The sequence below is a fragment of the Vicia villosa genome, linkage group LG7, assembly GCF_029867415.1.
Source record: "Vicia villosa cultivar HV-30 ecotype Madison, WI linkage group LG7, Vvil1.0, whole genome shotgun sequence".
Taxonomy (NCBI): Eukaryota; Viridiplantae; Streptophyta; class Magnoliopsida; order Fabales; family Fabaceae; genus Vicia; species Vicia villosa.
Window position 1 is genome coordinate 69,416,182 of NC_081186.1, and position 72,089 is coordinate 69,488,270.

The following is a 72,089-nucleotide window of genomic DNA, read 5'->3' on the forward strand; positions in this document are numbered from 1 at the left end:
GAAGACTTGGACACATAAGACCTTTCTGCTTAAGGTTGCACGGGTTTCCAAAGCCTGTACCTTACCTTAAGGTTGATAAGGCTGGGATCAATAACAATAAAAATACAACACTAGGTCCCTAAGAATGCTATCACTAGCCTTATGGCATATACATCAATCAGAGAATTGGCCAAGGATGAATGGTACTTTGACAGTGGATGTTCAAGGCATATGACTCGTGCCAAGGATCTGTTAGTAGATATTAAACCATACGCCTCTAGTCATGTGATCTTTGGAGATGGTGCTAACGGTAAAATCAAAGGAACTGGAAGACTAGAGTGCTCAAGAGTTCCAAATTTTAATGATGTACTGCTTGTGAAAGGATTGTCAACCAATCTAATAAGCATAAGTTAGCTGTGTAATCAAGGACTCAGAGTTAACTTCACCAAATCTGAGTGTCTTGTCATAAATAAGAAGAACGTAGTAGTTATAAAAGGAGTCAGGTCCAAGGATAATTGTTATGTATGGACTCCTCAAAAACTAAGTTACTCCTCATCATGTCAAAAGCTTCAAAATGAGGAAAAGCTTATGATTCCCAAAAGGTATACCAATGATGCAGTACTTGGTGGAATGTTGTATAAAGTGTTTCAACATTGCGTTAAACACGTGGAATCAGGTATTGGGGTGAGTTCCACTGATAGACTGACCATTCCTCATGTTTTATAAGGAAACCATATAGAAGACTCTATGATTTTACCACAGAGTAATTGTGGTAAAAATATAACCAAGAAACGCGAGGTTCCAAAAGGGAAGTTGGGGATTTGCGCTAATGAGAATTTATAGCAATTAATAGGGTCCGAGAAATCTAAAAATTGTATTTATGGTGGTTCTACCAAAATAAATCATTTCAAAATTACTTAATATATTTTACCGCTCATCACATCTGTTCTTTTTCTCATCTCAACAACCTGTTCACCTTCCATCTCATAAAAGAAACCCTTCTACCTCTCTGTATCACTAATCACAAAAACTTGAAGATGTCCCAACTTTCTACAGCATCTTCCTTCAAAACTTCTACTGGTGAAGAAACAATGTATGTTCTTCCCTGTAGGGCTCAGTCGGAGAACATTTATCTTGGTAAGGCGATTACCATTGTTCCTTTGAGCACAACCTACAACGCTAATTTGGGATCGAAGGAATCCCAAACTACTCATGCAACAAGTTCTGGAGGACCCTCTGTAGGTAACTTCTCCAACCCTTCTCTTGATAAATTTAGAGAAGATAATAGATATGTTGATAGGGTAATTAGATATCTAGTCACTAGGGTGCTGCGTGAAGATATACATGTGGCTGGGATTTCTCGACCTCTTGCGCAAATTGTCCCTTCCACCAATAATGATGAAGAAGAGCAGACAACCGACTCCTCTAAAAGTAATGATTCTGATAACAATTTGCATAAATTTTCCGATTCTGTGCTGAATTCTACTGGAGTTCGAGAGTAAGATAAATTGGAGACATCATCTCCTAGGGGATCCAATCCTCCCAATCAGGATGATTGGTGTAATGAGAAGGTCGATCCCACAGTTAATGTTATCGATTTATCATCTGATGAGGATCCTCATCAAAAGTGTGGATTCTAGGACTGCAAAAAGGTTGTGATCTAGGAAATAAAGAGTTGTGAGTGAAAGAAAGTCTCCCAAACCTAACAAGAAGCAGGTTGTGTTCGGAACGGTAAAGTCGTGGAGCAAAGTAAGTGTCTCCTCAAAGAAGAGAAAAATTACGATAGAGACTGAATCGGATGATGTTGAAGGTGATGTTCAGGACATCATACGAGTAAAGAAAACTGTGTCCAAGCAGTCATCTGTGAAAGTTCCAAACGCTCCCATGGATAACATTTCTTTTCACTCTGTTGACAGCGCAGACAAATGGAGATTTGTGTATCAAAGAAGGATTGCCCTGGAAAGAGAACTTGGTCAGGATGCTCTAAAAATTAAGGAGATCATGGACTTAATTTCTGCTGCTGGACTTATTAAAACAGTAACTGACTTTGGTAAATTCTATGAGGTTCTGGTTAAGGAGTTTGTTGTGAACATACCCGTGGACTGTGCTGTACCTGGAAGTCAGAATTTCAGGAAAGTCTATGTAAGGGGTAAAATTGTTCACTTCTCCCCTGCGGTAATCAACAGGCACTTGGGAAGAAGTAAGGACGAGGGGTGTGATTTGGAGGTGACTGATAATCAAGTCTTTAAGGAAATCATTGCAAATCAAGTTGCTGCTTGGCCAATGAGAGGCAAACTGTCTGCTGGTCAACTCAATTTAAAGTATGCTATTCTGCACAAGATTGGAGCTGTTAATTGGGTTCCCACCAATCATACTTCAACAGTGGTAGTTGGGTTGGGAAAGTTTCTCTATGATGTTGGGACCAAAACTAACTTCGACTATGGCACTTATATTTTTGATCAGACTGTAAGACATGCTGCTACCAATGCTACCAAGATGCCTATTGCATTTCCTTCCTTGATCTGTGGTGTTGTCCTCAACCAACACCCTGGAATCTTACTAAGTACTGATGGGACTTGTAAGAGAGAGTCTGCCTTGCCTTGTCTCTCCATGAAAAACTTTTTGCAGGTAAACATGTTGTAGATCTTGTCCTGACATCTGCTGAGAAGAAGACGTCTACCACAGCTGATACTATTCTAGTTCTGAAGGAGACCTGTAAGGACTTGGATGAGATCATTGCTACCAGCACCAAAAGGAAGCTTGACATTGAACGACTTATCAAGAGTCTTGAACAGCCTGACGAAAATGGGACTAGCAAGGCACCTGGAGGAGCAGCTGATACACAGGAATCTGATGACCATGTTGAGGGTCATACCTTAGATAACACTACTACTGAAGGTGATGATAGTTCCTCAAGTTCCAGTTCTGATGAGGAAGATTAAAGTGTTTGAATATCTGTTATGACTACTTGAAAACATTCGTATTGGCACCTCGATGTGCATGGTCTGTACTAATAATTTCTTTATTGGTTGATCTTTTGTTATCCCCACCCTTTTATCAGTGTAATTGTTTTTGGCATATTATGGCTAAAAAGGGGGAGAAGATAAATAGTTTGCTTTTTGCTTTTGCTTGTGTATTATTTATTGAGGGGGAGCTGAGGGGGAGTATTATATGTTAAGGGGGAGTTTGCTGGTGGTTCTGTTATGTGTTAGCTAATCCTAATTTTGAGCTCTGATGTGTGTTATCTAATCCTAATATTGTTTTAGTAAAATTTGCCAAAGGGGGAGTTTGTTGGTTCTGTGTTGGCAATAATTTTGGTAAAACATATTCATATTGCTTGTTTGTTCTGCGAAGGTGTCAAAGCAGATGTCTTAACATTGTTTTCTGAAACTGAACAAAGTGACCGTTTCTATTTTAAGATTTTGTGTTTTCAAGTGCTTGTTTTAGAGTAATTATTACCTGATTTCTTGGAGGTTTTATTGGGTGTTTAGAACCCTATTTAAAAGATTAACCCAATCCCATGAATGCTTGCAATTGCTGATCTATAAGAGTTCAGATAATCCTAATTTATGTTGTGCGGCGTTTTTGTTGAGGACCCTGTGCTGTAAGTTTTATATGTGTGCATTCGCAAACCTGTAGGTGCTGAATGCTATGTGATCTCCGAAGCTGTTAAGCGAGAGTATTTCATCCTCATAAGCTTTTAAGCATTGAGGATTGTGTGTCTTGGAAGAGTGTCTTGTTTTTATTGTTTGTGTTATTTTGTCACAGGGTGTTGTGATTTAAGGGATTTGAGGAGGGCCTCATACCTAGGTGAGTCTTAGGTAGAAGTCATAGGAAGGGTAGTGATTAAGCGGGGAGTTGTAAACGGGGAAGTTTAACTATGAACTGATAGCCCCCAGAGTAGGAAGGTTGTTTCGAACTGGGTTAACATATCGCTGTGTTCTTTACTTTTCTGCACGTATTTTTACTGTTATCATTACTGCTGTTAGCTTGTTCCATTAACAGATATTGTGTCGTGACATCTCATTCGACATCACATATCCGATACCATAATTTCAGGTCCCTTTCTCGAACCAAAGGCTCATGATACCACTGTTGGAGGCTATTTGGGGGGTTCAACGAGGGAGTATATTACACTCGGAACACATTCTCAACACTCCCCATCAACGGTCCTTTTCTCGAACTAAAGGCTCATGATACCATTGTTGGAGGCAACTCGAGGGGTCAACGAGGGATCATTTTACACTTGGGAGACACCTTTATGAGAGACACACCACTTGTCCACCTAAAACCTTAAGGTGATAGGTGTGTGAGTTCTCTCACTTATAAAATGTTATATCTTCCCTTTTCTAACCAATATGAGACTTCTTCCTCACTCTTGATTCTCAATAAAGGTGAGGGAGTTTAATCTTTCTCAAGTTTATTGAAATCTATGAAATTATTGAGATCGTTGTAATCAATCAATACTTAACTAGATTTGATAATTGTAAAATTTCTCCGCATTCCATGTTTATAGAATCATAAATTGAAGAAAACTAGAAGAAATGAGTCGTGCCCTAAGAGAGTTGTGCATGATGCCCGCCTTATTTTTTCCGTTTTTCATGTGTAAAGCCTGTATGCCCGCCCTTATTTTTTCATGTGGTAGGCCAAGGTTTTAGGTGAGCACCATCTATAATATTTGCTCGACCCAATTTTTTTGCACACTTTTATAGGGGCAGTGCCCGTTTTCCACCCCTAGTTTTGACCAATTATAAAGTTTCATGAAGTCAAAGAAATGGCAAAAAAAAGGAATCAAGAATGATACCATTAAGCATACGTGGTACGCCTATGCAAGCATATGTATACCAACCAAAAAAATATACAAGCCTATGTACACCCAGGCCCATTTACATACGTACGCCCTTGCACGATTTTGACCAAGCATACATAAGCCTTTACAAGCATATAGTTGCACAATTAAGGTTTACACCACCGTACATAGGCACAATGAAGATTTACACTAGCGTACGTACACCCTAGATCTCGTAACGTAAACTCAAGACCCATGCCAACATACATAAGCCATATAGAGCATACTTGAGTGTTTTCACCTGTAGTCAAAGTCGTACGTACACTCAAGCTTGCGTACTTACGCCTAATCTTATCTACTTAAGTGGAAAATTCATTTTTCATAAGGACTTGGGATTTTTCTATGGCAAAATACACTTATGAGAGCATAAAAACACAATGGGAGTTAAGTGGAGTAGAATTCAACGATTTTTTGGGTTGAAGCTTCATCATTACTTCTATATGCGTAACTTCTAAAATTCATTCGATTGTTATGCTCAGAATTATGAATAGCTAAACTCTTTAGCGTTACGGTCGAGATCTTGTAATTAAGTAACATTTGTATTATGAGTTGATTCTTGCAATTAATATTTTATTATTCATGTGTGATTTATTTTTATCTATGCTTAATGTTTTTACTTTATAATCAACTGTAAATTTACTTAGGATTAGGTCTTAGAAAGGAATTTTAACACATTGAAATGGTAATGTTTGTGATAATTAATTACTTAAATGCTTTTTTAATTCACTGTTGATCATATGGAATTAACTTTGGGATAAAGGTTTGTATACTAAGGAAATATGGATAGACAATCTAGGGATCAGTAGTCATATCAAATAGTAGGAATATGCAGCAATGTCAATTTAAGATACAAAGAGGGGGTGAATTGTGTTTTTTTTTTTAAAATAATGTCCGATTAAAAAATCTTGGGAAAAAGCAATTATTTTAAACAATTTGGTAAAAAGTAAGTTGTGTAATAAATAAATAGAAGAAAATGAGAATAGAATACAAATATGAGAACAAAAGAAATTAACAAACAACGGAAATAGAAAGAGATAAGGGATAAGAAGATTGCACTAGAGATTTATAGAGGTTCGACATAGCCATTTTACCTACTCCTCTCGCCAAGAATTTCTTCTTGAGAGTTTCCACTATATGTGTGAGCTTTTTAAAGGTTATGCCCACGAAACTTCTTATAATCAAACTTGAAGTTTTACACTGGCTATTCTCCAAACCAAACACGAGATTTTTTACCAGTCCAATCTCAAACCAAATTAGAGCTTTTACACCAAGCACAACTCATGAACCAAATAGAGATTTTGGCGGACAATCTCATAAATCAAATGAGATATTTTACTAGCTAAGTTCACAAACCAAGCAACGAATTCTCACAAAATATATTCCATAAGAGATAAAATATCTCTTGCCGAAATTACAATATTACACTTACACCAGATACGCAGCAAAATCCTCACAGATATTTTTAACTCTTAAAGCACTAAGGAAAATTTAGTGAAATGAAAAGAGAAGGAGTAAAAAGTGAGAAAAGTGTTAAAACACGTTTTTTAGTGTGTTTAGAAAGTGAGGAGACCCCTTTATTTATAGGAGAGAAAACTGACTCAAAAAGGAAAATTATCCACGGGCTTTTTAATGCTTATAATAGATTGTGCATATACCTAATCGATTATGCGCTTCATTAAAACGGAAACCCTAATTTCCAAAAAGAAAAACCCTACAATGAACAATGTACTAATCGATTAGCTAAGGGCCTTAATCAAATAGAAACTGTATATAAGCCTCCTAAATGTTTAGGATCACCATTTATCAACCCCATAAGTACCTTCATGATTCCTCTAAGGGCTTTAAGGAGTTTTATCAAGTAGAGAAGTTGAATTCACTTTTGGGCGAGCGTTTGCATTGCCTTAGCAGTTTATGAACTACTCTAATATTTTTTAGTAACCGATGTTTAAGCTTTTTCGGTCACAAAAAGCAAATTTTCTAGTAGTGTGTATGTTTGTATTCTAATGATCATGATTTGAATATATATAATTTCTATGTTTGAATCCATGTTGTTATTTTTTATATTGTTGAATTTGTTGTCATTGATTTGTGGCTGTGTCCCTTAGGGGATTTTTGTTGATATTTGGATGATGATCTGTTTGTGTTGTGTATTTGTTCTGTTTTAAGCGATCGATAACCGAGTTAGGCTAAGGCAACAAAAGTTCCAAATGGCTTATTTTTCATGAGAGAATTAAATAATAGGATAATCTAAAAATTGAAAATAATAGGAAAAATCAGAAAAATATGGTACAGACTTACAGACTGTTCAGATTGCGTGCAGACTATACGGACCGAGGGTAGATTGTACGTTCAGCGAATTGTACAGACTGTAATTTTGGTGGCGGGTCGACAGGCGACAATTTGGCATTTTCGGGTTCGATGTCCTATTCGGCGAGTTTCGAGCAATTTTTTAGTTCAGTAACTTTTTCGTTACCCTTATGATAAGTCTAAGAGTCAGATTTGTTGCATCAGAGTTGTTTTAAGTCAAGTTATTAATTGAGCAAGACCTCCAACCAATAGATTTATTTGTTACTTTATATCAATCATGCAAGAGTTGTCAATGGAGCATTTTAGGGTACTTTAGAGTCATTTAAAGTTTTTTTGGAGTTGTAGAGATCGTTAACGAGTTGTTTAGAGTTTGCATTAAGAACTATGTTGAGTTAAAGACAAAGATTGTCACCCTTTTGATGAGTTGCGAGTATAAAATAAATAAATATTACTCTGTTGATATATTTTGAGTATTTTTATGAGTTGATGAGTAATTTGAGTGTTGTGTAAATTGAGTTTCTGAGTAATAATATAATTTTACTCTCTTATTGATTGTTAATATAATTAATGAGTCGTAATTATATTGTTGAGTTGTGGTTTCAGAGAGAAACTTTTTTTAGTATGAGTTGAATTGTTTAGAGAGAACTATTATGTTAACCTTGCATTGGCAATTTGTGATTAAGAGAGAACCTTGTTTTGAGTACGAAATACAAGTATTGTTGTTGCTAAATATGAGATTGAATAATAATTGTTTTTTATTTTTGAAAGTGAACGTTGTTGCCATGTTCATGCATTCATGTATATCGAAGATAGGTAAACAAGGTCAAGTGTTCAAAGAGATTCAATGACAGTCTCATTATTTAGAGAGAACACAAATTCAAAGAGAAACCGAAGACATGGATAATTTCCTAACACAACTTAGACATCCAACACTTGGTACCACATGCATTTGGAGGAGGATTGTATAGCATTTCATATTTGCATTATAATTATTTGTGGATGAGAATGATTACGTATGTTTTTGAGTTATGTCGTGTATGTTATCCTTGATGTTTAATAAACCAATAACTTCTGTAAAGTTATTCTCACTACTTTTCTGTTGTTCTGTGGCTCGTCAGGCCTATGGTGCAGATAGAGGTAACGAGCAGTAGCTGCTGAGTTGAAGAATGACGCATATTGCCTTCTTCTTTATTTATGTTCTTCAAGTTTCGTTTAGTTCAACGGTGTCACTCTAATATATAACACTGGGACGCAATTTGTTTTGATTTCTGTTTTGTTTTCTGAGGATTTTGGGATTATTTCCCTTAGTATGATTATTAAACTATTTGTTCTAGAATTAGTTAAACCTGTTTGAGATTATCCGCTGCGTATTTTTGAAAAAGTTTTTGAGAAATATATGTTGTTTTGAAAGAAATGTGTGACACCCGTGGTGATTAAATATGTATTATTCGCGTGCTTTTAATTAAATAAGAGTCGTGAGATTTTAGGGTGTTACAGTGGCTCAAGTTATTTTTGCCGGACGCTATGCTGGACGCCATTGTACTTGCTAAAAAGTTCAGATTTGTGACAACTCTTGATTGATAAGGATTACCAAAGGCTTTAATATTTTTGTGGGGTTAAAGCAAACTATGTAGGGTGAGAAACTCAATTTTAATGGTGTTTTATATGAATATGAAATTGGACCCCCTTAACCCCAAGGTTGAGGTATCTATAGGCTTATGGGTCTGAGTTTGAGACTCTTAAAAAGTAGCAACCGTCCTACATTGACCATGAAACTTGTCGAATGCCTATTTCTCAGAGAATCACTGTCACGATCATCATTACTTCCAGATGTGATTATGGACTGTATACACGTCATCATCAACACTTTCCTACCAAGACGAGCTATTTAGTGAGTGTAAATTATGCGTAGGCGATATATCCTTAAGCAGCTACAATCCTCGTGCAAATCTTTCACAATTTCATCACTACAAAAATGTATTATGTGATTTAATTTAATAACTACAAATAACTTACTTTTTAAAAATTTGAGTTTTCATTACCGACACAAATTTTTATCTATAAAAAATCACTTATTGTAGGTTTCTACAATGATTCTTAAAATACATCTGCAAATTAAAAAATATTTGAAAAGTATATTTATTAACGTTACTGTATATGCAAATAATGCAATAAAATCTTTCTTAAAATGTTTTATTTTCTGAGAAACTATTTTAATTGATTTTTATTTGTTTTTTTATATTAAAAATGTAACACTTTAAAAATTATTTTAAAAATTGTACCATCAATGCAACACTATTGCTCTTAGGGGTGAGAATAGGCCAGGCCGGCCTACTGGGGCCTATAACCTAGCCTACTTAAAGCCAGACCAGGCCAGGCCTATTTGATAAAAAGGTCAGGCTTGTGCTTTTTTAAAAGCCTATTTAATAAAATAGGCCAGGCCTAGGCTATTAAAAAAAGCCTATACAGCCTTGTAGGCCGGCCTATATTTTCATATATATTAAAATTAGTCTAAATAGGTTGGCCTATATATGCATATATATTATAAAAAATGTTAAATAGATTGGTCTATATACAAATATATTAGAAAAAAAATGCTAAATAGGTCGGTCTAAATGTTCATATATATGCGACCTATAAGGCTTCTTAAGTAATATGAATTAATTGAAAACATTAATAAGAAATAGGCTTTTAAATAGGCTTTTCAGGCCAGACCAGACTTTTAAAAAGGCCAGGCCAGGCTGAAAAAACGAGCCTATAGTAGGCCATAGGCCAGGCTCAGGCCTTGTAAGTTTATCGTAGGCCAGGCCCAGGCCTTATAAAGCCTAGCCTAGCCTAGCCTATTCCCACCCCTATTTGCTCACTTACTCTCAACAAGATTTTAATGCTGATTCACTATTAATGCAATAATAATTCTCAACTATTTTTAATGTTTTTTAATAAGCATAATGCATTAATGAAGAATTTAAGAAATACTCAATTCGGAAGGAGGGCGTTATACAACATGATGCCGCTTATTGCAGATACGGGAATGTGGAGCATAGGAAGTCGTTCCATTGTCGAAGCTTGGAGAGACAGTTGGATTATCCATGGTGTTTGTATTGATAATCTTGATGTCAAGATTCCAGCAACGCTGCGAGGAGCGAAAGTGAAACACTTGGTGACTAATAATGGTATGTGGAATTGGGAAATTTTACAGGATTAGATGCCGAAGGAGTTGCTTTTGAAAATGCGTTCCATTCTTCCGCCTTGCATTGATCACGGTGACGACAAATTTATTATGGCTGGAACCGGAGATGGGTCGTACTCTGTCAAGATTATGTATGAGGAGTTGATGAATATTGGTGATCAACAGTGTAGCGATGTGTGGTCTAGGCTTTGGTCGCTGAAGGTGCCAGAGCGGATTCGGTATTTTATGTGGAGGTTCTTCCACGATAGATTATTGACTAATGATAACAAGAGCAAGCGTGGATTGGGATCAGCGGTCTGTAAGCTGTGTGGGCACGTGCAGGAGACGAGTTTGCATGTTATTCGAGACTGCCCCAAAGCCATGCATTCGTGAAAGAATTTGGTTCCGAGGGAATTGTTGACTACTTTCTGCAGGCAGGATGTGCAGATGGAGGATTGGTTTCTAGTGAACTTGAGTCCCCCGAATAGTGTCAATTCAGATTGGAAAGAGATTTGGGCTACAGCCTGCTACTATAATTGGTTCTGGAGGAACAAAGAGGAGCATGGAGAGGTGCTTGTCCGACCTTTTGATCCTGGGAATTTTGTTGGTATGAAATCTAAAGAATACGCGGATGCGATGCGGGTAAATAGAACAGTTATGGACTGTATTCAAGTTTCTAAGATCCTATCCTGGAGGCCTCCAAGCGTGGGGTGGGTGAAGTTGAATACGGATGGTGCGTGCAAGTCTAATTCGGTGGCTGGTCGCGGAGGGTTAATCAGAAACGAGGGTGGTGTGTGGTTAGGGGGATTCTCAAAGTACTTAGGATATTGTAACATTTTTCTGGCGGAGTTGTGGGGCGTGTTCGAAGGGCTTAAACTCTTGTTGTCTCTTCCGTAAGGTTGAAGTAAATGTTGATTCCACCATGGTTGTGCAGGCGATAGATGAAGGAAGTTCTAAAAGATAGGGAGAGTCTGGCTATTATTTCTCAGATTAGGAAGTGCTTGTTGAAGTTCGAAGCTGTTCGCGTGTTACATTCTTATAAAGAAACTAACAAATGTGCTGACGTGCTTGCGAAAATTGGGTGCAGTCTGAGTCCTGAGTTTATCTGTTTTAGTGCAGCCCCTGACTGCATTATTAGACAATTATTGGAGGATTCTTGTGGTGTCCCTCGTGTGAGGGTTATGTCGGTGTAGTTTTTTCATGTTTTTGGGCCTTTGACCCTCTTTTGTAAAAAAAAAGAGGAAAGACAAAACCACCTCACAAAAAATTAAACTAAATTAAACCAAGTCATTTTTAATACAATGTTAATAATATTCAATAATTCTCGCCGCACCAACAATACTAATCTGTTCACTATGCATCATTAATGTTTATCATTTTAAAATGTTTTGTTAGTATTTAGTTATTCTCAATATTATACGTATTAATTTTTAATCATTCTCAATGCATGTTGTCAGTTAAGAGATATTGCATGCTGTTCAGTTGAAAGAGATATTGCACGTTGTCAAATTAAAAAATTAGGATCATCGCATAAATAACTTTTGCATGTTGTCAAATTAAAAGATTAGGATCATCGCATAAACAACTTTTGCATGTTGTCAAATTAAAAGAGATATTACACGAGGAAAAAATAAACACCACTCTTATGTATTTGTAAATATAAATATTGTTTGGATTTTGATTGTAGACTTGCAAAATTTTTTGATGAGTTATATAATCAGTATTTTATTTGATGTTTCAAGTTTGAGTTACAACCTTTTCTTAATTATTTAATCTGTATAGTTTGTTTTCTATTGAGAACGAAGTGGATTATTTTTTGGTGAGTTTTTATTTGGTTTGTCGCAAGTGATATTTCTAAATTTGGGGAAAAGTAATAATGGGATACTTTTACCTTCTTGATATTTTGTATATTTTTTACAACAATCAGGGCCGAAGCTCAACAATATTCTATATTTTGTTGTTACAATTTTTTTAAGCATAATTATTCTTGTGTATTCTTGTATATATGGTTAGTTTATATAGTAATAGTGTTTTAATATTGATGATTTTTATGTTTTTGTTATTAATTTCATATTTTTTAATCACAATCAATTTTTTATCATAAATTATTATTATTATTATTTTAGAATTAAAAGAATATATTAATATTAAATAAAAAACAAATACAAATATGGTGATTTGGACTCAAGTGGTAAACGAGGTCTAGTGTTATGAATTCTCGACACGAACTCTGAATTATTAGAGCCCATTTTTTAAGAACCAAAGTGCGAAAAAGAAAAAAAATTGTATTAAAATTAGTATTGTTACCAAAAACAAATAGAGTTTTTATATTTCCAGCAACTATAAACAATTTCGATGAAGGCGAAATTTAGAATTTGGACACGCCAAGCATTTTATTATTATTATTATTATTATATAAAAGTAATACAAACATAATACTAATGTTATATATATAAATACATGTATGAAAGTACTCTTTGTTAATATTCTTTAAAAAGTTTTATTTTGTAAAATATTCGTTTAAAAAAGTATTAAAATATTCCTTCAATTTTTTATAATAAGTTGTTTCAAATTTTCTTTACACATATTATAAATTGTAATTAATTTTGTATGGAAAAGAGATATTAAAAATAATTTTATAAAAAAAAATTTAAAAAATTAGAAAAAAAGAGAATAATAAATATTTAATAGTATAAAAATAAATATTTTATTAATTATTCACAGTGTTATAAAGCACGTATATTTTTGTGAAAAATAAAGTTAGTATAAATTAAAAAATTTGGAATGAAATTCTAACCATATTTAATTATAATATTGATTTTTGAATAACATGACTATGTATGTCGCAGGATTGAAACATTTGATTGAATTTAATTACTAAATTTTTATCTTTCCAGTTTCAATGTTAAAAAATTATAATACTGAAGTATTTATTTATCCAAAAGTAATTTTACTGGGATGATCGTATAAATAGAGAATTTAATGAAATATAAATAGGTGATTGTGTAAAGAGAGAGCTTAATGAAATAGAAATCAATAATAAGTAATTTTTTGTATAGTCGATGGAATTATATAGAAAAGAGAGATGAATGTTTGTGGGCCATGCAACTCAACAAACATGAATAATAGGTCTCTCAACTCACATTTTTGTAAGTAATTTTTTGTATAGTCGATGGAATTATATAGAAAAGAGAGATGAATGTTTGTGGGCCATGCAACTCAACAAACATGAATAATAGCTCTCTCAACTCACATTTTTGTATATCTATGATATTTTGACTTAAATAAAATTTTTATTAACTTATGTATTTTTTTACTATTGATACACAAGAAAACATGTTTGATTCATTTTAGTGAGCTGAAATAATAGCAATTTCATTGCAAATAATTAAATTAAATTTATTCACTTAAAATAAATTATTTAACTAACTAAATTTGAAGAAAAGGATTTAATAATTTTGATGAAATAAATATATCTTATTAAAGGGGAATTATTAGACCTTTAAAAATAAACAAAATTCTTTCCCTCTTATTTCTTTTCTCTTTCTTTCCTATCTAGTATCTACCCATCATTTAAATATACTCTATTTTTATATGTTTTTTCCTTCTCACACTCTCTCAATTATTTCTCTCACTTCTTTTATAAACCCAACATACCCTGAATGTTTAATTAATATTTACCTAAAGAATTGCGAGATATAACAATATATCTCATACCACTTTGTTTCTTTTATAAACCAAACATACCCTAAATGTTTAATTAATATTTACCTAAAGAATTGAGAGATATAATAATATATCTCATACCACTTTGTTGGGAAAAGCTTCAATCGCTTAGGTTCCGCGACCTAATGCCTACGTATTTTAAGGAATTAGAGCACCGTAGTTTGACTCAAAAATTGTTTTGTTTGTTTGTGTTTTTTAGTGGGCAGAGTTACATTCGCATTCTAGCATTAGGATAGCTGCTCGCTGATTGGAGTCTTAGCGTTACCTGTCTGCGATCGAAAAGAAGTAACATGTCCGATTAAGGGAAAGAAAGCCCTGAAGGTAAGAGAAAGGAGAATTATTTGTTGAGTGTTTTATTATAGATAATGATAATTGGAAAGAACACTCATCATCTCTCTACTTTATTAAAGTTTAGGACTTGAACCACACCAAAGACTATGGATGAAAGAAACACGAGGTAGAGACTACACCGCTCACCCTTTTTCATCACTTAAGGCTCGTGGAAGTATGGTTCTCATCAACATTTATTAAGTGTCTTGAGGAGAGTTTTATTGTGTGTTTTTTATGAAAAGAGTTAGTGATTGGAATCACACCATTTTGAAAAGGGAAAAATTAATAAAAAATAAAATCCTAAAACCCTAAAAATATTGAAAGAGGGGTGACATGGCGTTTTACATTTTTTATCATCAAGAAAATAAAATCAAAATTAAATTAGAATTAAAAGCCAAGTATTAACAATTTTTAATCATTTTTAATAGGTTAACAATTAAAGAGAATGTCTAAAATATCAAAATAAAATTAAGAAAGTTAAAGTTGATATTCTAAAATATTATTGGATATTAAAAGTATTTTTTATCATTTTTTTATTGCAATCAAAATTATTTAAACGAAATTAGAATCAAAACTATTAAAAGAAAAAGAAAATACTATAACAAATTGGGCCAGGGGGTGCAGAAGCAAATATGGATCAGTTAGTCCTCACTTTAGTCAAGGAATGAGCCAAATATAGGGGGTAAAGATAGCAAGCGTGCGCTAGGCCCAACACAAAATAAAACATATTTCTCTTTTCTGATTTAAAAATAAATAAAATAAAAGAAATAAACAAATGGACCAATAGTACGCTGACACGCAACAAATTTGAATTCAAAATATGAAAAATCGCGCGCTCTATCCTTCTTCTTCCCCAAGATCTCCTACCACCATCCACCACCGTGTGTGGTGGTAGAATATTTCAGAAATGAGCAGCAATAACACCAATCGATTCGAAATGCATCGGTGATTAATAATATCATTTTCATTTTCATCAAAAATCACTCAAACTCAAGAATCGAAGCAAACAGATCATGGACCCTAACTCAATCAAACTAAATTTAAATTCCATATACGCATGATAAACTAACAAGACCTTAGGGCTAATGATCAGCGTATCAGTGCAAGCATATTGGTAGCAAGAAACATGTAAAATGACTATGAAATTATAGAGTTCGAATTGGGTTTAGCTTACCGATTAGAAACTTGTCTGATGCGTCTTCTCAAGGCGTTTAAAGAAGAGATAAGCTCCAGATAGCTTCATAGAAGTACGATAGTGAAGAATCTTTTATCAATTTGCATCAGATCTTGCTATAACGTTAGGTCTAAGTTCAACTTTGAAGATGAAGAAGTGAAGACCGAATTGCTTGATTCATGTGTTACAGATGCGAAATGATGTTTGCAGTAGCTTGCACATGATGATTGGAAGATGATTGAAGCTTTAGATCATGCATAAACTTGCTGGATTGGAGAATTCGAATTTCACTCCATAGATGAAGGTGAAAAAGCTCATATCAAGATCTGATTGATAATTGAGCTTCAAATTGCATACATAAGCATAGTTATGTGTTATTGATGATGTATGAATGAAGAAAACTGAAAGAGAAAGCAAGAAAATTGAGAATCGAAGAAAAAGAATTTGAAGTGACTTTGGTGAAGAATGGTTAGATCTGAGATTTGGAGGGATGATAGATTATATAGAGGTTTAGAATCTTGCTAGGGAAGTTTGGACCAGGTTTGGATCATAGCCTAAGGCTTGGATGAAGGTTTGGAGTTTGTTACATTTTCAAATGCACTTAATTGAAGGTTTTGTGGTTTGCTTCGGATCCAAGGCATATGGCATGGAAGTTATGATGTCTGGAAGTGATTTGGCATACGTTGAAAGAGCTGGAAACAAGATTGAACAAGATGGTTTTTCAAGTGTAGAGTTATGGTTCATGATTTCTTGATTTTTAAGTAAGGGTTAAATATGTTTTTGGTCCCTATAAATATCTCAATTTTTGCTTTTAGTCCCTATAAAAAATATATTGACTTTTAGTCCCTATAAAATTACTTTTGCAATCACTTTTGGTCCCTCTACAGGGACTAAAACTGAGTGCAAAAGTAATTTTATAGGGACTAAAAGTCAGTATTTTTTTTATAGGGACTAAAAGCCATTTTGGGTAACTTTATAGGGACTAAAAACATATTTAACCCTTTAAGTAATGTTGGAAGATGTTTTTGAGGCTGAAGGAATGGATTTTGGAGTTGTAATAGGAATGGAATTTTTAGAGAAAATGGAAATGAACAATATTGCTTTTGGACACTTTTTCATTTGAGTTGGTTTAGAGGTCCAAAATTAGGTCTGAACCTGGTCTGAAATTAGCTTTGGATATGACCTAGTATATGCAACTTTGACACACCAACTTCAAACCTTCATAACTTTTGACTCAATGATCCAAATGCTTTAAACTTTATATCAAATTAAACCCTTTTGCACATACTACAACATTGGTGTTGGGATTTTCCTGAGATCAAGCTTCATCAAAAAGTTACAATCATGGAAAGTCACTAAAATAATGGGCCATTTTTGGACTTAGAACATTTTTCAACTTTTCATACTTTGCCCTTTTTACAAGTCATCTTGATTTTTTGTGATTTCGCTTGCTAAATCTTGATCAAACTTCATATTATCGTGAGAAATATCTAGAAATGTTTATGTTGACGGAGAAAAGTCCACAGTTGACTTTGACTTTAAGTGATTGTTGACTTTTTGCCTTGACTAATGAAACCAAGTTTTGCTCAAAAAGTCAATCACACGTTGACTTTGACCAGAACCCTAATTCTTGTACCAGTTGAATGGGAACTTGTGACCAAGCTTGAAATAAAGATCTCATTGAGCTCTTGATGAAACCTTGTACTTAGGATGATCTTGAGAAATGAGGATGATTGAGCATCTTTATTGCCTGATGACGTTTAATTAGAAAGAAACCCTAGCTTTGATCCTTGATCCTAATACCAAGTTATTGATCAATGGATGTGTTTTGGACTGGGCCGACGCATGGCCGAAACACTGCGAGAGGCCCAAAATCCAGCCTGACCCTAGGGAAGGCCTAATCTAGCTCCTTGCCACCAGGGCTTACGTATGCCCGGACTCCGGGCATGCGTCACTCTGGGTTCAACCTGGAAAGACCAAGAGTCTCTCGAGTAGGACTGTGGACCGACTTAGCTTCTAACCGAGCCTCGAGCAGGCACTCCCTTCGAGCACCTCCACCTACCCTCTTCGCCGAGGACCCTCTTCATCGTAGGGTTCCTTTACCGCACAATCCTCTGAATAAGTCAGAGTCCACACACCTTCGAGAAAACCGCATCTCCCCTAAAACTTCAAAACGGTTGACCCAGGATGGAGACCACGTACTAGTCTCCAATACACACACAGGATCCTGGCAGTCTCCATTTTGGGCTTGGTTTCTCTCTGCCCAAAATTATGGAAAATATTATTAACTTTGTAATTGCAAATTTTTGTGAATACAAGTGTATATTAAAATAGGTGTTACTCCCTCTATTTATAGTTTTAGGTTACTTTTTCCCTAAACGAAAGCCTAAAACTACAAAATCCCAAAATACCTATTTTGGTTTAAGTCAAAATCCTGTTTGAAGCAACCTATTTTGACACTTCGACATCTAATACAAATCGACACAAATTAAACTATTTCGACACATACATGGTTTTGACACAAAGAATTACATTCTTAACAAAATATAAGTTGTTGATAGGTCGGTGACATGTGAGAAATGGTGGATGAAATAAATTTTGTCGGTAGGTTAAAATCATTTAATCAATTAGAGACTTCGTAGGTTAGTTGTGAGGCAGTGGGGCTCTAGGTGGATTTAAGGAATGTGAAGATAATTATGATGGTGTTTGTAATTGTATGATGTGAATTTATCAAGCTATTTATTGCTACAAGTTTAGGTGGATAGCTTTGGAAGTGAATGCACCATTAAAAGCTGGTTATAATGTTTGGATGTTAGTTTGATGTTAGAGGTGGAGGGGTCAGTCCAGGTTTCAATGAATTTAGTAGTTTGGACTATTTCGACTGTGTTGAAATACAATTTTCCTTGGGCGTTGCAGGTGCTTCTGAATTTTGGTGCTTTTAATTTTCCCAAAATAGTTGCATGTGCAGGTGCTGCCCATTTGGGTTGTGAGCCAATTTTTGGATTCCATTGGTAGGCTTTTTTACCAATTAAGTTCTTCTATTCACTACGCCAAAAATGATTTTAGGCAGCGCACCTTAGACAACGCTTTTTCTGAAAGCGCTGCCATAGCCTGGGAAAAAAATACACGGAAAATCTTATAAGGAAATAGCGCTAGTAAAGGTCCCCCTTAGAAAGCACTTTTTAAAAAAGTGCTGGTAAAGGGATTAGGGATAGTATTTGGGACCAATCTCCCTCTCTCGTGAAGCTCAGAATCTCTCTTTCTCCTTCCTCACTCGCGATCAAGACGAAGCGGCAGCCTCCGCTCCAAACTCTTCTCCGTCCTTTCTCTTCTCCGTCCTTCCTCTTCTCCATCCTTTCTCCGGCGAACGGCGCAACAACGATTTGCAACCAAACACGACGAAGATCATCTCTCCGCTCCAAACTCTCTTTCGTTGTCGATCTGCTCTCTCTCTCTCTCTCTATTCAAATTGAATCATTGCGATTGTGAAGAAAGTTTGATGTTCTTCGAAATCCAAAATTCTCCAAGAAATCTGTAAGTTTCAATCGATTCTCCCTCTTCTTTTCGTTTTCTGATTTCATCTTCTTCTTTTTTCGTTTTCTGCATTTCCGATGCGTTTATGACGATGACGTTGATTTGTTATTGTTGTTTGCAGATTCACGGAAGTAGCGGCGATTGCGATACATTTATGATACTATTCTTTTGTCAGTGATTTATTCACATATAGTTTATGTTTTTTCTCTCTAGCAAGTATATCTCTATTGTCATGATAAGACGAGGGCCATCTCAAATCGATCCGACCTCTTTCTTTATGAGGATGCAGTTGTTTTACCTGTACATTCTAACCTGCTAATGTTTCTTCTTGCTGCAGGTTTTGAAGAGAGATTTCAGAAGGAATCTTTGCTAAGTTCATCTGCTGTTCGACCGACCTTGGTTAAGGTAATTTGGTCTGGTTTCAATTAGCTAATGTTCCTTTAATACTCAAATATTGATTCTTTCACTAGCCTATGTCAACATCGAAGTCTGGAAATAGAGCAATTTTCTGAATGTGATACTAGTTCTGAGTTAGTTGGTCCTATATTGCATTTGAACCAGGTTCTGTTCTTGTTGAGAGTACGCAAGAACCGAAGCATGTCGTTCGACAGCTCATTGTTTGCATAGACGTTTCTTTGACGGCAGAATAGTGATAGTTCAGTATATTGCCCTGAGTCTATACAGAGCAAGATTTACAAAATGAGCATTTCAAAGTGAGGGGTAAGATTTGGTTATAAGAACATAAAGAGCCATGTGGAGGGCAATATCATAGATATCATAGATATTGTTTATGATATAAAATTAACTTCACATGGTTGTAACTTGGAAGACAAACAGTTCTGATATGCTTTCTTTACACTGGTTCAATTAGCCATTCTAACGAAGTTCTAATACCTAATGCTTGTTACATGAATGGATGACTGAGTTTAGGTGGATAGCTTTGGAAGTGAATGCATCATTAAAAGCTGGTTATAATGTTTGGATGTTAGTTTGATGTTAGAGGTGGAGGGGTCAGTCCAGGTTTCAACGAATTTAGTAGTTTGGACTATTTCGACTGTGTTGAAATACAATTTTCCTTGGGCGTTGCAGGTGCTTCTGAATTTTGGTGCTTTTAATTTTCCCAAAATAGTTGCATGTGCAGGTGCTGCCCATTTGGGTTGTGAGCCAATTTTTGGATTCCCTTGGTAGGCTTTTTTACCAATTAAGTTCTTCTAATATTATTCAAGTATCAGCTTGAGTCGACTCAACAGTAACATTTTGGTTTCGTGGAATGACAGCCGCTTTTTCTGTTAATTAATATCTGCCCGATTTTTATAGATATTCAGTTTTGTTGTTGGTGTTGGATCCTGGTAGGATTGTAATTACTGCTATCAAAGTGTTTTTTCTGTTATTTCCAATTCTAGTGCGGGTTGAATGTAACAATAACTTAGTTGAGGTGTTTTATATTTTGTTCTGATTTTGGTTCTTTTGGTGGATTTTATATTGTACTGAACACAAACATGTCTTATCCCTTGCTTTTATTTAATTCAAATGTCCTTTTCCAAAAATAAATTCTCTCTCTCTCTCTCTCTCTCTCTCTCTCTCTCTCTCTCTCTCTCTCTCTCTCTCTCTCTCTCTCTCTCTCTCTCTCTCTCTCTCTCTCTCTCTCTCTCTCTCTCTCTCTCCATGTAGAGCTGCCAATCCTTTATAAAATTTATATTTCTATATCACTTCCGTATTTTATAAATCTAACAAATTGTCAAATCTGAATAATCTCTTAAATCATGCAAAGTTAGTAAAAAAAGAATCTTCTTTCTTCACTTTCAATATCTTTAATTAACTTTTTAAAATAGTTTTATTATTAATAATATCCCAATGCATTTTCTAATTTAGTCACTTCTTAATATGTTTTGTTCCTGCAAAAGTAATATTTAAAATCTAAATATCAATTCATACTAGTCAGAGACCCGTGCTTCCGCACGGGTGATTTTTTTTTCTGGTGTAGTATTTTTGTAATGATATGAATAATATAAATAAAAGGAATTATAAGCAATATGCATAATTAAAAGGAATTGTTTTACTTGAAGAGTTTGAGTTTTATTGATTGCTCTGTTATACTCCCAATTCTTTGAAAACCGAATATCCATAGGAATCGTTTTGAAATTTGAAAATAAATACTTTAGTTTTCAAATAAAAGTCATTATTGTTTAAAATAAAATAGGCATTGTATTGAAAGTGGCCCTTAAGATTAAACATTATTATCGTATTCATGTGCTAATTTTGTGTGTAATAAAGAACCATATAAAAAAGAACATGTGAGTTGGAGAAAAAAAATAAAATTTTAACAAATGCAAATGTAAAATTTTAAATATAAATGAAAAATATGAAATGATTTACTTAATTGTAAATTTAACAATAATTATATAGAAAACAATGATCCACAAAAAAATGTTTAAGATAGGTTAAGAACACAATAGCAAAATTGGGTCAGGTAATTTAATAATTGACGGTCCAACAACAATTAAAAGAAAATGATATAGATCACTATGGTTTAATTATAAATGAAAAATGATCATATAAATTCAATTATATTAAATAATCATATAAAAAATACAATAAGATGGAGATAATAAAAATGAAATATTAACATTTAAAAATAAAAATGATCTCTCAATTAATAGTAATTATTGATTAAAATAAAATAGCTACTATGTTGATAATGACCCGTGAAATAAAAAAATAATTTGATGCGATATAAAATATATGTAAAAACAAATGTAAAATAAACAATAATCATGGAAATTTAATTGTATTAAATAATGATAAAAAATCGTGAGATGGAGAATTTAGTGCAAATAAATTTTGGTGAAAGGGTAATTTAGGCAATTTGGTCAATCTATTATTAATGAATAGATAGTAGATTAATTGTATTAAATAATGATAAAAAATCGTGAGATGGAGAAAAAAATAAAAATAAAGATATTATCTCTCAAATAAAGACAATGATTGATTAAAATAAAATAGACATTATGTTGATAGTGACCCGTGAGATAATAAATAAATAAATACAGAAAAAAATTAAAATGAAAGTAAGAAAGTGTGAAAAAATGTGAGAGAAATTTGAAATTTTAATTAAGATAGAGAAAATATGTAATGATCGATTAAAAAAAATTAAATATTGAGTTGATAGTGGCCCGTGAAATAATTAAATATTTTTGGGAATAATAATTAAATGATCGATTATTAATATTTTTTGCGATAATAGATAAATGTTGAAAAATTAAAATGAAAGTATGGAATAATGAAATGCGAAAGAAATTTGAAATTTTTAGTAAGATTAAAATTTAAAAATAGATTATTAATATTTTTTGTGATAATAAATAAATTAAGAAAAATTAAAATGAAAGTAAGAAAGTGTGGGAAAATGAAATGTAAAAGAAATTTAAATATGACTTCCATCATCCATGGCTTACATGTGATGTCATCATTCATGCAATAAAGTTGTAGGGAAAATGTTATTTAATTCGGACCAATGAAAAGCTAACACTTGGTGCATTCATTCAATAAAGTTGAAAGAGTGAATACTTAATTTGTTAGTTACAAAAATGACCTTTTATTAGTGCAAATAAATTTTGGTGAAAGGGTAATTTAGGCAATTTGGTCAATCTATTATTAATGAATAGATTAAAAATAGATTATTAATATTTTTTGTGATAATAAATAAATTAAGAAAAATTAAAATGAAAGTAAGAAAGTGTGGGAAAATGAAATGTAAAAGAAATTTAAATATGACTTCCATCATCCATGGCTTACATGTGATGTCATCATTCATGCAATAAAGTTGTAGGGAAAATGTTATTTAATTCGGACCAATGAAAAGCTAACACTTGGTGCATCCATTCAATAAAGTTGAAAGAGTGAATATTTAATTTGTTAGTTACAAAAATGACCTTTTATTAGTGCAAATAAATTTTGGTGAAAGGGTAATTTAGGCAATTTGGTCAATCTATTATTAATGAATAGATAGTAGATAGTAGAAGGCCTATAAATAGAGAGCCCCAAATGAAGAAAAAATGGGCAACACATGATTTTAGTAGAGAGAGAATAGAAAAATGAAAAAAAGACATGAAATTGAAACTAAAACTAGAAAAGATGGGACTAGACCATCTTCATCCATTTTTCACAATCATTATCTCTAAAGCATTATAACCCTCTCACTTTCAATCGACCTCAAAATATGAAAATAGAGAGAAAAAAACCAAAAGAAACTTTTATTTAGTTTTCTCTATTTGGTTTTTTTGTTATCCTTGTATTTTAAGGTCGATTGAGAGAGAGAGAGATAGAGATAGATAGATAGAGAGAGAGAGAGGGGGGGGGGGGACTATGGAAATTGGATTTGAATTTTCTAACTTTTAATTATCTACCTTTCTTTAATATTCTCTCTATCTTTATATTGATTTACTTTCTCTTATCTTTTTTCTTGAAAATATACATCATCTTCTTTGTCTTATACAATGTTTCCCTAAAGTCATTCTACTTATCCCTTAAAAAAGTAAGATCCTTTCCCGTAGGTTTCCAAACAGAGAGAAGAAATTGTGTAATGTTTACCCTTTCAATCATTCTTTTAAAAATTTATTTTAGGCTTAATACATGTTTTACTCCCTTAACTTAATTTAATGTTCCTCTTTAGTTCATTAACTAAAAAACATTACAAGTTAGTTCCATAAATCCACTTTTGTTAATTGGTCCTTTCCTTCAAATTCTATAAAATAATGTTAAGTTCTGTTGATGAGACCATTTAGCTGGATATATTTATCTGATATTGCATTTTTAGTTTTTTGCATTATACAGTTATGAATGTGTTTATATAATTAAGTTTAATTTCAAATTGAATTAACCCTAGTTCATTGTTGAAGGAAAACAGAGAGAATACTAAGAGAGTACAAAGTGTGATAGGTGAATAAACCATAACTCCAGTTGAGGAAGATGAAAATTTATGGTTTAGAGTTTGTGTATCTGTGGTGTGAAGTGTGTATGTAGACGAAAATCCGTTTGCTAAAGTATGAAGACGAAGAGGAGTCATAAACCTTAGAAATCGCAGAAGAGGAAGGAGTTCGAAGAGAGACATTGTTCATTTCCATTCTTCAAAAGGCATGTTTAAAGCAAGTATACTTTATGATTTATGCAGTTTAACATTGTTATTGCATGCTAAAAATCGTAACTTAATGACTACTTCCTTTTCATAACTTATTCTGTATACATTATTTTACTTGAATAAGGAATGTATAATAGTTATGAGGTTGTTGTGCATCATGCGGGTGAGTTTAGTGATTTTGTGAACTTAGGTTATCAAGGGTTATAAGAGGTTTGGAAATGTGACCCTGATTACTGAAGCTATTTTGAAGTGTTGAATGGTTTGAAAGAGTTAATGTATCCAACAATGGAGAGCTTGTGGTATCATGATGCAACTGTGATTAATGAAATTGCTCCATTAAAAGATGACATGGGTGCAAAGAGGATGACAACCATTGCAGTGGTTAATGGGAATATGCATTTATACATCCTCCATCCAATTCTACAACTTGATATCATTGAAAGGCCAATACTTTCACTTGATTATAATGTTGTAGGACCTTATTAAAAGGTAGGGAATGATGTGCTGAAAGACAATATGGATGAAGTGAGTTATGTAGTAGAAGACATATTGGAGGAATTAGATAATGACGTAAAAGACAAGTTAGATGAGACCGCAGAGAATGTTACCATTGAATTGGGTGAAGAGAATAATGAGGGAGTGTAAACTGAGGGAGGGACCACTGAGAATGTCACCACTGAGAGAGGGACCACTGCTACAAAACAATATTATGATGTTGATGGGACCACTGAATTAAACCAAGGTGTGGATAATGAACATCCCGAGGGACCATTGAACCCCCATTTTCAGGTGTAGGCCAATTATAGGATTTGATGGGTGTTTCTTAAAAGGATATTATGAAGGATAAATACTAGCAGCCATTGTGGGGGACCCAAATGATCAAATGCTTCCAATAGCATTTGTTGTTGTGGAAGGAGAAACCAAGGAGTCATAGAGATGGTTTATGGAATTGTTGACAACTGACTTGGGAGGTGTCAGGTTATGCAAGACCTACACATTCATAAGTGATCAACAAAAAGTATGTTTCATGACTTTTCTGTTGGATTTATTCATTACTTATAAGGTATTTTATGTTTTATTCATATATGTGTTTCAACTGAATTACAGGGACCCCTACCAGCACTTAAGGAGTTACTCTCAGGGGTTGACCAAAGATTATGTGTTAGACAGTCTATGTAATATCACACCCTTAACTATGGTGTATATTTCATTTTAGTCCCTCTGCATTTTCTGTGTTACTAAATTTAATGCCTTGACTGTTTGTAGACATTTGTACAACACTTTCAGGAAGTTTCCAAGTCTCAAATTAAAAGAACTAATGTGGAAGGTTCAAACTGCTAGTAATGTAAATGCTTGTAAATGGCTATGCTTGAAATTAGGGATGTTAATAAGGAGGCTTTCAAGCACTTGGTAAAGATTCTACCAAGGTATTTGAGTAAATCAAGGTTCAACACAAATCCAAGATGTGACACTTTAGTGAACAACATGTTAGAGGCATTCAATTCAGTGTTTATGAGTGCAAGAACCAAGCCTATTGTCACTATACTTGAAGAAATAAAAGTGTATCTTATGCTTAGGTGGGAGTCAAATAGGTATAAGATTTTCAAATATGAAGGTGACATTTTATCCAATAACAAGAGGAGGTTAGCAAATGAGTCTCAAAAATCAAACCACTGGATTGTTATGTAAATATTATCCATTGTAACTTATGCACTAGTTTAGGTGACTGAATTGTGATTTCAACATGTTATACATGCGTACATGAGAACATGACTATGATGTTAGGCATATATCATACAATGAAGAAAAGTACACAGTTAATTTGTCAAGAAATGAATAGTCTTGTAGACGATGGATGCTGACAAAATTGCCTCGCTATCATGTAATTTCATGCATAAAGGATCAACAATTGTACATTGATTCTTTTGTGCCTGACTATTATAAAATTGATAATATGTTATCCTTAACAATGACAAATATTCGTAATGGTTACAGATATAGCCTCAATATCCTCCTCTGATAATTTTGCACGTGATGTTTATTGAGAAACTTGTAACCACAAAACAAATAATTTTAGAAATTGAGACCTAAACCCATGTGACCTCCCATAAATGTTCCTTATAATTATATATTATCAATTTCACCTTTATGAAATGTATTTATCTTTAAATTTCACTTCACTTTTTTTTACTCGAAGGTGAGACTTACGTTGAACTATGTTTTAAAATCTAAAATAATAAAAAAAGTAAAATTATAGAAATTAAAAACCAAAAAAGAGTTAAAAGGTTGATGGAAGACGTCAGGGGCTTTGGGATCGGTTTGGTGATTGATGATTGGCAACTACTTGAAGGAGTCTGACCTTCTGGTGGTAGCGGCGGTCTGGTAGAGTCCGACCATCCTACGATGCAAATTCAACGATGTTTTGGATTCGATCTAGACTATTTGCAGGTGTCAAATTTAACCTTTTGAGTTACATATTCATTAATATTAAAATATTATAAATATCTTTTATATTACTTTAGAAATATTCTAAAATACTTAGAGATATTCTAAAATATCATGAGATACTCTAAATAAATATAAAGAATATTATAGATTATCTATATTATTTTTTTCTAACGATAAAAGAATTGTGTTTTGGTCCCGTATAAGATCGGTTAGATTTCCACGATTATAAATATGTATCTCTATATTTTTTTCATAAACAAACTTAAGAACTTTACAACAGTAAGAAAAGAGAAGTGTTAGAAATTCTCAAATAACTTAGAAAGATAATAGTTGTAATTCCTTGAGATATTGGAATTTGAGCAACGTTTAGCAGTATTTTCTTGTAGCTCATTTATAATTTTTTACAACAACTTTTGAAAATATCGTGAATCGAAGAATTACTCTTTCTTAGAGTAGATGATTTGTTCGAAGTGAATAATCTTGGTATTTCTTGTCTTTTATCCTCTTCTATCTTATTGTGGATTTACTTTTACTTCTGATATATTATTGTGTTACTCAAGATCATTAATTTTTGTTAGAGTTGTTCGTTATCCTCATACATCAAATAACATTTCAAAAGTGTTTTAAATTATTATATCAACTTCCTTACAAAAGACCATCTTGTTTAGTACCGAGTCAAGCGTAAATCACCATTGTACCAACTAACTATTTATATCATTTAATATACTTAACACTAATGTATTTTTAATTTTTTTAAAAATTTTGAATTTGGAATCTTCAATTAAACTGAAAAAGATTCTATAATCATGTCCAAATGTTGTTTAGTACGAAATTTTTTGGCTGGAGATTCATGATCAACAGAATAGCTACTAAGGACAATCTTATCAAGCGCAATATTAATGGCGCTGTAAGTGCTGACCCGTTCTGTATTTTCTGTCAAACATCCTTAGAAAATCTTGACCACCTGTTTGGTTCTTGTCTCTTTGCAGATAGTGTTTGGCATAAAATTTCCTGTTGGCTGGATGTTACTGAGTTTATCTCAGTTGAGGAGTTTAAGAAACTATTTCTAAATATTGATAAGATCAAGAATAGGATGAAGAGGAAAATAGTAGAAGTAGTTTGGTTAGAGACTATTTGAAGTATTTGGTTAATTAGGAATGAGTTCATTTTGAACCAAGTTAATCCTTCCTTTGTTGAAAGTATGTCCGCTATAGTTTTTAGATCGTGGATTTGGTTATCGTCTTGTAGTTCGATAAGTCCGGGCTGCAACTTTTCCACTTGGAATACTCACCCTACTCATTGTTTTGGGAGTTGAGGTTTTCCGTCTTGTAATTTCGGTTGAGAAGCCTTCTTCTCTTTTAATAGAAATCTTGCCTATTAAAAAAAAATAGAAATTTGCCACCATTGATTTATGATGAAACTATTTTTAGAATAGATAGATGTCTATATCCCATTAATAACCTAAGACAGAGTAAAAGTATAAATCACTAGTCAATTGAAAGAACCCTACACCTTACTACTAAAATTTTAGGTTCCATTTCAGTATCTTTGACCAAGTCTGATTGCCTTGGTTCAACAATGCATGTACTAATAATTTTATGCAAAGAACTAACAATTAATCAACCAACTCTCAATAATTATTTTCATGTTCCATTAGATTCTTCAATTATGTTTCAATCATACAATTGCTAAATGATTCGTAATTGTATCTTACCTCATTTTTTTGGTCGTTAAGATTTCTATCATAATCATGCAAAAGTTAGAGATATATTAATAGAGTATATATAAGAATTTGTAAGCTATATAATATGACATCTCAATGAAGAGAAGTACCAAAAAAGAAAAAGAAAAAAACAATGTGAAATTTCCAAATTTATATTTCACTTGGGAGCTATATAATTGATTAAAAAATTGGCTAAAATTGCATCAACTCTTGAATCCACTATAAATATTTATTAATAATTCGGTTTGTTGCTTTTTACCTGAAAATAACAGAGTGGACACATGGAATTCTCATAACCTGAATAAGGGTCGGCTATAAAGCAATGATTCTGTTGAGAAAATGACAAGAAACCAAGAGTCACTAAATCATACTATCATAATGCAATTGTGAGGACTGATTTATATATATTTTTGTATTAAGGAGAAGAATTAGTGGTTGAGGATAATCACTTTACTCATTAAGCTAAGCAACCATTTGATAATCCTTAACCGGCCATGCTAACAATAGAAATGGCCATAACTTGATTTAGATCCTTTAATTAATCATAACATTACATTCCATGTTTGATATAGGTATTGCGTTTTTTTTTTTAATAAGTAATTTGTATCTAGCAGATTTCGAACTTGAGACATTGAGAGGAGCACACTCTCAAGTTTCAAGCGTTTCACCGCTAGACCACACACACGCACACATAGGTATTGCGTTAATGTCATTTTGAATTAATCATAACATTCACAATACAATTAGATTTCATTTTCATTGTAAAACAAAATTTTAATTCAAAACTTTACAATTTTAAAAAATAATTTATGTAATTTGTAGGTCATAATTTGATTTGAAAATTTCACATCTATAACGATATCTTGTAATGTCATTTTGTTTTCGTAATAGTGTGTTGTCGCTGTAATGACATTTTATCGTGCTCATATTTGATTTTCGTTCTCTACATTAAAAATGCAAATAACAATATTACTATCTTTTGATACTGTTTTGTCACGAACATTTACATGGTAACGCCTAACTTTTTTAAATCCTTATACATATTTATATTAATAAAAAAGTATTTTTTTTCTCTTTAGAATTTATCAGAAGTTCATTTTCACATTAACACTATAGAGCTGTCAAAATGGGACCCGACCCGTTTAGGGCCGGCCCGAACGGGCCCTGGACTTTTTAGGGCTGAGCTAAAAAGGCCCGATATAATATGGACTCGAGAATTACTACCCGAGCCCGGCCCTAGATGGGCTTCGGGCTACCCGGACCCTAAATGGGCTTTTTTAATTTAAAAAAATTAAAATAAAAACTCCATAATATTTATTATAATTATAATTAAAAATTATATTATTTTAAACATAATACATTTTTCAGCACTATATTATCTCTTATAAATATTATAATGTGCTTCTAAATACAATATATACCTTAATTGTATAAAATAATACTTGAATATTTAACTTAAGAGAAAACAAATATAATACGATGAAAGAATGTTGATTAGATTAATGTATAATATTTAAAAGAGATAGATTGAATAAAATAGAAATAAAATTTAGTGAAATGAGAAAAAACATTTTGCTATTTTGGAGTAAGACAATATAAATATTAATATATATTTTTTAAAATGTATAGTTATGCGGGCCTGATGGGCTACCCACAGCCCATATGGGCTAGCCCTAATTGGTAGCGGGCTTTTTATGATTGGGCTAAAAAAACCCTGAAAAATATGGACTCTAATTTTAAGGTCCAATCCCTATGATTTTTAGGTCCGGACGGGCCGGCCTATATGGGCTAGCCCATTTTGACAGCTCTTACACTACAACTCTATTTGTGTCACATCACCCATATTTTTAAATGACATTTTTCAAAACTCATCTTCACATTTCATAAGGCAAAAGTACACATTATTTTTTGTTGGAAATCATAAAGGTCGTGAGTTCAAACCTCAGTAAAGACCAAAACATATTAACCTATTAATTATTTAATAAAATTGATATATGTGATTTTTACAATTACTTTATTTGTTTTGTAATAAATTTTTAATTATTAAAATTAGAGAAAATAGATAGTTTATTTGTTTTATTTTTATATATATATATATATATATATATATATATATATATATTTCATTTTTAGTATAGTGTTCTAAAATAATTATAGTTTACTTTTATTTTAAAAAATTAAAAAGTGTACGGGATAAATTATTGGATCTAAAAAGGGATGGTTCATGATAAAACATCACATGGAAAGAAAAAACTAAGTGCAGGAAGGCAGGCGTCTGAAACGGGCCTATGCGTCCGAAGTAGGCTTAGTTGCCAAAATGGGTTTACATGGGCTTAGTATCTTAGGCTTGAACACACGGAGTAAGATTAATCGTATAAATAAACACACGTAGTCTATTTCGCTTAATATATGCAGCACATGAGGTTAAAATAGCAACAACCTTGAAGTATCAATAAAAGCGGAAAAACTGTCTCCCCCATAATTTACGGATGAACTAATCTTCCTTACTCCCACGTTCCTGATAAGTAAGTGGAAGAAACCGCTTCTCATGGCCCAAGGGTCCTCTATATAACCCAATCTTGGAATAGGGAAAAGGATATCCATAAATTCCGAAAGAAAACACATAATCATTTTCAATCCCTACGTGAGCAAATTTTTTTCCCCAATAATTATACTTTACCCACCTATGGATTAAGATAATTTTATTGGGTCTAAAAAAGACAGTCCATGACAAGAGTGAACTAAGTGCACGAATATGGGCGTCTAAAATGGGTCTATGCGCCCGAAGCGGATTTAGTTGCCTGAAATGGGCCTGCGCCCCCGAAGTGAACTTAGTGGCCTAAAACAAGCCGGAGCGCCTGAAGTGGGCTTACGCTCGAACTAGTATCTATTGTTTATTTCGCTTAATATACTACGGGCCACATGAGGTGTAAAAGTATGAGTAAAAGCAGGAAAACTACCTCCCTCACAATTTGGGGAAGAATTAGTCTTCCCTTACTATCAAGTTTCTGATAAAGAAGTGAAATATATTGTTTCTCCTAACTCAGGAATCCTATATATAACTCAATCTTGAAATTGAGAAAAAGATATTCACATATTCCAAAGAGAAAAATATAAAATCTCTTGCAATTCATACATGAGCAGATTCTTTCTCCCAACCATTGTATTTTAGCCAATATAATTGACGTCTATTATAGAGTCGGGTAAAACTAACCTAGATCACACCTATAATAAAGTATACAACACCCTTTTATTCTATTAATATATTTGACTACTATATTCTTTATATGATGACGGACAAATAAACTAAAAATAAACAACAAGATTTTTAATTTCTCACATAAGACTGCCAAAAAGATGTAAAAATCAAAATAAAAAAAAAATTAATCACCATTAATATATTTTAGAATTAATTAAATTTACAATACTAAATTTTGGATCACACTCTCAATTTACAACCGCGCATTTTGGGATCTCAATCAGCTTTATTAATTTATGCCTAACTTACATGATGATTACAATTCTAAAGACTAAATCGGTCGGTTATCACTCTATTTTTAAACTTTTACAAGTGTTGGAAGAATTTATTTCTCTTAAATATTTCAAGACTAAGACTTCTCACCAAAAATAACCATAATGGAGTAAAATCCCAAAAGGTTCCTTGTTATTGTCCAAATGAGTCATCTCCACGTGTTACATTACACATATATACCTAGAAAATTGAAACTTCATCTTTCTTCGATGCATCAAAAGGAAGAAGTATTCAAGTCAAAAGCTTCTTTTTCCATTAACATGTTGAGAACAACCTAGCCTAAAAAAAGATTGGTTTTTAGGTTTCCTTACAAAGAGTATATGATTGAAAATGAAACTTACCAATCCAATTCATAAAGTTAACATATAGTTTGGTAAGGACACAACATTTAATGTTAAATGGAAAGCTTGTCTCATTACTTTTTAGCCTTTAGTATTTGGTTACTTAAATACAAGCGTGTCAAAACGGATTCGATCTATGAAGTATATTCATTTTGCATTTATTTTTGTCATATGAGCGAATGTATTAACATTTTTTTGTGTGTGTAATTTTTACTCTTTAAGAAATTGCAAAGACCGCATGTCTGTTATAACTTTCTTTATTTCGAGCAGGTCAAAATTTTAAATTTCTATATATTAAAATTTTATAAAAAATAACAAAGCGGAACAGATATATCTGGTTGCGCCATACCTCTCTAATATTTAATCTAATAAAGGAAAAGTGGATTAGTTTTTAAAAGTAGAAATGAAAAATTAGGTGTTTTATAATCCAATTAAATACATACATGTATCAAGGAAAAAACTTTGTCATAGAAAATATAAAGGCTAATAACATCCCACGTGGAGTTCAACTTTCTTGGCTTGCTTTTTTAGTCTAAGTATAAAGTGGTTTCTATGATCCCCATGTTTAGTTAATCCCAATCATATGTTATGGAAATAAGAAATATGTTGCTTAAACTCTAATTCGTGTAAGAGACTAAAAGGACATTATGTATCAACTAATTTCATTTTTAAGAAATCATAATAAATGCGTGATTATGTTCATGACATCTGTCTTATTTGATTCAAACCTACTTTTTCATCAATTTGGATATCTTTCTCTATGCTTATGAACCATAACACCAATAATATATAAATTCTTAATCTTTTCATTAATAAATTGTAATAAGACTCCCCATCATGAAATTAAAGTACCTTTGAACCTTGATAAAAGGAAGAAATTGATGTTACAACAAGCAAGCTTTATGCATAACTTAACTTCTCCTTTATGGGGAGAAGAATGATGAATCAGCAAGAAAAAGCAAAAAACTTCAAAACAAATATTTTTTTACAAGGGCTCCTATGTTACGGTCCGTTAAAAAAATTGAACCGAACCAAAATAAATTATAGTAAAAATTTATTCGAATTAAACTGAACTGTTTTAATTTACTAAGAGTTGAATTGAACCAAAGTTATTAGTTTGATATACCGTTTCAAAATTTTAAACCGTTAGAAGATTTTTTTTCAAACCGAAGACTTTATCAAACAACCGAACCGATAAACTATTTTTCAATTAAAAAAATAATTTTTTTTACTTGTTTTAAGTATTTTTCATTTTCAATTTTGATTCGGTTCGAATCCAGTTTCAATTCTATTCGGTTTTAGTTACGATTTGATTTAGAATTGTTTATGCATAATAGTTTGATTCACTATCCAAACGTAACAGTTCAATTATTTTACTTCAATTTTGTTCGATTCAACGGTGGAGTTTAACTCTTAGATTTTTTTTCAACAACCCTACTTTTTACACAAAAGTAATCATTCAGTTGTTTAAAATGACTGCAGTTATCTCGTTAGCATGTAAAAGATTCTAAACATTATTTAATCACTTAAAAAGGACAAGAGTAAAATGAGTCATAAGAATCATAATTTAAGGTACTAAAACCATGGATTCTCATTCACTTACACCTAGCTAGTAACTGTCCAGGTTGTCATAATAAGGTGCTACACTGACACATATGCCATGCATGTCTGACAGAATGACACTTCACCACCTACTCATGTTTTTTTTATCAATATTCTATCACTCGGTGCTTAATGGAACTATTCTAATTTTCTTTTTCAAATTCATACAATAGTAACTTTTTTTTTTCTCTCTCTCTCTTTTTTCCAATTTGACCTCACTACTATTAATCTCCTTTCTCTATAAAGCTGCTTATCTTACATCAATGCTTCACCCCTTCATTCTTCAAACCCTTTTTCATAAAAGAAATATTAATCTTAGTGTTCCCTTAGTGGTATTGCATGTGGTGAGGAATCACTTGGTTTAGCTTTATAATTAAATCATTACCAACTTTATATCTTAAACTCCTTCACTTATATCTATATACTTATATAAGTATTCTTCATCTTTTGTTTCTTTAAACATTTATTTTCCAAAATCAGAATTGTGATTTGATACTTCATACACTAAAATGGGTGAGGAAGCAAAACAGGTAACATAACTTTTTGAGATTGTTATTCATATTTTTCTCATTTAGTACTTGAGTTATATTTGAAGTTTTGAACATATTTTTATCATTGAGTATAGGAGGAACAACCAAAGGTTGAGGTGAAGCAAGAGGAGAAGAAAGAAGAAAAGACTGAGGAGAAGCAAGTAGAGGAAAAGAAGGAGGAAAAGAAGCAAGAAGAAGAGAAAAAGGAAGAGCCAAAACCACCTTCACCATGTGTGCTTTTTGTGGACTTGCATTGTGTAGGATGTGCCAAGAAGATTCAAAGATCTATTATGAAAATGAGAGGTACATAAATGTTGTATTTTTGTTGTTTTTGTTACCAAATGTTTATTATATGCATGAATCATGTGTAGTCATTTTTGTTTTGTGTTTATCTTTTAATAGGAGTTGAAGGAGTGCTAATTGACATGGCTAAAAATGAAGTTACTATAAAGGGTATAGTTGAGCCTCAAACTATATGTAATACAATTATAAAGAAAACAAAGAGAAGAGCAAGTGTTATATCTCCATTGCCTCCGGCAGAAGGAGAACCTATTCCTGAAGTTGTTAATTCTCAGGTAATCATAGTATTTTTCTCTTTTCTTGTTAAAAATCATAGACAGACAGATAAACAGATAGACAATTAGATAAAAATATAGACAGACACAGAGACAAAGATACAGAACGCGTGTTCGTGACACGTTGTGATAATTATTTGAGAAAGTGAATTACTTGAGTTTAATTAATTTTATAAGCTCAAATGAGACAATTTGTTAAGACTTAAAATTACTGTTTTTTTCAGGTTAGTGGACCAGAAACAGTGGAACTTAATGTGAACATGCATTGTGAGGCTTGTGCTGAGCAACTCAAGAGAAAGATACTCCAAATGAGAGGTAAAATTTTATTTCTTATTCAATTTCAACATGATGATAGCTACAGTTTTATTTCTCATTGAAAAAGTACATATAGATAAAAGGGGAAGAAATTGACAGCTACTTTCTTCATGATTAAATTCTCTGGTGTCCATTGAAGTTTATATGATTGTGACAAGTTAACTTCATGAAAAAATTAAATAAAAAAAAATATTGCAAATGGATCCAATTAAAGGATGAATCATCAATCCTGAATTTGTGCATGTCCATCTTTTCATGTTTTGTATCTTTGAAATTGCCAAGTTAGCATTAATTGATGTTGGACCCTATTATTGTAGACCCCAATCCCATGATCCATGTTCTTGCATGAGATTGTGCTTCAAACAGTGAAAGAAATAGTTGTGAGGGAGTGAAAAGATTTTCATCAAATATTTCAATGATGTCTAATTTTGTCAACATATAGTGATTAAAAATTAAACAGCTTTAATTCTTTGCTGAATTTTTTTAAAAAAGAAACATAGTTTTAAAAATCCTATCTCAATTCGCAAAATATCGATATTGTTGAGTTGGACGTTATTATCAGGGTTCAAATCCTGAACCTCATAATTATATGCGTGAACAAGGTTTTAAAAAATAGTCTATTATCGTGAAATCTTGAACCTCATAATTATATGCGTGAACAAGGTATTAAAAAATAGTCTGTTATCGTGAAAACATACCTGATAAAACAGTATTGGAAGATGTCAATGCCGATATTAATACTGTTATTCATCATTTTTATGATGAAAAAAAGTTGTGGTTAATTCATACTGCAACGACTGCAATCGGTATTGCAATATCTGTACCAACTAAAATCACAAAAGTTTTTAAGCGTATGCAACGTGGCCACACCCGTTATTTAAAATTTTGTATGTGAGCTTCTAATGATTTTTACCGGTAATTAACGGTGAAAACATGTAATGGTTAATGTAGGTGTTCAAACAGCAGTGACAGAGTTTAGCACAGGAAAAGTAACAGTGACAGGAACCATGGATGCAAACAAGCTAGTTGAATATGTCTACAGAAGAACCAAAAAACAAGCAAAAATAGTTCCTCAACCAGAACCTGAACCAGAAAAGAAAGAAGAAGAAACCAAAAAAGAAGAAGAAGCTAAACCCGCGGCATCAGAAGAAGAAGCTAAACCAGAAGGGAATAAGAAAGAAGAAGAGAAACCAACCGAAGAACCAAAGAAAGAAGAGGGAGGTGAGAATAGTAAAAATGAGGAGAACAAAGAAGAAAAGGGAGGTGAAGAAAGCAAAGAAGAAGCAAAGAAAGAAGAGAATAATAATGGTGCTATGGTTAATATTGATGAAGAAGGAATGAAGAGAATGATGTATTATTATCAGTATCCTCCACTCTATGTGATTGATCGTATTCCACCACCTCAATTATTCAGTGATGAAAATCCAAATGCATGTTGCATTTCATAGTAATTTTGGGAGTTTATAATTGGTGGATTATGGAGGGAAAAATGTGTTTAAATGGAATAAGCACTTATAATAATTAAGCTGATTAATGATATATCGTTATGTCTTTTTTTAACGTATGTACGATATATTGTTATATACTAATATACTATAGTTATATATATTAATGTAATGTTGTATAAATGCATGTGATATATGAGTGTATCTTTTTCAAGTTATTTTTCTTTGCTTGGTTAGTTAATGTAATATTAATGTTAAACAATTTCATTATGCTTAGAATGGTTGGTGGCATGTGATTTTGAAAATGATATAGTAAATAATAACATGGGATGGCTGACAAAACGCATGATTGAAATGAAAAAAAGTTGGGTGCTACTACTGCCACATTCAAGAGCCTCACATGTTTTTAGATATACTCACATTTTTATTCACTTCACTAAATTCTCTAAAAGAATAATTCAATTTTGGGTTATCGTAAACATGACGTGGTGATGATTATGAAGGAGAGAAAAAATATTATATTTATTTTTTAATTAATTAAAATTTTGTAATTGATCGATTATGTGCAACAGAATTTCTTATGCAGGTGTAAATTACAGACATTGCAGTGTGAATCAATAGTTCTTTAATATAAAAACGTAAAATGCAGTAGTTTTTGCAGTCGGAACTGTATTTTAGCGGCAATTTTTGCGGTTGGGGACCGTATTTTAGCACTCATGGACCGTATTTTAAAATCTTGATCATAAAGTATCAAAAATATTTTGTCTTTGAACTATTGAAACTAAACCAAATGAGTAGAGACGGTGGAAAAGGGAACTGTTATTTCATGGTTTTTTTCTTCTTTTTCTTAACTCCCTTTTTCTCTCAAACTTAATTTCAGAATTCATTTTAATTCATTATAAAACAAAAGTGTTATATTAGTTCTTTGAAATGAATAAGTTATATTGACTTAGTCAAACTCAATAGATTTAATAACAAAATACATTTTGAGAATACGAAAAACCAACAAAAAGCAACATAACACTCAATTTATTGTTGAAGAAGAAGACAATGATCATAGATAAATTCTTGCATGGAAATAACTCTAAATTCATATTCTTAGGATCAACTAGTAAGAAGAGAGAAATTTTTTTAATTTATTTTATTTTTAATTTTAATTTCTTTTCTAATTTGATTCATGGGATGGTTGTGATTATGAAGGAGAGAGAAAATGTTGTGTTTGTGTCTACCTAAGAATTTTCCATGATCATAGTAGTTGCTAAACTATATTTTAAAATTTTAAGTGATAAAAAGAAAGAAAATATGAATCGAGATTACAAATATCAAAAATTAGTTTAGAAGTCGACAAGGGTTGGCGGCAGAGTCGACGTGATGGCGCAGCGGAGGCCGACAGTGAGGGCGGCACGGCGGGAGGATGGTTAAAGGTGCATCTGACGCGGCGGGTGCATCAGTCTGTCAGATCTTGGGCTCGATTATCTCGATTCACATGTATTGGGCTTCATTGTTTTGGTTTGTGGATTTGTTTGTTAATGAGTAATGTTTTGAGCTTGTTATGGATCCGTTGTGTTTCAGCTTTTATCAATAGGTATCGTTATCATTATTGTCTTCACAACCTTTAGAATTTTAGAGTTGAAAATGGAGAAAAGGATTTGGAAATCCAACTAGTAATCTTAGAGAGACATGGATAAATTCTTAAGAGTGTGTTCTTAGAATTTGGTAAACCATTGAAAATATCTAAAGGAGATTGAGAAGCATTTCTAAACACTTTAGGCTTATGTGATTTATATATAGAGATTAGAGAGATTGAAATTAAAAATACTTGGGTAGAAAATATGGTTTGTTCTCGCGAACTTAGATGACTATTTTCTTGTAACTCATTTGTAATCTTTTGTAACAACTATTAGAAGTATAGTGAATCGGAGAGTTGTTCTCCCCCATAGTAGATAATTTGATCAAATTGGATAAACAAGTTATTGAGTTCCTTGTCTTTTATCTTCTTCTGCCAAGTTAAGTTGTTGTCTTATTGCATAGAGAGTTATTTTTGTTGAAGGCCATTTATTTTGGTTCACTGTTCTTTGTCATCACACATCCATTTTTTGGTATGATTGAACCTTTCAATTTTGCAATAAGTGGTCTCTACCGTGGACAAAAGGATTTTGTTTACAATTGAGCACCGTAAGTTCCAAATGGAAGATTGAGAAATTTTTACGATAAAACAATTTTGGATTGTGGAAAGTGGAGATGCAAGAAATTTAAATCAATAAAGTGTATTGAAGCATTGAAGGGTGAGACTTCGATGCCTGCACACCTAACCAAATTAGAGAAGACCGAGATGGTGGATAAGGCCAGAAGTCTCATTATATTGTGCCTCGGGAATAAGATTATAAGGGAAGTTGTTAGGGAGAAGACTTCGACTTCGATGTGGTAAGAAACTTTAATCATTGTATATGACTAAGTCGTTGCCTCACAGGTTATATCTAAAACAAAAACTTTATTGATCCCAAATGGTAGAGAATAAATCCATAGTGGAGCAGTTGACAGAATTTCCAAGATCATTAATTATCTTAAGAATAATAAGGTGAAGATTGAATATGAGGGCAATACTCTACTCGTTTTGAGCTCATTAGAGAGATCATTTAAGCATTTTAGTCATGTCCTTATTAATAGTAATGAATGCACTATTACTTTGGATGAAATTCAGATCCGAAAAAAATTCAAAGACAAAAGATTTGAAGATTGACAATAGTGATGAAGGCACAAGTCTCTCAAGAGGAGAAAGTGAGCGTAGAGGGATGTTCAAATCAAAGAGGCTTAACAAGTAAATGTTAAAATGATTTGTTTGTCAAAAAACCAGTCATTTCTAAAGGGATTGTCCCGAGAGGAAGGACAATGAAAATTTTGTTCAGATTATTGTTGCCTCACATATATAGTTATCATAGTGCTGATGCACTAGTGGTAATGTGTTTGGAGGTTGAAGAGGGTTGGATCATGAGCTTAGGCTGTAACACCCCAAATCTACCCCGCAATTAACAGGAATATCAGAGTACAAAATTTCAAACAATTAGAACATAACGATTCGGAGCGTCACATTTTTAAACAACAAACATCGCATACATATATCCTGCTCAATCACTTAGATACATAACACACATGTAGGAGAACAATATCGAAATCATTAATCATTGCCATCAAAATTAAGTACTTGCATCGCAGCGGAAAATCATAAGTCAACAACAATACAACTCATAATGTCAAGGCCAAACACGGCTCAATACATCTAACAAGTCTTAGCATAACATAAGGACAAAGTTCAACAAGGATAAACACAAGAAACAAGACGTAAACAAGTAATTCAACGTTCCCCGAGTGCTACGTATCAGAGCATTGACACACACCGACTCGAGCTATAGGTACACGACTACTCCGCGTTATTACCTGCACGTTACCAATGGAGGGCAACATTCAAACAGAAGGGGTGAGATATCATTCATTATAAAGAAGCGTATGATAATATTCAAAGTGGAGAAATAATCATACATCGGTCACCACTTCTCAACATATATCACTTACTAATGTTCACATCATTCATAACAATAATATCAATCTCAATTAAGGCATACGTAGTCGATTATTACATATGTTCAACGAAACAACCATCAAACCGACACAAGATAACATTCATGTTATGCACACACAAATATCCAAATACGACTCATCATACGACTTTACTTATGCAACTCGAACAATGCAAATGCATGTGGTACCATTGGAGTAAAACTCCCGTCTCAAACAATTGCCATTGGGCCGTCTCAAACATTTGCCACAAGGGTCGTCTCAAACAATTGCCAATAGGGCCGTCTCAAACAATGCAATGAATGTGACTCAATGATGCACATTCACAATCACACTTAACGACATAATCGACTCAAACAACATAATCTACGTATACGACATGATCAACTTAAACGACATAATCAATTCCGAATATCCAATGTCAACAAAATCCAATTCAAGGAGATTCCAAGAGTTTCCAAAGTTATACTAAGCATATTCAATAGAAAGACATCAATTAGGGCTTCACGTAGGTCCAAACGGCACTTAAAAAGGAGTTACGGTTCAAAAGATACAGCATTTCAAAGTTTAGAAAAAATTCTGCAAAACAGGGTTTGCGGCGCAAACAGGGTTTGCGGCGCAAACTGAGCAAATCCAAAAATATCCAAGTTTCTGCCAACGGGGTTTGCGGCGCAAACAAGGGTTCGCGGCGCAAACTGGGCGATTTCAGAAATTCCCAAGTTTCTGCATACAGGGTTTGCGGCGCAAACAAGGGTTCGCGGCGCAAACTGGGCGATTCTAGAACACCCCAAACACAGAAAACAGCATACAAAACCCATCCAAAAACCCCCAAACTCAACCCAATCAAGTTGGAAAACACCAAGCATCACGAATGTCAATCGAATACATGTTATAGACACAATTATAACACCTATTATGGGTCTTCTAACATCAACACATCTTCAATCAAGCTTAGATTCACAATTTCATAGAAGTCAATTATAAACTCTAACAATCTCTATTCAATTTCTACACATTCATGGATAACAACATATAATCAAAACCCCACCCAAAACATCATCATACATCCCTTTAGCATGAAAGAATCCCACCCTTACCTTAGGTTTGGATTGAAGACAACTCTATCTTCACTATGAGATTCCCCTCTTTCTCTTCACTCTACTCTTCTCTTCTTTCACAACTTTGTCAAAATGAGCTTCTAAGTCTAAAACCCCTAAAACCCTTGTTTTGTTAAACCCTTACTATCTTAAATTGCTAATGGGCTCTAATTAACACCCCTCCCTTACTAATATCAACTTAGGCCCAATAATCAACAATACTTACTATCTTATATTATATACTAACAATTCCAAAATAAAACAACATAAAATCAATTAAGCATATCATTAACACATAATTCACAATTAATTCACTTAACTCACATAAATAAATAATTAAAGAAAACGGTCGTTACATAGGCCGCTCTTATCACATGTGTCTAATAAAAGAATACTTTGAGACTTTGATATTTAAGGAAGATGGAGTAGTTCACCATGGTGTCAATAAGGCTTGCAAGGTTCATGACATTAGTACGATCAGACTTAAAATATTCGATGATCGTGAATTTCTTCTTTATAACGCGAGGTATGTTCTAGAGCTCAAGAAAAAAATTTTAATGATAAAAATGTTTAATGATCTAAACTACTACATTATAGTTTAATATAGGGTGTTGAAGATTTCTCATGGTTAAGTGATAATGGCTTAATGGTCTAAAATATGTGACTTATATATTTTAGAAGGTTCCAATGTTATTGTTAATTCATCAACATCTAGTGAAAACTTTCATGAAAATAAAGAGCTATGGGATTTGAGGTCAAGAAATGATGGATGATTAGAGGTTTTCTCATAACACTTTAATGAAATTTGCAGAAGACAGTGGATAGAATCTGATTTGACTGTTGAGTTGCCATGGAGTTTCTGGACTAAGACTGGTGACAAATTAGATTACCTAATCGATAGATATTTATTTATAGGAATATACTTCCAAACACTTATGGAGGTTTGAAGTAGGAAGAGTGTAACCTACTCTATTTGGAATTTTGTCAAAACTTTGCATATTGATTAAATCAAGCCAATTTTTCTTGATAGTAACGTTGTGAATTGTGTCCTCAATGGCTATTCAAGGTAGGAAGGATTATGAGTTGTTGGGAATGGAGCTTTTGAGGATCGAATTTCATCAATCGCAGATGTATTACTTTTAGTGAGTACCATTAGGGAAAGAACAGTAAAGACCTAAAGATGAAGCTTTTAAAAACCATGGCGAAGAAGACTTTGTTTGATGTGGAGGTTCCTACTATTGATACTACTAGTAGTAAGAGAACGGTTACAAATTCCTTTGATTATCATTTAACTTGTAATAAGGTAAGGAGAGAGATTATACCATCTCAAAGGGACAATTATGCAGTCCTTGAATGTTATGCTTTGAATGTGCCTGAAGGGTTGCAAAACTAAAAAATATGGATCTTCATGGATGCATCTGCAAGTGGAGTAAAAGATGGTTGAAAAACTATACTTCTGAAATTATTAGATTACTAAAGCAAAACAAAAGGTGAATGGAAATTGTTAGGAAAATCAAGGGGGGTCAACACGAGGAGCATTTTTATACTTAGAGACTTTCCTTTTGAGCAACACACCTTTGTAAGAGACACACTTAAGGTGATAGGCTTGTTGGTTCTCTCACTTATAAATGCTAAGTCTTCACATTCCTAACCAATGTTAGACTTTCTCATACTACTCACACTTGTAATTCTTTTTCAACCCAAACAAGTGGATGCAGATGGCATGATCAGGGTTCAAGCAAGGAAAAGATAAAAAAAAAGTTTAATTGATGTTAAATTTACAGAGAGCAACAAAGTGGTAGATGGATAAATTAAATTATCACGTTTTTAAGTCAAAATTGTAATTGTTGAAGTATGACATAAAACCAAATGTATTATACCACCTTAACTGTCCAGTTATGAAAATTAAAATGCATGTTGCATTTCATTGTAATTTTTTGGAATTTAATCGGTGGAATATGGAAGAAAAATTGTGCTTAAATGGAATAACCAGTTATAATAAAATGATTGATATTAAACAAAGAACTAAGAGTTCCCAAAGGAATTACAAACCAATTAGAATTACGAAAGAAATTACAAAGGATCTTTGTTAAAATCATAAAAACTAAATATGAGGTGAGTAATTTCTCCAAACCGTATCATTCACATTCCAAACCTCATTTCAAAAGCAAATCTCATTCTTAGATAAACAAAGAATTCACAAAATAGTTATCCACACTACTCCTAATTTTTCCTCTTTCACATTTTTTTTTTTTTTTTTACAAAAAGAAAACCAATTTTATGAATGAAACATGATTGTGTCTTTTTATTGTACGTACTATTTATATAGTATAATGTTTTGTTGATTAAATGATAGTGATATATGAGTATATCTTCAAGTTCTTTTTCTCTGCTTAATCATAGAATGGTTAGTAGCATGTGATTTTGAAAATGATATAGTTAATAACATGTTAGTGGCATGTGATTTTGAAAATGATATAGTAAATAATATGTTAGTGGCATGTGATTTTGAAAATGATATAGTAAATAACATGGGATGGCTGACAAAACCCATGGTTGAAAGGAAAATATAGCAAGGATCTCACATGTTTTTGGATATACTCACATTACTACTAACTTTTCTTAAAATTATTTTTGGGGTGATTATAAATAATTAATTTAGATGTTAAATAAAAAAGTAATGCAAGAAAAGGAAAATCAAAGCTCCTCTCTCAATCTCATGTTTGAATGTCGCATGTGGCAACAATTTATGTGTTGGGGAATCTCATATGGAGCTTTCTTCTAGTATCCATCAAACCTATGTATATTACGAGTCAAGATCTTCTCCATTTTTCTTCTCCATTTTCCCTCTCCATTACTAAAGTTTTGAAGACATTTATAATGTATTAAAAATAAGTGGATCCATCAAATATCACATTATTGTATTTATATTTACAAAACTTTGGTAATTGACAAAATGGATAAGAGAAAAATGGAGAAGATCTTAACTTGTATATTACCATCTATTCTATGATAATATATTAAAATTGAGCTTCATACTATTTCATTGACATGTCATTCTCTTAACAACTACATCAGTAAAAATATGATCTGATGCTATTTAAAATATAACATTTAATATTTTGTTAAAAGTATAAAGTTTCATTTATAAATCTCTTTTCATATTCCACGACTTATTCCCTTGTATTTTTTTAACTAAAAATCATGTATATTTATTGATTTATTTCTATTGCTCTCCATTCCATATATATCTTATATATTTATATAAATTGTACATCCACAATACATCGAAACATACACATATTTATCTCTATCTATTTCTAAAACAGAGAATTATATAATATTTTACTCCACAATTCATTGGCAACACTTTTAAATAGGCAAACAAATACTTCAATATCTTTTTTAAAATATAATTCTTAATTATAAATACGGTTATATATATATATATATATATATATATATATATATATATATATATATATATATATATATATATATAAATTATAAATTTAACATTAAATATTAAATCGCTTTACATTGCAAAAAAAAAAAAAAATCAAACAATTCTTTCAAATTTAATTTATAATTTTAAAATACATACAAATACTTCAAATTGTTTCTAGTATATTATTTTAATTTATAACTACAAATACATATTACAATAGTTTGTAATTTATTATATCAAAATCTCCAAAGTATTTGAGATCCTATGTTGTTGTTATGTTTAAGTATGAGTGATTTAACCTCACATCGTTTAAATAGATGTTGGATTTATAAGAGAGATGACTCATACACCAAATAACTTAAGATTTTGAAAGAAGATGTGACGTCTTCATATCTCGTGGTCTAGAAGCATTGATCTCATATTTTCTCCCGACTTTTTTGAACTCCCGCAACAAGAAATATTAGAATCTTGGTTCGGCTTGGTGGGAGAGTGGGAGTTGGATTACATATTGAATCCTACTATAGGAGGCAAGAACTCAAATTTGTGGTAAAGATTGTGAAATTTAAGTGTCAGAGGTTAATTCTCAAATTACCCAAGAATATATAAACAGTTGAATTTATAAGAGAGGTGATCCATATATCTAATACCTTAAAATTTTGAGTAAAAACTAATTTTCCCTATTATTTGTGGTAGAGATTCTGAAATTTAAGTGTAAGTGATTAATTCTCACATTACCTATGAACATGTAAACTGTTAAATTTATAAGAGAGGTGATCCATATATTTAATACCTTCAAATTTTGAATAAAAACTAATTTTCTATATTTTGTGGTCCTAGAGCATTGGTCTTACTATTACTCTCGATTTTCTTAAACTCCCTAACAATTGTGAACCTACTTGTATAGCCATATAATCAGATCACTTGATACTTTGCATAGATCTAAAGCATCAATTAACTGTCCTATTTGATGCTGTTGGTCCTTTGGCCCATTGGTTTATAATTCGGCTACCTAATACTTTAATGAGCTTAATCAATTATTGTCTATCGATTTTGGTTAACACATATATTTAATGAGTGTTAACAATTAAGTCTATAGCACATATATCTTGTATCAACTATCAACCCATTAAAAATCAATTGTATGAACTCTCTAAATTGTTCTTTCACTACAAATTATTCACACTAAGAAAAGAGCATTTAAGTAATCAAGTAATGTTTACATTTTCCATTTTCATCTCCTATTACAACATGTCATGTAGGGGTGATCGCGGTGCGGTTTGGGCGGTTTTAACGAAAAAAATCATCCGAACCGCAAGAGAAAAAATCGTGCGGTTTAGTTTGGTTCGGTTGGCTTTTAAAAAAAATCCGAACCAAACCAAACCAACCTAATGCGGTTTGGTTCGGTGCGGTTGGTTCGGTTTTTTAGAAATATTTTATTGAACCATTCATATACATATAGATGATAACATAACTTTTTATTTAGACATTCATACATTATCAAATAACAACAAAACCCGTCATATTTTGACAATAACTTTCTATTTAATATGTAAAAATTAAATTAGACAAAAGTGGAATAATAAACATAAAATAATAGTATAAAATAATATAAAAATTATTAGAATGAAACAAAAAAATAGAAGATACGAGAGATTAGTGAATGTGAAAAAGAAAAAACAAAAGAGTTGAGAGATTAGAGAAAAAGATGTGCGATAAAAACGAAACTGAAATAGGGAACATTTGCATAAAAATGAGAAGGTGAAAAAGAAAGAATATAAGAGAGTAAAGATTATAGAAAAAGAGGGAAGATGTATGTGGAAAAGAAGAAACGATAATGCTATTAGAGATTTGAGAAGATCGGGACTAAAATCATGTGTAAGGATGAGAAAATTGTTCTTAATCATAAGGTTAAGGTATTATAGATTTAAGTTTGGGTTGGATGTGAGTTAAGTAAAAGTTAGGTTGTAACATAATGCGGTTTGATTCGGTTTGGTTCGGTTTATAAAATACAAACCGCAAACCAAACCAAACCATGCGATTTTGTTAAAAGATGACCCAAACTAATCCGAACCAAATGCGGTTTTTTGCGGTTTCGGTTTGGTTTGGTTTGGTTTGCGGTTTTCTATTGGGTTGGTTTGGTTTTGATCACCCCTAATGTCATGTGTTCAATTTCAACAATTTACTATACATCTAATTCTTTCCAAGATTGACATGTGGCATTCATAGATTCATTCTCTCCCTCTTGATTAAAATTTCAAATCTCTCTCAAATTTCTTTTTTCTAAACTTTCTCACTTTCATTTTAATTTTTCTCAATATTTATTTATTATCACTAAAACTACTAATAATCTTTTTTTCAATTTTAAAAAGTTAACAATTTATTTTATCTCGCGGGTCAGTGTCAACACAATATCTATTTTTATTTTAATCAATCATTGCCTTAATTTAATAGACAAAATCCTTATTTCCAACTCTTAATTTTTTCTTTCTCCATCTCAGAGCTTTTTTTTCTTTTTGTATGATTATTTTATACAATTAAATTTATATGATTATTGTTCATTTTACAAGTAAACCATTTTAAATTTTTCATGTGTATCGAAATACATTTTATATCGTATCAAATAAATTTTTTATTTTACTGATCACTATGAGCACAATATGTTTTTTATTTTAATTAACAATTATTTTAATTTAAAAGATAAAATTTTTATTTTAAATATTCATTTTTTTCTTTAACGGGTCTCTTTTTTTCTCTTTGTATTTTAATATAATTGAGTTTATATCGTCATTGTTCATTTTAAAATTAATCATTAATTTTAAATTTACTTATGTATTTAAATAAATTTTATGTTATATTTAATAAATTTATTCGTACTGTCGTCAAAGTATCTAACTAGTTTATCTAACTAAGCTTCATCGTGATTAACCAAGTGTCTTAAAAATCACGGGAACATAAATACCAAAAATTATTATACATCTAAAATGTGTCTTAGAGTTTGATAAAGAAAGAAACTCATAAAAGTCAATTTGATCAATTGATAAGAGAGAAAAAATATAAATTTTGTACATATCTTCCTAGCAATTTATAGAACTCAATAGTAAAAACCAATTCAAAAACTAACCTCTAACTCCCTAAGTTATAAAACAACTTCAATATTTCCAATAAAACAAATAGACAAAAGCATGTGCATGTCATTAGCATCGATCTATGAGTAGTGCACAAATTATCCATTTTGCATATAATAATAACACCATTAAAAAAGCACAATGATCATGTCCTAATGCAAGGTTACGAGTCTAATTAGTTAATCAATTAGTTGCATAAATTTGAAACTATCATCAATTCAATAGTACTTTCTTCTTTGGTAAGGAAAACAAACCACATGGGAGCCAATCTCCAAAACTTTCATATTCCCAACATATAAATAAATAAGTAAAGGAGAATACGATGTGCTACCTACTTTTTTATTGGTCTAAACAGAGTTGCTGACACAGCTTTACAGTCGTCCACGTCATATCATACACATTCAACATATGATATCAATTTCCTTAATCATAGGCAACTAGGGATGACTTAATTTGCCTAAATAGATATTACTTTCAGAGCCTATAATAAAAAATATTAAGACTTTATTTTAATTTATTAGTATAAAAAATTAAGTAATTTATATGATGCAAAAATACCATTTAAGTTGTAGACCTACTATGTCAAAAGAGACAAAATGTTAAACGGTTAAGAATTAACATAAAAATATAATAAAAGTATAAAAAATGAGAATGCTGTATTGGATATTTGAAAAAAATAGACATGACAGAATTATAAATGAAAAATATTAAATAGAGTGTTGAAATAACATCTATATTAATAGAGAAAATGATAAAAAAAAAAAAAAATTAGATAGTCTGAGCAAATAAAGGCAAAACATGAAAATTTTGTGGTAACAAAAATATATCAGATGAAAAGAAATCAAACAACTAAGAAAAGAAGAATATCTAACAAGACTATAAAGAATTTTAATATGAAATATGTTGAGATTAACAATTTAGACAAAAATATAATTTTAGATATAATATTATAATAAAAGTTAATCTATATAGTCGACCATATTTAGTGAGATAAGTCTTAGTTTGATTTTTTGTTGTTATACATAAAAGTTTGTTAGTTAATTATTCTTGTCTAACCCTCGTTTTGTTAGAAAATGAAGGCAGTATGATTTTGAGTGAGTTAGATTGTAGGATTGGTAAAATTTGATAAATTAATAGTAATTGTTTAAATTAAGAATTGCATTATTTGAATTTTTTATTAGTTTAGTGGTTGGATGTCGCAAGTTCAAACTCGCACTTGTACATAATGTTCTTACTCAGCTACCAACTAAATTATACGAATTTGAATTTTTTTTCTTCATTTTGTTAATTTCTAAATTATTTAATAGTTTTTTATTGTTTAGATTAATATGCCAAAATCTCTAATTTAGATTGATTAATAAGAATACAAATATAATAAATTATAAAATTGCTATGATGATAAAAATACATGACAATAGACTTTTCATAAAATATGGTTTTTTTTTTATTTAAAAAAAAAAGACTTTAAAGGTAATACAGCAACACATCATAAAGGAAACAAATGCTGAAGAAGATAAAGGAAAAAGATAATACTAGGAAAGGCTTCTTTTAAAGAGAATCTAATGAATTTTCTGATCTCATCATGATCCTTATCCTGAACAAAAAATTTATATAAGGCTTGGAAAGACACATTGAATGGTAAGAAGATAGTGTGTGAGTTAAAGCACTTAATTGTGAGAATGTCCAACATGCAAATTGTCCCAGCTTACAAGAATATTGTGGAGGCACAGTATGTTGAAATGAGAGTACCTTTGTATTCTTATGGCTGTGAGAAGAAAATAAAGAAAAGCTTATCAAGTCTCAAAGGTAAATTTAGCATATATTTAAATTTGTGATAGTTTTAAAGCCATGCATAATTTGTAATATAATCAGCCAATGAAATTAGGTACAAGCTTTTATCTTTCTAAAAATTATTATTTGAGGGAGTTTGGAAGAAGAAAAATGTGCAGATTTTTGTAAAAACATGTTTTGACTTTTGAGGGCCATGTTATAACAAGCTGAAAATAGAGTATAAGTTGAAACAAAGTTTACCACAATAATTCTTGTGATGTGTTTTTAATATGATTTTGTACAACTTTTTAAAGGTGAACACCAAATTTTACTGCTCACCAACTCTTTCTTAACACTTTTGCACCTCATGTTATTTACACGGGCTTTCAAACTTCACAGCTATATTATTGGGCTCCTCGGATATTGATACTTGTGGGCCGTCAGCAATGATTAGAGAGAATTTCTTTTCTCATCCTTTGAAATTCTCAAGAATTTCCCCAAAATATTATTTAAATTTTAAAAATTTGAATGTATAAAAAATAGTTTATTATTATTATTATTATTATTATTATTATTATTATTATTATTATTATTATTATTATTATTATTATTATTATTATTATTATTATTATTACAGAGATTATCTTTATTTTTATTTATTTTTAAGTATCAACAATTTGATTACATTAATACATTTTATAACAAAATACAAATAAATATTATTGGCATGGGTTGAACATTTAGAGCAACAATTGACACTCATTTATTCCAACTACCTAATATAAGTTGAGTAATGTCACTTACCTCCATTATAATAAAGACTATAAATTCAGTCTCTAAATAATAATAATAATAATAATAATAATAATAATAATAATAATAATAATAATAATAATAATAATAATAATAATAATAATAATAATAATAATAATAATAATAATAATAATAATAATAATAATAATAAGTAATATTTCGTTTGTTGGAACTATAGGATACAATTCAATTCGAATTATCGATTTCAAAAAATAAAAACTTAAATAAAAAAATGAAAGGTAAAGGAAGAATTACATGAATTCTATAATCTATAACATTTTTTTTATCTTAATTTTTTTTTTTAAAAAAATTCTCTTTTCTAATTATTTTTAAAAACTTTAAACTAAAAAAAGTAAATCAATATATAGATGATAATAACTCCATTAAATTATATTTCTAAAAAAAAAGTTAGCATTATCAATAAAATACTACTATTGTTATCTATGAATTTAGAGAGCATTAACCACTTGAATTCAATCTAAAAAAGGAATCCAATTAATATTTGAGTTTGATATCTAATAATTAAAATAATTTGTAGTGAATTTTTAGTCTTGTCGAGCACATATTATTTGAAAGACTATTATTTATAGGTTGCAAAGTCAAACTGATTGTGTGAACTGGAATATTATAGTCCTAAATTACTTTTATGTATTATTTCAATTCAAATTGTTCTCTAAGCTAAGCAATTTCTAATGTTTTTTAGCTAAATAAATTGTATATTTGCGGCAATTTGGCAGGCATATACTCAATAAATGTAGATCATTGTCAACAAAAGGTGACGGTTTGGGGAATTTGCAACAAATTTGATGTGTTACAAACAGTTAGAAGCAAGAGAAAAGATGCTTGTTTTTGGAACCAAGAAGACAATGTTGTATTAGAAAATTCACAAACACAATCCTCACCAACTCCATTACCAACTTTTCCTCACAAAGACTTTAAGCCTTCTTTATCTTTAACTAGGGTTAGGTCTTTGAGTTTGAAGGCATGGAAAAAAGTCTTCACTAGATCTTATTCTTTCTAAAAGGAAAATGTGAATTAGAGAATGAGAGCAACAATAGTTAAATATGTTGTCTCTATAAATTTTATAAAAATTAAAAACATATTTAGTCTTTTTAAATAGTTAAGCATCTTTTTAAAGTTTAAGTGTAAAATTTGTAATGGTTGTATTGGATATATTTTCTTGTTCTAGCATTTTGTTTCTTAATTATCATTTGCAATGTTTTGTTCTTCATGTAATGCAATTTGGCTTTCTTATATGAATTTGGTACATAACATTATGATGGTGCCTCTACAAATTAGAGCTATTCTGGTATGCTATAAAAACCAACAACTTATTATGGTACATTTAGATTTTTCTTGTTCTAGCCAAATTGTCTTTTCTTAAAGGTATTTTTTGTTCTATTGAGTATGATTGAGTTTGATTGTCACCTTTTTAGAAATAAAATAAAACAAGACATCACCACCTTTCTCTCTATTACCTTAGTTTTTCATTTGGTTGATCTCCACAAAAGGTAAGGTTTTTTTTCCCTCCTTCTACATTTCACATGAGAAACTAAGGTAATAGAAAGAAAGGTGATGATGTTTTGTTTTATTTTATCTCTGAAAAGGTGACCATCAAACTCAATAGATTTGGTTCCTTAATGAAAAAGTTAGATTTCATGTAACCTGAATGAGTGAATTATCGTCAAAATATATAGAAATTAATATAACGATTGTTAGGTAAGAATATGGTGTAAGAAAATAGTATAGAAAAGGGGGGGGGGGGGGTGAATATACTTTTAAAATAAATTTCAATCGATTGTTCGAGAACGAAATATCGGAGATTTTCGTTGGACGCCGAAATATTTTAGAGCGAAATAGAGTGAACTATACATGAATTGAATTTAAATCACATAAACACTTAACAATTGTACAAATATCACAAATTAAATTAATGACGATACACAAGGTATTCAATTGATACTAATCGTATAATTCACGAGAAGTGATTACACAATAATTCAATTTGCAAATTTTAAACTCAACACGAAATATAATGAAGTGCTTTTCAAATTTTAATCACCACGAAACCTCGATTAGGTCCCAATTCCAACAAAATCTAATCTTAAGCAATAAATCGCTATCAATGCAATAAACGATAAACCACTATATGAATTAAAATCTAGGCATGCAATATAATATGAAATTTAAATTCAAGAGTAAAGGTAGAGAGATGACACAAGAATTTATAGTGCTTTGACTCTGTCGTTCGTGCGTGAGTCTAGGTGCACTCTTCAATGGTTTCCCATCGAAACCTGCATAACTTCATTATATTTTGACAAATATTCCAAGAGTTTGTACAATCACTAGTCCAAAATAATGCTGAAAAAAATAAAACTTCAATTCTAGATCTTGACTTGTACGCAACTTTACACCAAACTCTTATGCGCAATTTTTACTCAATTAGCGCTTCAAGAATTTTCCAATATCACCAATTTTACGTCAAGCCTTCATCTGTAGCAATCAACCCTTTGATTCTACCAATTCCTTGAGCGGTAAATTATTTGAAGATCTGAGAAGAACTCTATCTTATCCGTAGCCTTCCACACATTCACTATTAAGGCAATTTGGAGAAAATAGCCTCTTTCTTTTCACACTGGAATTTGTCAGCACCAATAACAACTTCTCAATCTTGCAACAATATGAAAATATTTATCCAATCTTCAAGAACGGTTAGTTTCAAGACAACCCCCCCCCCCAATCAATCACAAATATCTCATTATCAAGATCTGAAAACAAAACCGAGGTTGAACATGAAAGAAAATTTAAAGCAAGAGTTTTGAACTTTTTTTAAAGTGAGAGAGGGTTGATTTCAAATGAAAATCACAAATGATTATGAAATTCCACACATGAAAAGTGTTGGCAAAATGTTTTATATGTGCTTGAGATTAAGCACAAAAATGAGTGGTAAAAGTTGGTTAGATTCCAATCAAGAACAATGCAAGATTTGAGTCAAGTGAGCAAGTCAATGGAATAAAGGACACTTACATTTTTGACCCATTTCTTGTTTGATTCGAATCAAGTACAAAGCACGATTCGAATCAAAGACCACGTGATTTGAATAATGTACAAAGTATTATTTGAATCAAATGCAACAGGCCCTTCAAAAAAGTGTTCAAACATTGTGTGATTTGAATCATGTGCAAAGTGTGATTCAAATCAAATTGAGCAGAGTTGACTAGTAAATTGTTTGATTCGAATCATGTACAAAACCTAATTCGATTTAAATTGTTTAAAAATATTTGTTTCACCTCTGTTGAATTTGATTTGAATCAGAATGTGAGTTCAATTTGACTGATTCAAATCAAACACACACAATCTCAATTTTTCATGTTTTCATGCTTGATATCTAGCACACATGCACACGCTAAACATGATATCTGACATACTCATAGTCAAATAGATTAAGGATCCAATTATACTGCTACACCTGGTAATGTTGAAGTTAATTCCTCTTTTGTCTTTGTCAATAAGCATATTAGATGCCATGGGTGTTGAGAGACTTTTCGAGTCTTCATTACTATGAATAATACATTTCATGACGAACCTTTTACCTCATCTAGAAAAAATGAGGTATTATGCCTAGGAGCGCCATGTTTACTTTTTTTATAATAATAAAAACAACATATTCCCTCGGTTTTTAAGAAAACCAAGGTGAAAAACAAATCAAAACACGCTTCGGATCCTAGCTTTTGCAGTTTATGTTTTTATTTGTTTATAAGTGTAAACTAAATGAACTAACCCTTCGGTTTTTCAATATAAGCGAAGGATCAAATAATCATATTTCACTATAAAGTCAAAGGTGCATCATCATCTCCTTCCATATCCATCATTACAAAATAAATGGGAAATAAAAACTTGGCCACTTTCACTAAAACGTCTTCAGCTATTCCGAAAGGACGGGTAGTGGATTTGTCAGCCACTTGTAAAGTCATCTTTGTTTGCTTCATTTCAATGTTTCCTAGCCTCCGAACCACAAACAACAGAATCAAGTTTACTCTTGAACCCAAATCCACCAATGCTTTGCCAATGTCTACATTCCCTATGGTAACGGGCAATGCAACTCTCCTAGGATCTATTTCTTTCCTATGGATAGTTATTTGAATGATGGCCCAACAACTTGCATCAAGGTTAATGATTTCTTGATATGTGTACCTCCTCTTCTTTGTGAGAATATCCTTCATGAACTTAGCATATGTTGGCATTTGCTCAAGAGCTTAAGAAAATGGAATATCATCTACAATCAACTAAATATATCCATAAACCTTGCATAATGCCTTGCATTGTCCTTCTTGGTAGGAGCATGAGGATAAGGTAGATGTTACACCGGAAGACTCTTCATTTTTCCTTTCTCCTCTTGAGATTTTGAGCTTTTATCTTCTTATCACCATTCCTTTTCTTTTCTAACTCATTTTATTCAACTTTTTCATTTTGAACTAATTCTTCCTCATTATTCTTTTGCTCTACTTCCTTCTCACCTTCTTTGATTTCTTCCTCTTGTCTTTCTATCACAACTTGTTCTTTGCCAATACTGTCACCAATGCCTTTGCCAACTACTTTGCCACTCCGAATTAAAATGGATTTGCAATTCTCCTTTGAATTAGCTTGAGTCTTAGCATAAAATGGTCCTCCTTGGTGATCAGCTAATTTATTATCTATTTAGCGAATTTGGTTTTCAAGATTCTTAATGCCTGCATTAGTGTTCTTTTGATTTGCCATAGACATTTGCATGAATTGATTCAAAGTGTCCCCCATCTTTTGATTTCTATCTTGTGATTTAGGATTTTGATTATAATTCTGATAAGGATTTTGTCTATTGGATGGTCCTACTTCTGGTCTCCATCCTTGGCCATATTGTGGATTGTTCTCTCTTTGTTGATAACTAGGATTATTTTGATATGGTGCTTGCCTTTGTTCCCTCTTTATTGATTTTGACATTGCGCTAAGCGGACTACCTTCCGCCAGGAAGCCTCTAAGCGCGCTACATTGTGCTAAGCCCAACTTCCAAAGCACGATTTCCATCCAAAAATGCATCTTGAAGCTTTTCATTTGCTTTTTAAGTTCCCAATGCTTCAACCATGCAAGGAAACCTACAAAATAGAAATGAAATTGATCAAACTAAATGATATTTACATGATTAAGCTATAAACTAATTATGTACATTAAAGCTAGGGTTTTCATATTAAATCTAATGAAAACAAGTGAAAGAGCCACACAATACTATTGATTATATGCACAAATTGGCTCTTAACAGTCTTCTGTATGGAGGGTGTCTCTTTAAATTGCAAAACATCTGGCCGCAATATGCATTTTGGGTTTTAGAATACTTGCGATTGAAAAACTCCAAAAAAACGCAATCTCAAGTTATGATTTAATTTGATCTGAAATCTATCTTAAATTAAATCTCTATCAATGTGATTTGATCTTGATCTTTGATCTTTTTAGGAATTCTTTCCTAATTCCAAACAACGCATAAACTCGCAGATAAATATAAAAACAAATCAGGCGCATGATTCTTTTACACCACAAGTGGTTTCTAGGACAGAATGTTCTATGATGTATGAGACATCTTACTCCACATCTTTGTCTCTTGTTTTGAGCGCATAAAAACCAAATGTTCTAACATAATGTCATGACATTTTACATTACATATTGTCTATAAAAATATGTCAATCACTTGTAATAACAATATATAACAGCATACTCTTTAATTCGAAGAAACATTTTTTTTAAAAACAAATTCATTGTGGATTCCCACACTCAAAACACACAATCCCTTATAAACACGGAATTGGGACGACTAGGAACAAGTTCGCCTTTTGATTTTCTTTCTTTAAAAAATGCTCTCTCTAGTGGGCAGCAGACAAATTTTCATACATTCCTTTTATGCGGAAGTAATCTTTTAGATCAACAAATTTCAATAATCTTGTATTAGATATCTCACCATTTCATTTTTGTCAAAAGTCAAAACCCAAGTGTAGGACAGAAAACATGATCCCAACTAGCCTTATAATCCAAAACATGCATCTACCTAACCTCATGCTCAAAATGTACAAATTACTCCAATATTATTTTCCAATCAAATCAAACCACCTCATCTCCTCAAAAGCTGTATGATTAGACCACATTATTAATCTCATACAGAAACTAAAACGTGATACATTTCAATAAACTCTACTTTCCCATTACATAGAATTTCAACAAATAATATTTCGTGATTTCTTGTGTCACTAGTTGCACGAATTTGTCAAATTATTTTCTTGTGATAATACATATGATTAGGGTAATTAGCAAGTAAAAATAATGCAATTATTTGGTGACGAAAAAATCCACTGTACACACCAGAAAGTGCCATTATCATATTACTTTTTGACCACTTCTTATATTATTATGCTTTTGTGGTGTCACAAATTGTCAATAACTAATTACTAGGAAACTCAAGAAATACAAAAAGAGTCTTATTATTTATAGTACGCTTTACCCTTTAGTCACTCTATCTATCTATCTATATATAAGAAAGTTGTATATATGAGTCTTGAAAATAATATCAAGAACAAGAAGTTGTAAGATAGAAAGATGATAATGGTGGCGATTATGACGGAGATATTAGAAGAGTACGCCGTTGTGCTGACAAGAGTGACCGAGCGGTTCCTGTCACGAAATGGTATGAGTTTTGAAGATCTCAGAAGTAGGAATTTTGGTTTTGGTTCTTCAACCTCTTCTTCTTCAGATTCTACTTCTTTTCTTGTTTACTTTTGATTATCAATTTTGTTAGTAAAGAAGAAAATGAGCTTTGTTTTTTCTTTTCCTTCATGTTCTTAGATATTGTTTCATTTTATGTTTAAATATAAGACAGATTTTGTAGCTATACAAAGAAAGAATCAGTGTTTGTTCTACTTCTAGTTTTTTGTCATCTTTAATTCATTTCATTTTCAATTATTCTTTGTTAGTTGTTGAGGACTTTCAAAGTTTTGACCTATTCATATGCAATGAACTTATTTTTTATTTATAAAAGTCTTCATAAACTGCACTTTTTACTTGCCTCTTTTTTCATTAGATAATATACTTCTAATAGAGTGTTAAATTAGTGCTAAGAATTAGCACCAGTCCTCACTTTGACACTTATTTCATTAATTAGTCTAACATAAACTAAATCAATACTTATCTTAGTTATATATGAAAAATAATACATACAATACAACAACAAAAATTAATAATAATAATAATAATAATAATAATAATAATAATAATAATAATAATAATAATAATAATAATAATAATAATAATAATAATAATAATAATAATAATAATAATAAATATATGTCGTGTTGGATAAGGTTTGGATGATGGAGGTTTCTTTTAAGATCAAGGTTTTCGGTTGAAGATTTTTTGTGTCTTTTGCGGTGTAGATTTTGAGGATATAAATCATTCTTTTTTTCAAATGTAATGTAGTGAAGATTATTTGGAAAGATATAGCTTTTTGGATTGGTAAACCGGTTGGTGTAGAGGAGGAGTGCCTTTTGAATTTTATGGATTGGTACTTATTTTGCAAAGGAAACAAGGTTAAGGAGGGCAAATTGGGAGTTGTTTGACTTGCAACTCTTTGGTCTATTTGGTTTTTGTGTAATAGAATTTGTTTTCAGAACGATAATTGAAATGTTGATAATACAGTGTGGAATATTAAAATTTTAGTTTGGAAATTGTCGTTAATAGGAGATATTATTTATTCCAATTCTAATTTTTACGAATTTAGCAAAAATTCTTTGTTATACTTATGGTAATTCCAATTGATTTGTAATTCCAATTGATTTGTAATCTGTTTTTGTAGGTTTTTCCAGTTCTATTGTATTATTTTTTAACATGTCAATTTCTCAAATATCTTATCTTATTCTTTTGGCATTACCTTTCTACAATGATTATATATACTATTGCAAAGGGTATTATATTTATATCCCCTTATTAGAGTTCATTGCAAATGTGAGGCATTTAAGATTCAATATTTAACTTGTGTCCCTATCTTTGACCTTAATGTTTATCATACATGTGAAATCTAAAATTCTATTCATTTTAGTTGTTTTCAATAACATATAAATTGTCTTTGAACAAATAAAAAAGTGATCGTGTTAATTTGGAACCACTAGAGTAAATTCGCATGTTATTTCATGTGAAGGTCCATTAACTCGATTAAGACATTATTTAAGAGAATTTCTTTACCTACCTCCCTCTTTTCTTGGTCACCTCTGGTGAAAAACCCAAAATACCCTTACTTCAGAAATGCATTTCTGAAACGCTTTTTTTTTCTTCAAAATTTGTCTTATTTCGGAAATGCACTTCCGAAAACACGAAAAAAAGGTGTTTTCGGAGATGCATTTCCGAAAACACCCCTTGTTTGGGTTTTCGGATATACATTTCCGAAAACACCCCATTTTTGGGAGAGGGGGTGTTTTGGGAGATGCATATCCGAAATATTCCAAGACCAAATTGGTCTTGGAATGTTTCGGATATACACTTCCGAAAGAATTCAATAATTATTAAAAAATTAAAATCAAGGTGAATCAATACAATTAATAGGTATAAAATCAAGGTGAATCAATAAAATAAAGGTGAATCAATAAAATCAAGGTGAATCAAAATTTCCTAAACAATTTTAAAGTTAAAAATTATTTTACTAACTTATATAAATCAAAAATCATTTTTTATTTTTATATATGTTAAAAACAATTAAATGATAATTACAATAATAATGGTTAAATTATCATTTAGGGTAGATTTTATGAAATTTTATTATCTATAATATAAGAAAACTCTATCTTTTTGAAGAGTTCCTCTCATGCTGCCAAGTGGCTTATTCTGAGAGTAGGAAATGCTGCTTATGGATGCGCCACGTGTATTGTTCATTTATGAAGTTATGTTCTTCCATCTTCCACTATGAATGTGTTACATAATTAGCATTTGTGTGGTTCTGTCCATGCATCTTCCATTTTGCATAAATATGTGTTACATAATTAACATAATGAGGACTTTATCTTCTTCTGTCCATTGACCTTCTGCATCAGTTATGTAATGAAGAGTTTGTAACTGCTATATTTTACATAATGATTGTGTTATTTATAGCATTTGTGGCTTCCACTTTTCTGTAGTATCAGACCATTTTTACTTTGCTGCTTGTGCTAACTGGCTGTAAGATATGGCGAGACCATTGGCGAAAATCTGTGACATCAACGATAGCAAAGAACTTTGGAAAGTTTCTGTTCGAGTGCACCACAAATGGAAGGTTGTTTCGAACAAGAGGTAGCATTTTGAGATGATTTGATGAGTTTTTTTTTCTTATATTCTATTATTTTGGTCTTATGTTATTTAGATACGAGGGTGGAATGAGATCAAGCAACATCAGAACAAACCAACGGACATATTGGTTTGATTTTCTACATTTATGTACTTTAATAGGGTTTTCATCAAAACTCATCTGAACAAGGGAAAAACTGCCATCAGTGTTTTCAAATCATTAGTTTTATTTGATTTCTGCCATTTTTGTAAGTACAATTGTAGAGTACGAGTACGTAAGAAGTAGAAGTTAATACAAATGTAAGTACAATTTTTGTAATGAGAGTGCAATTAATTTTTGTAATAGGTTGAAAAGAGAATGGATAAATTATACAGTGATAAATGTGATGATCGTATGTGTTTCACGTGGTTTGTTTGTTACTGTTTTGGTTTTAATGAACTTTCATTTTCATTTTTTTATGTTGTTTTGATCTTATTGTTGAACGGTTCCGTTGGTTTTCTACCTTAGAAATGATTCCACTTTTATAAATCTGGTCTTTCCAACTTTACTTTTGAACCGTTCTTTCAGTTATTCTGGAATTATAAGTCTCATTTTTCCAACTTTACTGTTGAACGGTTCTTCTGGAATTATAAATCCGTCTTTTCAACTTTACTGTTGAACGGTACTTCCGTTCTTCTTGAATTGCGGTGATTTTGGGTCTCAGTTTTTGTTGATATATTTTTTTAATAGAATTTAAAGAAGAAAAAAAAAAACTAAGAGTAAAAGAATAAATAAAATTTAATCCATTATATCTAATGAATTTTGATTTGTTTTTTGATTTGTTTTATTATTTCTATATATGTTAAAGATCAAAAAGAGAGCATAATCACGATTTGATCATTAATAAACTATATATTTAATTAATTTCAAAATATTTATTTATAACATTTTTAACCTAAATAAATTATATTGGACTTTAAATAAATACAATAAAAAATATTCTCTACAAAATCCAAATCAAAAATAAGAAAAGTGAAAATAAGAAAAATAAACGGAAAAAGAGGTATTGCTTTTATGTTATTATTCAAGTCATTTAAATTATAAAGAAGATAGACATAAAATATAATTTTTTTGTTTTTGTTGAGTTGAGAATTCTATTTGTAAAATAATTATTATTGCTACATTAAAGTCTAAAATGGATAAATACTTATAAATTAAGTAAATATATATTACAATAACTTAAGGAAAAATATAATAAAAAAATATAATAATGATTAAAATAAGAGAAAAATAGAATGTAATGTTTATTATTGATCTAAATATGAAAAAAAATGTTACTATTGAAATCTATGTCATTGAAATAATGATTTAATAAATATGTACTACTTATTTAAATACGAGAAAAATATTAAAATTGTCATGGTGAGGATATCCATAAAGCAAAGATACAATGAAATCTTGGACGGACCAATGAAGGGGAGACACCAATGTGTTATATTTTGATGAACAACTAATTATAAAATTTTAATTTTTATGTGTATTATTTGATAGTTATAAGATTTATTTTTATACTAAAAAATAATTTATTTTTAATATAATTATCCATATAGGTCTATTAATTTGTCTATATTTAGCATTTTGTTAATGTAATAGTGTTATTAGACAACAAAATCGACGAAACAATAATATAATATGCATTTGATTTGTTTCCTTTTTTATTCTTTTTATTTTTAAATGCTAATAAATTTTTTATTTTTTAATTTTTTCTAATATCTACGATATATTTCATTTTTCTATTTTAAAAATATTAAATTTTACATTCAATTAAAAATAAATTATAAAACATTATATAAAAAATGATTTTATATAAAAAACTAAATATAGACAATGTTATTTTTATAAACGGGGAACAAATGTTTTTATAAAAATAGTGATCCAGATATTATTTATATACAAAAAAAAAACTTATAGGCACGTGTTTTGTTATTCAGCTAACATTTCAACTTCTATATAATGCTTATTTATATATACTCTAATTTTTTTTAAAATAACCATATTAGTTATAAAATAAAAAATTAACATATTAGTTATAAAAAAATTAGTTACAATTATTTAAATTAATTATCATAAATATTACTCTAATTTTTATTTTATATTTCTTAATATGTATTTATATTATATTATTTAAACTATATAAATATGATATATTAAGAGTCATAAATACTTATTTATTTGATTCTCACCGCCCTTTTTTAGACATAACACCTACTTTCTACCCCCACTTAATTTTTTGGCAATGAAAATCAAGTTTAAAAGTCATCAAGTTATACCTCATAATTTTTAATAAATATTTCATTTTGAGCAAAGGAAAAGTCAATCATATTAATTTTAATCATAATTAATTCTAATCAATCATATTAAATAATTGGCATAATTTTTTAAGGAAACATTTATCAATTAATAACATTAAATTATAGAATTAAATATATTTTTAATCTTCTAAATATACAAATTGAATTAATATTATCTTCAATTTTCAAAAATATTAAATCACTCAATTAATTTTAAACAATTATAGTAAATATTTATTTTTAGTAAATAGTTATTTCTCTACACTACTATTCAACTCATACACAACTTACCTTATGTTTTTTTATTAGTGTTGTTTAGTGACGAGTATAAAGTATAATATTGTTTTGTTTCGTTTAGTTTTTGATATGATTATAAAGTATAGTATTGTGATCTATAATAAATACATAAATAATGTATGAATTAAATAATATCAAAATTATATGATAATATGAAATATTTTTAATTATTTTATTATCATTAATCATTGAATATTAAGGACAACATAACGTTACTTATAAAAATACTGAGAATAATAACGGAAACATGAAGTTACTGATCAAAATATTGAATAATAACAAACATGAATTTACTAATAACGGGAACATGAAGTTACTGATAAAAATATTGAATATTAACAGGAATATGAAGTTAGTGATCAAAATATAAATATTAGCGGAAACATGAAATTATCGGTAAAAATATTGTATATTAACGGAAACATGAAGTTATTGATCAAACTATTGAACATTAACGGGAACACGGAGTTATCAATTAAAATATTAAATATTAACGGGAAGCAATGTTAATACGTTGAAAGTAAATGTGATCGATATTGTATATTCTTTATTGATCTTTCCAATTTTTATTGCATATTAATAAAATAACACTTCATTATTCTATTCTTTATCAATTTCATTTTTAATTTTATTAAGTATCTTTGCTGAACAAATTGTATCATAATAATAATTACATCAATTTCTTTTAAAAAAATATAATATTGAACAAAATAAGTAAGAACATGAAGTTATTAATCAAAATATTGAATATTAACGGGAACATGAAGTTACTGAATAAAATATTGAATATTAACGAGAACATGAATTACTGATCAAAATATTGAATATTAACGGGAACAAGAAGTTACTGATCGAAATATTGAACATTAACGGGAACATGAAGTTACTGATCAAAATATTAAATATTAAAACAAATGAGCGTACCACACTGGTCCCCGTGCGAATGCACGAATATCCCGTTAATATTTAAAATATTGAATATTAACGGGAACATGAAGTTACTGATCGAAATATTGAACATTAACGGGAACATGAAGTTACTGATCAAAATATTGAATATTAAAACAAATGAGCGTACCACACTGGTCCCCGTGCGAATGCACGAATATCCCGTTAATATTTAAAATATTGAATATTAACGGGAGCACGGAGTTATTGATTAAAATATTGAATATTAACGGAAGACAAAGTTACTTATCAAATTTTTTAATATAATCGGAAACATTAAGTTACTGATCCAAATTTTGAATATTAACGGGAACACAAAGTTATTGATCAAAATAATAAATATTAACGGGAACACGGAGTTATAGACAAAATATTGAATATTAACGAGAACACGAAGTTAGTGATAATTGTTTTAAATATAAACGGAATATGAAGTTACTGATAAATTTCTTCAATATTAACGGCAACAAATTTGGAATATTAACGGGAACACGAAGTTATTGATTAAAATAATGAATATTAACGAGAACACGGAGTTACTGATCAAAATAAAGAATATTAACGGGAACATAAAGTTACTGATAAAAATATTGAATATTAACGGGAACAAGTTTGGAACATTAACGGGAATACGAAGTTACTGATCAAAATAATGAATATTAGCGGGAACATGAAGATACTGATCAAAATATTGAATATTAACGGGAACATGAAGTTACTGAATAAAATATTCAATATTAACAAGAACATGAATTACTGATAAACATATTAAATATTTACAGGAACATGAAGTTAATGATCGAAATATTGAATATTAACGGGAAAATAATTTTTATTCATAAAAATATCTCAAACTTTGCCCCAACCTATTAAAAAGAAATTTCTATATTTTACACATCTGGTTTCATGACATTTACCTCTAGAATAATATCTATATTGAACAAAATAACACGGCCACAACGGGTACCCGTGCGGACACACGGGTATCACGCTAGTTAAATTGAAAATAAAACCATCTTATGGTTTATGACTATAAACCAAATTAAAATTCACACGTTATGCTTTTTCTATGCATATTCAATCACTTTATGATCTTTATACATATCTGTTATTACTACAATAAATATTTTACTCATTTAGAAAGGAAATTTGAATTGTGCCATACAACCACTTAAATATTTTATTATTTTATTATTTATCTTAATCAATGTTTTCTTTTAATATTTTATTATTCCATGATTTTGATCGATGAGTTTACTATGATTTATTTTCTCTACCTTTAATTTTTTCTTTATTTATTATATAACATTTTTGAAACAATAAAAATGGACATCTATTATAACTATTAAAACTCAACTTTTACTGATCAATGCAATTAATTTGAAAGGTTATATGGAAGATGAAAAAGTGGAAACCCAATTTTTTTAGTTTTCCATTCAAATTCTTAATTTTCTTAAATCTTAAAGGTAGTTAAATGATAATTACAATAATAATGCTAAAGTTATCATTTAATGTAGTAGACTTTAAGAAATTATATTATTGAATGTAATTATTATTACTAAATTGAAAATTAAATAATTCCTCTTAAATGATAATTACAATAATAATGCTCAAGTTATTATTTATTGTAGATTTTAAGAAATTGTATTATCGAATATAATTATTATTACTAAATTAAAAATTAAATAGTTCCTCATAATTGTCTTTACTGATTTCACTAATAAAATAAATTCTTACTAATTTTTGGGATTTTTTTAGATTTTTTTTTGTTTTTTCGGAGATGCATCTCCGAATTAATCAAAATCCTAATTTTTGGGATTTTTTCGGAAATGCACTTCCGAAGTCTGTAAAAAATTTTTAAAAAAAAATTCGGAAATGCATTTCCGAAGCAGGGGTAAAGTGGAGTTTTCGCAGGGGGTGACTCCGATAGGGAGGTGGGTAAAGAAAAAACCTTATTTAAAACTCCTTTTACATTAAGTAGTTGGATTTTCTTGTCTTTTCATCTACTAATTTAGACAAAAAATCCTTATTTTTTAACCATTGGATTAACGTTGTTCAAGTTACAGTTTCAGAGAAAAATTGAACTGAACAGTATCAAATCATGGTAAAAATGCACTCTAATAGAACTGAACTGTTTCAATTTATTTGAACCGAACTGAATTAAAATTATTGGTTTGGAATATTGTTTCGAAATTTTGAATTGTACCGAACCGTTAGAAGACAATTTTTTTCAAACCTAACCGTTTATCAAAGAACTTAACCGTTGAGTTATTTTCATTTTTTTTTAAAATTTTTTAACTTGTTTAAAGCATTTTTATTTTCAGTTTTAGTTTGGTTCGATTTTGGCTACAGCTCAGTTCTAGAATTATTTGTCTATAATAATTTGGTTCACTAACCAAACATAACATATCGGTTATTTTACCCTCAGTTTTGTTCGGTTCGGCAGTTCAGTACAATTCTTGGATTTTTGGAACAGCCCTACATTGAATGAGAAAGTAATAAAAGAACATGATAAATATTGAATTTCGAATACAATCATCCGGAACTTTTGACAAAACTTGTTGAAAGAGAGACTTTGAACATTTTGTTCATTATTTTATGATTTTGAAAAATTTGCTTCCGAAGAAATTATTGGGTCGAATCACAAACTATGTCGCTTTCTTTAAGACGTTTTGCGACACTTCTCAAAATTATGCAAAGTAGTCAAACTACTATGACGCTTCCAGGATAAAACAACGCAGTTTTATATTATACGATTTCTACTTACACGATAGATAATTGGTCTAAAAATACTCCCTCTAATGATACTAAGACCATTCGAATATGGTATAAATATATCAGTGTAGTATCTGGTATAGCGACCAGTGGTAATAATTTCTCAAACCAAGAAAATTTTTAATAATTCTCCAAAGAGAATTAAATAATGGTCATTTAACCACTCAAAAGGATTTCTCAAACAAAGAGAAATTCGAATAATTATCTAATGAGAATCCAAAAATTTTACTTGATAATTTCTCAACTCAAACGAGGAAAAAGTAATATTATGCTCTAAAGATAATTCAAGAAAGTACTCGAAAAAATCAACGAGTAGAAAGAAAGGGGAAGAAGTTGGCGCTTTGAGAATTCGAAAGACGCAGAGTTATGAGAGTGGGACGAAAAAACTCAACAAAAGGATATTTTGGTGTGTTTTGTAATGAAATAAGGAATTTCCTTATATTATGAAGTGAGCTAGCTAAAATATCTCACATAAACAATATGGGACTAATGAGTTTTTTCAACTAACACCCAATATAGGACTTGACTTAAGGAACTTTTTCAAATTCCCCTATATTTGAATATAGATATAATGTTCCAACACCTTTAAATTGTTTTAAGGTTTACATTTATGCAAGCTATATTCATAAGTTAGTTACATATTCTAATTTCCTCAACTAACTCACTAACCGCCTAACCATCTTTCTAAAGATAACACACCTATCTATGGTTGATCTATTTTCCTACAGACTCTCTTAAAATAATGGAGTTTAAAGTGAAGCTACCTTGAGTTTGTTTCAGAATCTAGTGAGAAAATTCATTAGAAGTGGTTTTGTTAACAATATCAACGGTCAATGTATGACCTGGGACGTGTTGAATTTGCAATTTGCTTGCTACTACTATTTCACGAACGAAATGGATATCAAATTTTATGCCTTTTGTTCTTACATATACGATTGGATTGTGAGACAACATGAGAGCCTTAACGTTATTACATAGTCACGTAGGCGTTAAGTAACCAATATGAAGTTCAAATAAGATTGATTCAAACCATAATAATTCAAAAGTTATGTGAGACAAAGCTCGACACTCTACTTTCGTGCTTAAACGTGTCACAAGTGATTGCTTCTTTGAGTTCTATAAGAATCTGAAGTTGATCTTCGATCATTAGGGTCTCTTGCCCAATCTGAATCACTATAAGTTCTTAGAGAAAACTTTTACAAAGAATTGGCTAGTGCAAGTGTCAAACCATGAGTGACAGTCCCACTAAGATATCGTAGAATGTGTTTGAACTCTAAGGCTTCTCAAACAAATTTGCAATGAATTGGCAACCAAATTGATGATTTTTATCATCCTTATTTTGAGCCTTATTCTTTGATGAAATGCAAAACATTATATTTTTGAAGCTTAGCCTTTGGCCTTTATTACTCAATGCTCCAATTTTGAATGAATACCTACAAAATGAATGAAAAACTATCAAACAGTACATAAATGTATCAAAAACTCGAAGAATACGTAATATGTATAAATATAACGAAAACATACACATTTACACACAAGTTGAGGAAAAAGAGACGATAAGTGCCATAAAACTATATACAAAAATAACTAAAATTTAGCACTTATCAATAAGTCTCACACCGACTATAGCATATAATGAACTGTAAATCTCTCTATATATAATATAGTCTCCGTAGTGCTATTCTCACACAGTTGATCTCACTATCTTACCAAACCGCCGACCATGCTCAAGGTTTAGACTCTTTTAGTCTCAGAGTATGATGCAATTTTGTTTCGATACACCAAAAACTCTCACATTGCATAAGAATTGAGGTCAATAATAATTTATATACAACACCTTGACTCCTTAATTTAACAAGATATTTTTTCCAAAGAACAAACTCGTGACAATTTTCTACATCCAAAATAAACAATACATCGTAGACATATTACTAAGAGGACTTAAGGTCATTCGAAAATATCACTTTTTAATTTTTTTTAAATGCTATTTCAAGCGCAGCTAGCAGAGAAATTTTGATTTACATTCCTTTTAGGCAGAGAAATTTTGTATTTGATATCTCACCATTTCAATTCTGCCAACACCCACATGTAGGACAGAATCTCCCTAGCTTGATTTAAAAACATGCATCTACCAAACCTCATGCTCAAAACTTACAAAATACTCCAATATTTATTTTCCAGTTAAATCAAACTACCCCATCTCTTCAAAAGCTATATGATTAGACCACACTATTATTGTCATACAAAAACAAAAAACGCCATTCATTTTTGCCAAAAAATTTACTGTACATATGAAAAAGTGCCAGAATTCTATTCCTTTTTTCCAACCTCCCATATTATTATGCTTTTGTGGTGCTACAAATTGTCAATAAATAGTTACTAGGAAACTCATGAGATACAAAAAGAGTCTTATTATTTATAGTACCATTACCATAATATCCTTTAGGCTCTCTCCTCTTTATCTATATATAAGAAAGTTGTATATATAAATCTTGAAAACAATAACAAGAAGTCCTAAGGTAGAAAGATGATAATGGTGGCAATTATGACGGAGATATTGGAAGAGTATACCGCTGTGTTGACAAGAGCGACGGATTGCTTCCTCTCGCGAAATGGTTTGAGTTTTGAAGATTTCAGAAGTTGGAATTTTGGTTTTGGTTCTTCAACCTCTTCTTCAGATTCTACTTCTTTTCTTGTTTACTTTTGATTATCAATTTTATTAGCAAAGAAGAAAATGAGCTTTGTTTTTTCTTTTCCTTCATGTTCTTATTGTTTCATTTGATGTGTAATTTCAAACAGATTTTGTAATTATACAAAGAAAGAATCAATGTACTACTTCTAGTTTTTGTCATCTTAAATTCATTTCATTTTCAATTATTCTTGGTGAGGCTTGAGGTATGCCCTTTAATTGTTTAGAGATAACTTCTTTTTTCTTAATTCTCCTATAATATTGAAAAGGTATCTTGAAAATTATTCTGATTAGAACTCGGCTGAAAAATAATTAAAGTTTCATCCATAATTATTCTGGTTAGAATTGTTGCAATTTTTTTATAATTTCTCTAAAGAAAAATAAAATAAGAATATACTTTGGTTTCAATATTAAGACCAATGAAATGTCTTATTACTGACAAAACAAAGCATGAATCACGCAAAGTTTTCTAATTATCGACACAAATAATAATAATAATAATAATAATAATAATAATAATAATAATAATAATAATAATAATAATAATAATAATAATAATAATAATAATAATAATAATAATAATAAACTTTCAAAGTTTTGACCAATGTGTTAAAAACGGTCCATATTGAAACCTTATGATACGGTTATTCACCGTTTAAATGCTGAGAAAAAATTCACAAACGAAACACTTTTTCAACCGCGATAAAACATCGTTACTCTTTTATACCGTAATAGCCTTTTATACACTGTTGTGATTGACGAAATTTTTTATTCTAAAAGCACAACTCAAATGACTTTTACAGAATCAAAATATTGAAATTTTCAACTAAAATTTTATTTTATTGTAAAAATGAAATCATATGAATCTTACTCTTTTTAAATGAATCATATTTTATGCGATGTTGTGAGAAATTCAACCGCGACGATCGTTATTTGCAACACAACACCTATACTAACCAAAATCGTGAAAACCACAACGCGATCGAAATGCGATCACGACCATTTTTTAAAACCTAGGTTTTGACCAATTTTCATAATATTGAATTTATATCTATACTTGTTCCAATTGGGAGATGTTAATTGCCACCTCGATTTTTGTTTGTGAGGACGGTTCATATCGTGCTTTTACTAAAGTGCTACCTTTATTTAATTGGAGAGTGCTTGTTCCCAACCAAGATAAGAGGGTGCGTAGTGCTTGTTCCCAACCAAGATATGAGGGTACGTGTGTGTGTTTGTTTTTTTAATTGACCTTCGTCTCTCTCTCAATGATTTTGAAATTAGCGTTATTAACCACTTGTTAATCGCTCCTTCACAATTACTTCAGGTGAGAATGGCTTACATCAAAATCTTTTAATACCTGGTACAAATATAAGAAGAATTTGTTGACCTTGACACTCTTCTTCCATCTTTTCAAAGCTAAATGTAACTCGCTTACTTCAGCAAATGGTCACAACTTGATATCTCTTTGACAGTATACCAGGATGTTTGATGTTTACTCGGATATTCACTACAACGCGCAAGGCTTTTAAAAGCGCTTTTTTTGGCCTTTAACAGCGCTTTAAAGCGCTGCCAAAGCCAGCGCTGGCATAGGCTACGAAAGCGCTTTTAAAAGCGCTCTGGTAGGCCCCCCTTATAAGAGCGCTTTTCTGGAAAAAGAGCTCTTGTAGGCCCCCCTTTAAGAGCGCTTTTCAGGAAAAAGCGCTCTGGTAGGCCCCCCTTTAAGTGCGCTTTTTCCAGAAAAGCGCTGTGATAGGCCCCCCTGTGAGAATAAAAAATAAAAAAAAAACGCAACATACTAAAGCGCTTTTGTAAAAGCGCTCTTATAGGGTGGGCTTTAAGAGCGCTTTTTCCAGAAAAAGCGCTCTGATAGCCCCCCCTATAAGAGCGCTTTTACAAAAGCGCTTTAGTATGTTGCTTTTTTTTGATTTTTTTTGCTTTTTTATTAATCTTTGGCAGCGCTTTTAAAAAGAAGCGCTTTAGTATGTGGGCCTTTAAGAGCGCTTTTTAAAAAGCGCTTTAGTAGCTAAATGAGGTATTTTAATGTGCAGCCTGTAATTTAATCCTCCCAGTCGACCTGTAATATTTTCGACCTGTAATATGTTTTCAGCCTGTAATATTTTCGACCTGTAATTTATTTTCGACGATATTATTTCAGCCATCTGTAAGACAATATATATATATACTAATATAATACCATTATAATATCCAAAATTATATATATACATCATTACAACATCAATAATATTATAGTACTTCAATTCGACACAAATCCTACATGAAAAAGCGCTTAATATAAAAATGACACAAATCCTCTTTTATTTCTTCCAACTTAAGTTTCGGGTATCCAGCGGTACGGAATTCGTCAAGGTACTACAAAACAAAAACAAAATATGAATGATACATTTAGTTAAATGTAATAAATTATATGAAATTATCTTAAGTTATAAATTCATACCGTGAGCGGAATCTCTAATTGATTTGCCTGAAGGATTTCTTTCATAAACCTCAATACAAAGTATCCACAATCGTAACTGTTTCGCTGTTGCGGACACTACATAGAAAAACAAATAAGATTCTATAGTTGTGCATTGTTTTATCAAGTAGCATAAATATATTATAAGCAACATTGTGAAAAATAATGTACCTGCACTTGGATCCAAGTAATGTTGCTAGATTTAGTTCGGGATACCTGTGCGTCCCGTTGACTTCGGAACACTTGTATTGATCTAATTAACAAATATATAAAAGCATATGTTTAGATCAATCCCACAAATAAGTAAATATATATATAAATATACACGAATATATATTTAGAACGATCCCACTTACAAATCAACGATGTCCTTCATGGCCGGATAATTGGTCCATTCACCATTTACCGAATTCAGATAATACACGACTTCCCTTATAGGGTTGATAGCAAGCAGCAACCAGTGTGCTCTATAAATAAAAACAATAGGTTATATGAAAATTTTGCTATACACAAAAGAAACAGAGATTAGATGAACAAAGAATGAGAAACTAACCCTACTGGTCGGGTATTATACGCCCAAAGATGCAGACATTCTGTATTGCCGGTGGACATGAATCTATCGACTAATCGCTGTCTAACTGATTCCCGTTCCGAAGCAATTGCCATTCCGCTGCAGTGGGCGGAAGACACGAAACGGAATCTGTTAGACAACG

At 31.0% G+C, this 72,089-nt stretch overlaps 3 protein-coding genes across 3 annotated transcripts; all 3 read left to right on the plus strand.

Moving 5' to 3' along the window:
* The first annotated feature begins 1,016 nt into the window (after nt 1–1,016).
* Nucleotides 1,017–2,921, plus strand: LOC131619279 (uncharacterized). Its single transcript, XM_058890392.1, has 3 exons — nt 1,017–1,477; nt 1,668–2,557; nt 2,608–2,921. The coding sequence occupies exons 1-3, from the start codon at nt 1,017–1,019 to the stop codon at nt 2,919–2,921; spliced, it is 1,665 nt and encodes a 554-aa protein (XP_058746375.1).
* A 31,041-nt stretch (nt 2,922–33,962) lies between these two features.
* LOC131617370 (heavy metal-associated isoprenylated plant protein 9-like) lies at nt 33,963–36,828 on the plus strand. The gene is made up of 5 exons (XM_058888675.1): nt 33,963–34,378; nt 34,474–34,681; nt 34,781–34,953; nt 35,178–35,268; nt 36,220–36,828. Exons 1-5 carry the CDS (start codon nt 34,358–34,360, stop codon nt 36,714–36,716), a joined length of 990 nt encoding a protein of 329 aa, XP_058744658.1. The 5' UTR covers nt 33,963–34,357; the 3' UTR covers nt 36,717–36,828.
* Nucleotides 36,829–49,526: 12,698 nt separating this feature from the next.
* LOC131617371 (heavy metal-associated isoprenylated plant protein 28) lies at nt 49,527–51,723 on the plus strand. Its single transcript, XM_058888676.1, has 2 exons — nt 49,527–49,762; nt 51,277–51,723. Exons 1-2 carry the CDS (start codon nt 49,636–49,638, stop codon nt 51,558–51,560), a joined length of 411 nt encoding a protein of 136 aa, XP_058744659.1. The 5' UTR covers nt 49,527–49,635; the 3' UTR covers nt 51,561–51,723.
* The last annotated feature ends 20,366 nt before the right edge of the window (nt 51,724–72,089 follow it).

Bases quoted from the DNA above. Each gene is read 5' to 3' on its own strand.
- LOC131619279 (XM_058890392.1), top strand. From the start codon at position 1,017: ATGTCCCAACTTTCTACAGCATCTTCCTTCAAAACTTCTACTGGTGAA. The intron at 1,478-1,667 runs GTAAGATAAATT...TGTGAGTGAAAG, and splicing joins AATTCTACTGGAGTTCGAGA to AAAGTCTCCCAAACCTAACA. The intron at 2,558-2,607 runs GTAAGAGAGAGT...AACTTTTTGCAG, and splicing joins ACTAAGTACTGATGGGACTT to GTAAACATGTTGTAGATCTT.
- LOC131617370 (XM_058888675.1), top strand. From the start codon at position 34,358: ATGGGTGAGGAAGCAAAACAG. The intron at 34,379-34,473 runs GTAACATAACTT...CATTGAGTATAG, and splicing joins TGGGTGAGGAAGCAAAACAG to GAGGAACAACCAAAGGTTGA. The intron at 34,682-34,780 runs GTACATAAATGT...ATCTTTTAATAG, and splicing joins ATCTATTATGAAAATGAGAG to GAGTTGAAGGAGTGCTAATT.
- LOC131617371 (XM_058888676.1), top strand. From the start codon at position 49,636: ATGTCCAACATGCAAATTGTCCCAGCTTACAAGAATATTGTGGAGGCA. The intron at 49,763-51,276 runs GTAAATTTAGCA...GCAATTTGGCAG, and splicing joins AAGCTTATCAAGTCTCAAAG to GCATATACTCAATAAATGTA.